The sequence below is a fragment of the Pelodiscus sinensis genome, chromosome 32 (genome assembly GCF_052426305.1).
Source record: "Pelodiscus sinensis isolate ZL-2025 chromosome 32, ASM5242630v1, whole genome shotgun sequence".
In the NCBI taxonomy this organism is placed as follows: domain Eukaryota; kingdom Metazoa; phylum Chordata; order Testudines; family Trionychidae; genus Pelodiscus; species Pelodiscus sinensis.
This window is the reverse complement of record NC_143083.1, coordinates 15,276,961-15,332,834: the sequence shown is the minus strand read 5'-3', so window position 1 is coordinate 15,332,834 and position 55,874 is coordinate 15,276,961. Positions and strand designations below refer to the sequence as shown.

The window sequence follows — 55,874 nt, the reverse complement described above, 5'->3', positions numbered from 1 at the left end:
TCGGGACTCTAAGTAGAAAGTGGCTGAGATACTTGAGCAACCGCATGGATTGCATTACTGTGGAATTCAGGCCTAGAAACAGCCAGAGACTTGTCAAGACCAGCTTCCAGGGTAGCCAAGCTGGCGTTTTTCAGGAGCAGTAGGCCTCCTAATAGTAGGGAAAGACCCCTAAGGGGTCAAGGGATTTGCATTAGCCTTTCCCCCACCTGTCATGGAAATGTCTCAAGCGCTAGCAGCATTGTGTACAAGAACCAGGCGTGAAATTCACTATTCGTGGAAGTAGCATGGAAAAGAAGCTCCTTTGGGTGAGGGGCTACCAGGGTTGTGGCTCCAGTTGTTAAAAAGGGTGGTTTCGCCAGACTCCAGGCAGAGTGGCCCCTGCATCCTGGCCATCAGATTCCAGATGATAAAACCCGTCTCCAGTCATTGCTCCCAGTAAGCCTGTTGCAACACCTCTCCCTGCGTGAGAGGAAAGAGTGCTCCTGCACAGCCAATGCCACACTGGAAACCGGTAAAGTACAAAGGCACCTGAGGGGCCTGTTGTGACTTGAACGTTTCATTCCCCATTTTGCTCTTCCCATTAGAAGTGGCCGCTGTCCTGGGAAGACCGTCTCCGGCAAGGCGATCCCTCGAGCCGGGCTCTGCAGTGCCTTGCGGGGGCAGTATTCTGCTTTCTAGAGCAGGCTGGCTGCCTAGCAGGGGAGGAATCGGGGCTTGTCCTGCACTCCCCTCCCTCAGCCTGGGTCTCATGAATTGCTAATTATCCACTGTCTGGTGCAGTAATTGTCCTCCCAGATCTGCCACGCCGGGCACAGCAAATATCGATTGACAGGACAGGCGGGAGCATACAGCTGGGTCTGTCTCCATGAGAACGGCTGCGGCTGTCAGAATGCACGGAGCGGGGGCTCCTGCCAGCTCCCATCCCCACGCAGCCTGTCCCTGCACATGCAGCTACCTGGCTTGGCTCTTTGCCATGGAAACGCCTTGCTCTGGACCAGTCCATGCACAAGTCCACAATGCAGGGGGCTGGGAGAGGATTCCTTCCAGGGCCACTGGCTGATGTTTATGTAGCTTGTAGCCGTTACCTGGCACCAGCTCGACTGGTGGTGTCTCCAAACCTCTGCAGGGTGCAAATGCCACAAGGACCAAGCATGAGCTCGAACAGACGGGCGTTCTCGTTTGGACACCAACCTCTGCGTATACAGTGGAAGTTTCTACTCCAGGGTCACTTCTAAGCCCTAGAACTTGCTTTCCTATTCACATCCTCTTACTTGGATCCTTGCTCTGTAACCGGGCTGCAAGCTCCCCATGACTCCCGCAGCTCTTAGTGTGTTGTCAAAACAGAGCCCCGAGACTTCTGCCCCTACCTGGTGAGACTCCAGAACCACCCCGCTCACAGCGATGGGCACACGGCTGTGTGGGGTGCAGGAGAATTGTCACAATAGGTTTGTGCTATGCTTTGATCTGACCAGCTCTGACCTGGCTGTGGGCCTCTCTTCCTGCCCAGGTGTGAGACTCCACTTCCCAAAGCCCCCATCTACCTCTTGCCTTGGGTAAGGAAAGTCGGCTCATTTCAACCACTCAACAGGGCTGTGAATAGTGTCTCACTCCTCCCTGCAGCAAATCACCAAAGCACTTGCAGTGTGGCTAATGCCAGGGCAGACTCAACCATGCTTGCAAAGGGAAAACACCTCAATGCCTTGCTTGTTGAAACGCTACAGCTGGAGAAGTGCTATATATATATATCACTGTCTTAACACCCCGGGCGGGGGTGGCGGGAGGCTCCCGAGTGGCTGGTACCGTGGCCTCTGCCAGCGTGACTTCCTCCCACCAGCACTCGTTGCAGCCTGTGATATGGGCAACAGAATAAACCTGGCGGCATCAACTTTCCGAGGCACTGAGCTCTGCCTTTAGACAAGGCGAAGCGTATTGCTGTCCGGTGGGCCGGCTCCTTGGCCCAGGAATGGGGGCTTCTCAGCAGGCCTGTGCAGAACCCGTCATCGCACAGGAGAAGAAACATAAGCGGAGGAGACCTGGACGAGCCGTCACCTTTTCATTCTGCCATCGTGCCCCAGCGTAACCCAGGGCTACTCACCACCCGACCGGCCGCTTCCTGCGTGTTACAATCGCACCTTTACATGCAGCAGCGACGTGCCTGGAGATTCGCCCAGCCCAAGGCCCGAAGGGGCCCCAGAGAACTCGTCTCCCTTCCTGTGTCACCCAGGCCGCAGCACGTCCCTGAAATAATTCCTGTGGGGGGCACCCAGGCTGCAGCTGTGGCAGGTTGAGGACGGGCTGATGGAGGGGTCGTTGCTTTGGACAGTTGGTTCAAATGGGGCTGAAGGCCGGAGCGTTCCGTGTCCCCCAGGCCGGAGGGTACTAACAAAGTTGTGTACGATCCCCCGGGCGTGGGTCGGACGCTTGGGTGCAGGAGCGTTGGGCTCCTCCACACACCCGTTCTCACCCCCCCTACAATGATTAATGGTTTCCCAAATCAAGGCTGTGCTACCTCCCTCCCCTTCCCTTAAGCGGTACGCGTGGCCTGCACTGGCACGTGGGGAGCTGCCAGGGGTGGGGTGACTTCCTAGGTCGCTGGGGTGGGAATTGAGCAGTTCTGTGGTGGATGGCTGAGGAAGCCTGAGATATTGAACCCGGCCCTGGCTGCTGCCGGCTCCACCTGGCGGAAGGGCTCCATGAGCTTGTGGTGGGACCAGGGGTTGGGTGCCAGTTGCTGGGTTCTGATTCCAGTGCTGGGAGGGGAGTGGGGTCTAATGGTTAAAGCAAGGGACGGGTATCTCACGTTCTGCCCCCAGCTCTAGGAGTGGGGTCTAGTGGTCAGAGCAGGTGACGTGGCTGTCTGGGTCTCCGGTGGCTTTGAGGCTACAGCAGAGCACTGGGTAGCAGGACTCCTGCCTTTGACTGCTTGCTCTGCCTGTCCCCTCCCTGTGACTCGGTTTCCCCATCTGTGAAACGGGGCTTAGAGGGAACCTGTCCTCATGGGGGGAGGGGACAGGCACATTGAGGCTCTGTGATTCTGTGCATGGCTCTGCCCTGGGCCCTGTGGGGGCGTGTGACCCTGACCCCCGGGCAGTACGCTGAGCCTGCTCCCAGCAGAGACGGGGGGAGCCAGGGCCCAGGCAGAGTGCTGAGGGGGTGGGGGAAGGAATTAAAGCAGGGGCTGGCTGTTGCCATGGAAACTGCGAGGTCAGGGAGAGCCTGAAGCAGAGTGAGAAACCATTAATCATTGTAACGAGGGGGGAGGACTGGGGTGTGGGGGAGGAGGGAAGCAGCAGCCCAACCCTCAGATTCCCCTCCAATGATGGGGGGGGGTTATGCCACAATCCCTTTGTAGCTGGAAGTGCCCAGCCCTCTGCGCTGCTCCCCACAGTGCCCCCCCACAGTGCCCCCCCCCCGTGTGTAGCGGTGCCCAAGCGGCTGTGGACTTGCACCATCCCCTTGTCGTGCGGGATTCCCCCTCCTGGGGCTGGAGCAGCGAGTCGGGTTTCTGTGCCCCCGGCCACTTGTCTGGCCTGTATTTCAGCACCTGCCTGGGAGCAGAGGGCCTGGATTTGAGACCAGCTCTGCTCAGCGCCGCAAAGTCAAACCCTATTTTCCACTGTGTGTTAGGCACTGAGTCCAATTGAAGGTCAGTGTCTAAATCACTTAGGGCTGGCCAGGGCCCCAGGGATCCCACGAGGCCCACTTGCCCTTCTGCGGTGATCTCAGTGCCTCCGTCTCAGCCAGCTAGCGTGAGGCAACCCCCCCAGCCCTGCCCCGGACAGCTTCCTGTTCTAAACCCCTCTTAAAACTCCTGCCTGGCGTGTCCTGCAGCGTTGGGCCCAGGAGGAGCAGTGGGGAAATGGAGGCAAGTGGAGCAGAATTCGAATGCGTTTCTGAGCAATTCCTCTGCTGGGCCCAGCCTCTGGGATGGGGACTGAAAACGGCTGGGGGAGGTTGGGGAGGAGCCTGCAGGCTTAGGAGAAGTAGCAGCTGCAGAGTAAATGCACGAACTCTCATCTCAGCTAGGAGTTCGAGGTGCTGCTATAGTACAAATAAATACAGGCCCCAGGCACCTTATGTTTCCTTATGGGCTGTGTGTCTACCAGGCAGCTGCTGCTGTGTTGTGACTGCAGGATGGGTGTCATCCTTACGCTTCAGAGTTAACACCCAGGGAGGTGAATGCAGACACCTCCAGCCACGCTCAGATACTCAAAGCTTTGCAGACTCCTGACTTACACTGATTGAAATAAAGGCAGGAGCCTAAATGCCCCCCTGGGGGGGGGGGCCCTCTGGCCAATGCAGCATCAGTGCACCTGGGGTGTGTTGCAGCCAAAAGGGCCAGAAACGTGTTTACAAAACAACTGTGGAAGCGCTTAACTCTGCAGTAACCCTGGGCTGGTGGAGCCGAATGAGGGGGCCGGTCCGACCTGATCTCCTGTGTTAACTGGGCCTCTGGCCCAGCCTTTCAGCCTCAAATCCTCTACCAGCCCTTAGTGCTATGAACAGTAGACGTGGGAATTGCGCCTCGGCTCGCTGCTGCAATGCAGCCACCTCTGGGGTGAAACGCAGCTGCTGTTTAACAGCGCTACTGCGGGGGTAAGGCAGGAAAGGGGGAATACCCGGGCCTGTGGCACCACGGGGGGGGGGGGGGGGTGCTGCTGCCTGTGGAATGGGCGGGTCAAACTGTCAGTGTTTGATGGACAGCGAGTGAAAACCAATCACGTCTACTCGTCTGGCACCGCCCGTAGACGCACAAACCCTTTCGCCACCCTAATGGATGGAGCATCGCGGGGGGGGGGGGGGCGCTTCCTGGGGGGCCATTGCACGAGGGGCCGGGGAATCGGAGCGGTGCAGCCACCTGGCCGGCGCTCAATCAGCCCGGGGGGGGGGGGGTGCGCTCTGACGTGCCCCCCCCACTCCCCGGCTACACCGTCCTCCAGGTGCCAGCCCACAGCCCCTTGCTGGCGTCATGGCAACGGGCAAGAAATGCCGCGTCTGGGCAGGGACCCCGGTGCCTGGGGTGGCCCCGGCCTGTCCCCCCCCCCCCCCCACGGCGCACCAGGCCGGGGGCGCCCGCACGTGCCCGTCGCTGCGCGCAGGGGCCAGTGGGTGTCTGGCCGGGGCAGGGACCCTGCCCAGCGCCGCTGCGGGAGGGGGGTAGAGAAGGGGCCAAGCCCCGCTCTGCCTGCGGGCTCCCCCCGCCTCTGCCCCTTTTCTCCTCCAGGCTCGGCGGCGGGCACCGGGGTGGGTGCATCGAGCCCCCGGCCCTGCCCTTTGCCCCCCCCCCGTAGGGGCAGCCCCCCCGCAGCAGCTTACAGCCATGGGGCACCGGGCAGCCACCCCCGGCCCGCCCACCGCTGCCCGGCAGCAGCCAGGCCGCCCCGGGCCCGTTCCCCGCCAGCTGGACTCCCCCTCCCCTGCTCCCTGAGCAGCCTGGTGCGGGGCGAGGAGCAGGAACTGGGGGGGGCAGGACCCCGGGGCTCTGCTGCTGCCTTTGGTGGCCCTGCTCCGTGCCTCAGTTTCCCCATCTGTAAAGTAGAGCCGCTGGCTTGTCCGCTGAGGGGGGGCAGGCGGGGCCCCGGGCTCCAGTCGGGCAGCGCCAGGGAACCTCCAGGGCTTTGCGCGGCGGCCCGGAAACGCCCCCCCCCCCCCAGCCGGGCTGCGCGGGGAGGGGCCCCTGTCGAGTCGCTGGGAAAGGGGGGGCGGGGGAGGGCCACGTAGCCCGCGCTGGGCCCTGACACGGGGGGGGGGGGGGGGGGGATTGGTGGACCGAGGCGCTGGGCTCAGCGCGTAGCCCCTCCCCGTGCCCCCGCCGTGGGACTGAGCCCCGCTGCCCCCCCCCCCCCGGCAAGAGGGGGGGGTCTCTGACGGCGCCGCCCGGGGCAGAGCAGCCAGGCCGGGCCAGGCAGGTGTGAGCTGCCCCCCCCCCCCCGGCCCAGATGTTGCTAGTCAATATTCGCCTTGATCCGCTTGCTCTGTAAGTGCTGGGGGGGGGGGGGGGGGGGTGTCCTCTCCCCCGTCCCTGCCCCCCTCCAGTGCGCTGCCCCATTGCCCCCTGCCAGGCCCCTGCCAAGCTGCACCCAGCCAGCCCTTCAGCAGCTTAGCAGCGGGCTAGGGGCCAGGCCTACCAGTGAGACCCCAGCGAGGGGCCAGGCCGGCAGAAAGGGGGCCCCGAGGCTGCCGGGCCGTTACGCATTCAGGGGCCTGGGCCAGGCCTGCCGCCTCCGCCCGCGCTCGGAAGGGAGCAGCACCCTGTCCACGGGGCGCATGTGTGTACCCCCGATCAGCAAAGGCCCACAGCCAGCAGCCTGTGTTCTTCGGGTGGTGCACATTTGCATATGCCTCCGTGCAGAGAACAAAATGTAGTCTGCACCGGCTGGCCCAGGTTAGAGGGACCACTGGAAGGGAGAAGTCAGGGCCTGCTGGCTGTGGGAGGGCACCGAGCTGGCTGTTACGATACGCTGTTCTGCAGTCAGCTTTTGGGCAAGTCACATCACGCTTCTGTGCCTCGGTTTCTCCAGATGGCTCCGGTGTGGCCGATCACTCACACGTGCCTCTGCTGACCGGCAGGAGCAGGCCCCATGGCCGCACGGGCACCGCGGGGGCTGGGGCAGGAGTTAAATTAGGCCCCAAAAGGCTAAACGAGCCGTGGATAATGAAATGCAGTGGGCGGGGGGGGCGTGTGCTGGGGGGGCTGGCGGGTGGCCCCGCCTGTGTGCTACTGGAGACCCTCTGCCCTTGCTGGGGAGGGGTGACTAGTTCTTGGGGGAAGCAAGTCAGCAGCTGGGAAAGTGGAGCATGTGGCAGCAGCTGCCTGGGGCCCCCGCCCCCGCCTTGCACCGAAGGGGCAATTATCCACAGGCCAAGAACCGGCTGGGAGGGGAAGGAGCTGGTGCCAGAAAGGGGGCTGGGGAGAGGGGAGGCTGCAGGCTCATGGGGGGGTGAGGGGCCCTACACGAGGATGCGGAAGGGGAGTCAAGGGACCGGCCGGTGGGAACCAGGAGCCTGCAGGAGCTGGGAGAAGTGCAGGCCTGGCAGCCCAGGGCTGAGGCCCCCCAGCCCCCAAACAGCAGCCAGCCAGAAAGGTGCTCCTGCCGGACACAGCCAGACTGGGGCAGTGGGCACTGCCGGGGCGGCCCGGGAATCCTGGCTCTGGGGTCTAAAGCAAGAGGGAGCAGCAAGTCTCCGGGAGGGGAGCCTGCCTAGTGGTTAAAGCAGGGCCTGGGGGCCCGGGACTCCTGGGTTCTCTTCCAGCTCGTGCCCTCTGGGCTGATGGACCTGCAAGTGGGACGTGGCCTCTGCACCATGGGCGCCGGCGGAACAGCGCCCAGACCCGGGCCCAGTGCGACCGGGAGCATCTTGGCCTTTTCCCTGCTGGGCCCCCAGGCTCTGCCCCCCCCCTCCCCCCCAGCTGAAGCACAGACTTGCTCAGGTTCAGTCATTTATTTCTTCTCACATCCGGCCGCTCAGCCAGTGCCCGGCCGATGCACGGACAGTCCAGGGACGGGCCCGGTGCCCGGGCGAGCCCCCGACCCGGCCAGCCCTGCTTCCAGCTGGCGCGGCGCTAGGAGCTGCACCCGGCAGCTTCACACCATGACCCCGTAAGTCCCGCCCCAGCTCCGGCAGCCCCGGCGCTCCATGCCAGGGGACGCCCCCTTCCTGCCCACTGCCGGGGCCCAGGCAGCTTCCTACCTCCCCGCTCCCCCGCCAGCCAGAGCCAGGGACCAGGTCAAGGGGCGAGGCTGCAGGAGCAGAGGGACCCGAGCCAAGGGGCAGGCAAAGGAGCCCCCGGGCTGGAAAGCTTCATCCCCTCCTTGAGCTTGGGTTCCAGCACCCACCGCACGTGGCACCGTCAGGAACCTGGGTTTGTGCACTTCCCCTCCCCCCACACCCTCCGCCCCGCCGCCCTGCTATGCCCCCCTCGCTGTAGAGGGTGTGTCCCCATGTCAACCTCCCAACCTCCACCCCCCTCCAAGACCTCCCATGCCCCCCCCGTCCACTGCCCCCAGGCCTGGGGATCACACACCGTGGCTGGCTAGCGCCCAAGGACTCCGGTTCCGTGCCCCCGTCCCATCAGCATCTCCCGCCTGGACCACGCAGGGCCCCACTGCAGAGCCCACGAAGGGCCAGACGGCGTCGCTAGGCTGGGGTCAGACCCACGGCGACCGGCCTGTCCTGGGGGAGCCAGCGGCCATTGGTCGTGGGGCAAATGACGACGACAAAAGCAGCCCCAGGGCGCCCTCGGTTCCCCCGCGACCGGCACAGGCAATAAGCAGCCCGGGCGGGTGGGTGCCCCCCAAGAGAAAATCAGCCAAACCCCTTTGCCCCACAGCACCAGCTGCTGATTTAACGGTGTCCCTCTGCCAGAGCCTGGACCCCCCCCCCCCCCGACACCCTGCCCCACGCTTGGCCCAGGTGGGGGCGGTCGAGCGCCAGCAGGACGGAGCTGCCTGGACAAGCAGCAAAGCCTGGGGGGTTTATCCAAGTGCCCCCTGAAACTTTGTCCGGGAGGCCCCCCGCCCGCCCGCAGGGAGCCCTGGGGTGGGCCCCCCCAGGCATGGCCGAGGGGCTGAGCACAGGGGGTGCAGGCCGGCAGTGACACCTGGACCGGGAGCCCCTGCAAAACCCCTGGGCAGCCAGCGACAAACCCCGGCTCGTCCGCTCGCTCCTTCCCCGCAGCCGCCGGGGAGCTGGCACCAGGCCCGAGAGCCTCGGGCGCCCAGGCGAATGAAACGGGGAGGCCGGAGCCGGCCCTGACGCAGGACACGGTCCAGGTCCCCGCCCGCCAGGCAAACAGACCCACAGCCAAGGCCGGACTCCGTCGCCTCATTGGTCCGCTGGCAGCTCCAGCCCTGCGTGGCCTTGCCGAGGTCATGCGGTCGCCCCGCCCCCGCCAGCCGAATAAACGAGAGCCTGCCCGGCCCCACAGCACCTGGGTATCATGTACATAACCGCGGCAGCGGCGTCCCGGGGCGGGCGGCTTGTCCGTGGTCCCTGCAGCAGCGAGTCCCACCGCTCCCCTCGCAGCGTCTCTGCGGGCTGCTCCGTCCTGAGGCCCCTGGAGTGAACTCCCCGGAAGGGCCCCAGGATGGAAGCTCGCAGCATCCCGGCCCAGGGCAGCAGCATGCGGAGGCGCGGGTTCGCCAGCCAGCCGGCCAGGAACCCCCCAGCTGCCCTGGGCTGAGGCAGGCGGGTGGAAGCCGGGCCGGGGGTCACTCCTTAAATCGCCGGTTGGCTTGGATTTTCTTGTAGTAGTTTTCCGCCTCGCTGTCCGTGTGTCCGTCCTTCTCGCCGGCTGCCAGGCTGGGGGGCTTCCTCCGCAGGGTGGACTCCCGGCTGGCGGGGCCGAGCACGCTCTCCGGGACGCCCTCGCCCCGCTCGCCCGCCACGTTGATGGTGGCCACGCTGCCGTAGCGCGGCTCGTCCTGCTCCATGTCGCTGACGGAGGAGCCCGGGGAGACGCCGGCGCTCTTGGTGGGCCGGAAGGCCCGGAAATCCTTGCCCAGCTCGCTCAGCTCGTAGGCATCCGGCCCGTCCGAGCCCTTCTGGGCCGCCTTCCACTCCCAGGGCCCGTTGCCGGAGGAGAGGTGCACCACGGGGTGGTGCGGCGCGTGGGCGTCGATGGTGACGATGCTGGAGCTGTCCCGCTCCGAGGGCGAGCGGTACTGGGAGGAGTCGGAGCTGGTGGAGGACGACGAGGTCTCCGAGTGCTTGGGGGTGACCGACACCAGGCCCTGCTGCTTGGACAGGGCAATGACTTGCATGAGGCGAGGCGGGTTGGCCACCCGCTGGGCCGCCCCCTTCTCCGCCATCATCATCCACTTGGCCCGCACGGCCGAGCTGCTGTTGGGGGAGAGGCTGGCGCTGCCCTGGCTCTCCTCGGGGATGTGGACCAGCTGGGAGGCGCCCGGCCGGGGCTGGATGAGAACCCGGGGCCCCATGGCGGCCCGCTCGGCCGTGCGGGCCTGCACCGTCGGGTAGAGCGAGGCGGGGACGTGCTCCTCGTCCTCAGCCCCCCCGGGCTCGCAGCCGGGCCTCGCGTGGCCGCTGGCCTCCTCCGCCAGCATCATGCTCCGGCCCTCCAGGGATTTCTGCTTCCACTCGGTGATGAGCTGCTTGGAGCGGGAGGCGTCCACGGGCACGTGGATGGTCATGTGGCGCCGGGCGGGGTCGTCCATGGAGGGGGTGTTGACCCGGGGCAGGGTGTTGCTGAAGGTCACCATGTTCTCCTTGCCCATGGGGCTGCGGGGGGCCAGCAGGTCCACGTCCACGCTGGCCCGCTTCAGGCTGCCCAGCGAGTTCTTCTCCCGCGGGACCGGGCGGTTCGCGCCGTCCAGCCGGGGCTGGGGGTTCAGCTCGTCGGTGCTGACCGACTTGTTCTGGTGGTAAACCGAGTCGTGGCCCCGCTGCGTCAGGGCCCGCAGGGCGTCCTTGGCGGGCGGGTGGGCCGGGGCCCTCTCGCTCGGCGCTTGGAAGTTGCCCACCGCGTGGTACGCCTGGCAGGGCGAGAAGGGCCCAGCGGTCAGAGAGCCCTGGGCGCGCGCACACGGTAGCATCCTCCCTTGGCACCCTCCAGGATGCCAGCTCTCCCCCTGGGCCCGGGGTGGCTGGAGCTCTAAGCAGTAGGATGCCAGGTGGGCAGGGGGCCAAGGGCTCACACTAGCCCCTGGCCAGAGGAAATTCCCACCAGGGTCCAGCCTAGTGAAGGTCCAGCTGGGACGGAAGCTGAAGCCCTGCCCCTTCCCACAAAGCCACACCCCTTCCCCGAGACCACGCCCCTTCACAGCCTTTCCTCCTCCCCCAGCCAAGCCCCGTCCAACCCAGCTGTGGGCCGGGCTACCGTGGCGTGGCAGGGTGGGCGGTTTTGGGAAGGCAGGACCTCCCCTTGCCTGCTCTGCCCCCGCCCGTGGTCCAGCCGGGAGCTCACCAGGTAGGCCGCGATGCCGGAGCCGATGAGGAAGCCCACGTAGACGTCGATGGGGTGGCTGCGGTACTGGGTGATCTGGGTCAAGCCGCAGACGCCGGCGGCGATGGCGAAGGCGAAGACCAGGATGGGCTTCAGCAGCTTGGTGCTGTCCGAGATGATGGAGTTGAAATACATCTGGGGAGAGGGGGGAGCAGCGGCTGGTCAGAGCCACGGCAGAGCGTGGGGTGGGCTGGGGAGCCAAGGATCTTGGGTAGGGAGGTGATCCCCTCCCTGCCCGGCCCGGGGAGCCCTCGTCCAGTCCCAGGAGGGCTGGGCTTCCGTTAGCCGGGCGTGTGTCTGCGCATGGGTGAGCAAAGCTCTCTGTGTGTGTGCGCACGTGGGTGTGCGACGAGGGGCCGTTTGTGCCGGGAGGGCAGTGTGGGTGTGTTTGCACTTGCACGAGGCAGGGCGCTGGGTGCATGTATCTGTGCCTGTGTGGTGGGGGACGGGCTTGGTGGGGGCACCACAAGGTGTTTGCGCGTGTGCAGGGTACTACGGGTGTGTTGGGGAGTGCACAGTGAAGTGGCTTGCACGAGGAAGGCGCTGCACAGTTGCATGCACGAGGGAGTGGTTGCTGTGAGCATGTGGGCCTGCCGGTGTCCATGGGCGCACGTGCTCGCACCAGCCGGCACTTGCCCGTCAGGGAGATGAGGAGGGAGGCGGGTGAACTCACCGACACGTAGACAGCAGCGAAAGCTGAGAGCGTTGCATGCTGGGATGGGAAAGTCTTCCTGCCAAGGGAAAGGAAGGTGAGCTGGAGCGGCCCAGCCCTGTGCTGGCAGGGGCCTGGCCACGCCTGAGCGTGGGACACGCAGCGCGGCCTCGACAGGGCGATGGTGCGAGGAGCCGGCCCGGGCCCCACACACTGGACGTACCTCGCGGAGAGAATGGCGCCGTGGTCCTGGCCCGAGCAGATGTCCTGGGTGATGTAGGGGTTGGCGTCACAGGAGGTCCCCAGCAGCGTGTAGTTGGGCTTGCAGACGGTCAGGAAAAAGGGGGCGTGGTAGCCGGTGGCCAGCTGGATCACGTCCGTCACCAGGGCCGTGGCGCAGAGTCCGAACACGTGGACCCCTGGGGGAACCAGGAGCAGGTCGTGGGTTAGAGCCACGGGAAGCCACAAATGGGCCTCTGCCCCCTCCCGCATGATTATTTTTTCTACTCCCTGCTTTGGGCCAAGGCCAGGCGTGGCAGCGCCCCGGAGCAATCCACATTTTCCTTTTCCGCAGCCCCTGTCCTCCCGCAGCGCCGCAGGCCACAACCCCCGTGAAATGCAGCCAGCTCTGGGGTGCGGCCACAGGGCAGGCGTGCGGTGTGGGAACCGGAGAGTCCCGAAGAGAGGCTGCCCCGGGGGCTGTGGAGCCCACGCTGATGCCCGTGCTGCCGAAGGCCACGCTCCAACAGGCACGGGCTTCCCGGGCCCCCCCTCCGCTGCCGCCCCATCTTCCCCCAGCCCCAGCTGCTTCAGCAGGAGGCTCCCCCCAGGAGCAGAACTGAGAGGCCCCAGCCGGGGCTGCAGCAAAACCTACCCACAAACCTGACAGTCCTGCGCAGGAAGGAGTTGAAGTTGCAGCCGCCGGCGTTGATGCTCCCCTCCGCCCCGCTGCGCCCCTTCAGCTTGGACTGCAGGCAGTAGACGATACCTTCGCCCACCATGATCTGGGGAGCAGAGCAGAGCTCAGGGGGGACCCCCAGCCGGGGCAGCACGGGGGCGTGTGGGCGTCAGAGAACGAGGCGCAGAAACACAGGGGGTTTGGCACAGGGCAGGGCCTGCCCTCTGCCAGCAGGGGGCGCTGTAGGGAGTGGGGCAGGAACACGGGTGATGGGGGAGCTCCCAGCTACTCCAGCCCTGCCAGCAGGGGGCGCTGTAAGGAGTGGGGCAGGAACACGGGTGATGGGGGAGCTCCCAGCTACTCCAGCCCTGCCATCAGGGGTCACTGTAGGGAGTGGGGCAGGAACACGGGTGATGGGGGAGCTCCCAGCTACTCCAGCCCTGCCAGGAGGGGGCGCTGTAGGGAGTGGGGCAGGAACACGGGTGATGGGGGAGCTCCCAGCTACTCCAGCCCTGCCAGGAGGGGGCGCTGTAGGGAGTGGGGCAGGAACACGGGTGATGGGGAAGCTCCCAGCTACTCCAGCCCTGCCAGGAGGGGGCGCTGTAGGGAGTGGGGCAGGAACACGGGTGATGGGGGAGCTCCCAGCTACTCCAGCCCTGCCAGCAGGGGGCACTGTAGGGAGTGGGGCAGGAACACGGGTGATGGGGGAGCTCCCAGCTACTCCAGCCCTGCCAGCAGGGGGCGCTGTAGGGAGTGGGGCAGGAGGGCTGGCACGAGGGGAGCTCCCAGGGAGCCCATTCCCGACCCCCTCCCACATTATCACTGCTCCACCGTATGAGGGGGCTGGTGCCTGGGGGCCCCGAAACCTGGCCCAGCTTTGCCTGGTTTAGGTAAGAGCCCCGGTGCAGGGGCTGCTCCAGGCAGGGGCAGAGGGGACTTAGAAGGGGTAAAAGTTAGCCCAGGCCTGAGGCTGGACAGGCTCCTGCAGTTGTAGAGAGTGGAGGCGAAATCTGCCCAGCGCCCTACTCCGGGGGTCCCTCGCCCCCTATCTCAGCCCTCCCGGCCCCAGCGAAGCGCCGCACCCCGGCCCTGGCTACGTACGGAGGCGGCGGGGGCGGCGAAGGCCAGGCTGAGCAGCATCAGGAGAGGGATCAGCTCCTCGTTGGTCTCCACGTACGGCATGGACAGGGCCCGGTCGTGGCACTGGAACCCCACCTTGGCAGGCTTGAAGAGGTCGGTCAGCTCCAGGAAATAGAGCGTCACGATGGAGGAAGCCACGATGGGGAGCTGGGGGAGGGGAAGGGAGGAAGCAGCCGGGGGGAGGCAGGAGCATGGTTCAGTGGCTCAGGTTCATGCCTCTGCCTCGCTAGAGCTATAGACCTGCCTCCAAAGGGCCTGAAAATCGCATCATAATCACTTCTTAAGGCAAGTCACCACTCCCGTTCCGGGGCTGGAAACAGATCTCAGGAGCCACGGCTCCCAGTCACCCTGCTCTAACTACTACACCGCACTCCCCTGCTCCTATCACTGGAAACAGACCCCAGGCGACCTGGCTCACAATCACCCTGCTCTAACCACTACACCGCACTCCCCTGCTCCTATCACTGGAAACAGACCCCAGGCGACCTGGCTCACAATCACCCTGCTCTAACCACTACACCGCACTCCCCTGCTCCTATCACTGGAAACAGACCCCAGGCGACCTGGCTCACAATCATCCTGCTCTAACCACTACACCGCACTCCCCTGCTCCTATCACTGGAAACAGACCCCAGGCGACCTGGCTCACAATCACCCTGCTCTAACTACTACACCGCACTCCCCTGCTCCTATCACTGGAAACAGACCCCAGGCGTCCCGGCTCCCCGCTCTAACCACTGTACAGCACCTGTCACACCTGGGCTCCAGTCTCCAATGTAAATGAGGAACAGACCCTCTGCCTGGTTCTTTCCTCCCCCTAGGCCTAGTGTCTCTTCTCGTTCCTCCTGGCCCAGAGGGGCATGACGGCCAGCCCCGAATTACCCACCCTCGCCCCCTGCCCACACTCCTGTGTGTGGCCCACTTTGCAGGGAGCGTCTCCAAGGGCAAGATTTTCATAGAGACTGAGACAGAGGAGACGGGCCAGGCAGCCGCATGCCCCAGTTCTCAGACACGCGGCCCCCCTGCAGCGTGAGACAGGTGGAAACAGCTTCCAGAGTACGGCCCTGCCAGGGCTCCCCCCGACCAGTGAAGGACAGGCACATGAGCTCTCTTTGCACCCGAATCCAAGAAAGGAGCTTGCTGGGCGCGTGGCCAGTGCACACTGCACTACGGGAAGCTTGCTGGGCATGTGGCCAGTGCACACTGCACTACAGGGAGCTTGCTGGGCGCGTGGCCAGTGCACACTGCACTACGGGGAGCTTGCTGGGCATGTGGCCAGTGCGCACTGCACTACGGGGAGCTTGCTAGGCGCGTGGCCAGTGCACACTGCACTACGGGGAGCTTGCTGGGCGCGTGGCCAGAGCACACTGCACTACGGGGAGCTTGCTGGGCACGTGGCCAGTGCACACTGCACTACGGGGAGCTTGCTGGGCACGTGGCCAGTGCACACTGCACTACGGGGAGCTTGCTGGGCGCGTGGCCAGTGCGCACTGCACTACGGGGAGCTTGCTGGGCGCATGGCCAGTGCGCACTGCACTACGGGGAGCTTACTGGGCGCGTGGCCAGTGCACACTGCACTACGGGGAGCTTGCTGGGCGCGTGGCCAGTGCGCACTGCACTACGGGGAGCTTGCTGGGCGCGTGGCCAGTGCACACTGCACTACGGGGAGCTTGCTGGGCGCGTTGCCAGTGCGCACTGCACTACGGGGAGCTTGCTGGGCACGTGGCCAGTGCGCACTGCACTACGGGGAGCTTGCTGGGCGCGTGGCCAGTGCGCACTGCACTACGGGGAGCTTGCTGGGCGCGTGGCCAGTGCGCACTGCACTACGGGGAGCTTGCTGGGCGCGTGGCCAGTGAGCACTGCACTACGGGGAGCTTGCTGGGCCTGTGGCCAGTGCGCACTGCACTACGGGGAGCTTGCTGGGCCTGTGGCCAGTGCGCACTGCACTACGGGGAGCTTACTGGGCGCGTGGCCAGTGCACACTGCACTACGGGGAGCTTGCTGGGCCTGTGGCCAGTGCACACTGCACTACGAGGAGCTTGCTGGGCCTGTGGCCAGTGCGCACTGCACTACGGGGAGCTTGCTGGGCGTGTGGCCAGTCCACACTGCACTACGGGGAGCTTGCTGGGCCTGTGCCAGTCCACACTGCACTACGAGGAGCTTGCTGGGCGTGTGGCCAGTGCACACTGCACTACGAGGAGCTTGCTGGGCGTGTGGCCAGTCCACACTGCACTACGGGGAGCTTGCTGGGCGTGTGGCCAGTCCACACTGCACTACGAGGAGCTTGCTGGGCGTGTGGCCAGTCCACACTGCACTACGGGGAGCTTGCTGGGCCTGTGGCCAGTGCACACTGCACTACGGGGAGCTTACTGGGCGCATGGCCAGTGCACACTGCACTACGGGGAGCTTGCTGGGCGTCCCGGGAAGCAGTGTATAAGATACGCCCAGGATCAAGCCGCCTCATCTGCTGCCTCCAAGCAGAGGGGGGACAAAGACAAATAAAGCCACTTTCGGCTCCTCCCTCCAGGCCCCCTGCACAGCAAAGGAGCAACTGGGAATCAGCTCCAGCAAGTGACTCAGCCCCAGAAAGGCGACTGGAATCCTCTCCCACTCATTCCCCCTCCTCCGCCCCTGCAGGACTCAGCCTCTCTCGTCCTGCCCCTCGGCGCCCACCCTGCCCCACTGGAAACGTCCCCACCCACCTCCACAAAGTAGAAGCACGGAAGGAGCGTCATGCTGTCCTTGGGGGCCTTGGACTTCTCCTTCGGGGAGATCATGGTGTCCGCTCAGGGGGCAGGCGACAGGAGCTCGCCTGGGTCAGTCTAGGGCCGGAGACACATGGCAGTGTTAGTTCAGTGGCACAGCGGGTGAGGGAGGGGGGCTGTCTATGGGGCGAAATCATAGGGGCTCCAGGACCATGCTGGCCCTGGAGCGCTGGCTGAGGGGGAGGGGGCAGCTCCCAGCAGCTGCAGTGCCCTCCGCCCCCCCGGCGCCCGCCTTGCCCCCAGCCGGCGGCCATCCCCCTGGCTGCCTGGCTAAGAGCTGGCAATCGACGCCCCGCCCGGGCTGGCCTGGGGGAAACACTCGGAGGCCTGCGGGCTGGGCACTCGGTGCACCCGCCTGGGGGCAGGACAGGGGTGGGGCGGGGAGTCGTGGGGCCAGCGCCGAGCCGAGGGCAGGACCCCAGGGCCGGGCGGTGCGGCTGCGGTGGGATTGAAACTGCTCCTGGAAAAGGAGGCGGGGGGGAGGGTATAAAGCAGGGCGCACACGGGCAGGGAGGGGCTCTGCGGGTCCCCACAGCTAAGCCCCCCCCCCCCCCGCTAGACAGAAGGGCAGACCAAGGGGTGTCCTGCACCATCATCCCGCCAGGGAGGGGCTGGGGAGCCCCCAGGCAGGTGGGAGAAGCTGAGAGGCAGCGGATGGCAAGTGGGCGGGCGGGGGAGGGGGGGGGGCGGGTCCGCCCTTCGCTGCCCAGCCTGCCAGAGCCCCGCCTGTATTACCGCCCACGGGCTAGCCGGGAAGCGCGCCCCCTGGTGGCGCTGCAGCCGCGGCGAGGGACTGCGATAGGGCGCCTGTCGCGACAGGAGCCAGGCTCGGTGGGGCGGAGGGGGCGGGGGGAGGATTAATCCCGATGGGGGCCCCGCCTTGCCAGGAAACTTTCCCCCGTCCTGGTGCTGGGCAGAGGCGCACCCCCGCTCGGCGCATCTCGGCTGGGGGGGGGGGGGGCTGGGGAGGTGGGGGGCTCTGGGAGGGGGCTGGTCGGGGGGCGCATCTCGGCTCGGATAGGCTGGGGCGTGAACCCCGGCTCGGGGGGGGCTCGGCAGGGGGGCGCACCCCGGCTCGGGGGGGGCTCGGCAGGGGGGCGCACCCCCCGGGGGGGGGCTCGGGGGGGGGGCTCGGCAGGGGGGCGCACCCCGGCTCGGGGGGGGCTGGGGGGGGGCGCACCCCGGCTCGGGGGGGGCTGGGCAGGGGGGCGCACCCCGGCTCGGGGGAGGGGCTGGGTGGGGGGCGCACCCCGGCTCGGGGGGGGCTGGACAGGGGGGCGCACCCCGGCTCGGGGGAGGGGCTGGGTGGGGGACGCACCCCGGCTCGGGGGAGGGGCTGGGTGGGGGGCGCACCCCGGCTCGGGGGGGGGCTGGGTGGGGGGCGCACCCCGGCTCGGGGGAGGGGCTGGACAGGGGGGCGCACCCCGGCTCGGGGAGGGGCTGGACAGGGGGGCGCACCCCGGCTCGGGGGAGGGGCTGGGTGGGGGACGCACCCCGGCTCGGGGGAGGGGCTGGACAGGGGGGCGCTCCCCGGCTCGGGGAGGGGCTGGACAGGGGGGCGCACCCCGGCTCGGGGAGGGGCTGGACAGGGGGGCGCACCCCGGCTCGGGGAGGGGCTGGACAGGGGGGCGCACCCCGGCTCGGGGAGGGGCTGGGTGGGGGGCGCACCCCGGCTCGGGGAGGGGCTGGACAGGGGGGCGCACCCCGGCTCGGGGGGGGCTGGGCAGGGGGGCGCACCCCGGCTCGGGGAGGGGCTGGACAGGGGGGCGCACCCCGGCTCGGGGGAGGGGCTGGGTGGGGGGCGCACCCCAGCTCGGGGGGGCACCGGGCCAGCCCCAGCCGATGGCCGGGGAGGGGGCTTGGCCGTGGGACCCGCTGGCTGCAGCGCGGCCGGAGCCAGGGCCTGGGCGGGGGGAATCTGCGACGCCCCCCCCGGGCTGCAGCAGAAGCGGGACCGGCCCTTTGTCCGGCGCTGGGCGGGGAAGAGCCGGGCCCGGGGGCCACTCACCTCGCCGCGCCGCGCCCTGCCGGGGGCCCGGCGGGAGGCTCCGCTGCTGCCGCCGCTGCCGCTCGCACAAAGCCGGGGGGGGGGGGGGTCCGGGCTGAATTGGGGCGGGGGGAGCGAGCCTGCGCGCAAGGCTCCGCTGCGCTCCCGTCTCCATGGCGAGCCCGGGGCCGGCGAACAAAGGAAGGGGCGGGGGGGGCTGATACCTGCCCCCCAACGGGAGGGAGGCGCGGGGGCGGCTCAGCGCCCCCTCCCCGCACCTGCAGCTGGAGATGGGGACTGGGGCGCAGCCCTCTCCTGGCGGGGGGGGGGGGTGGTTGCTGCCCCCCCCACCTCCCTTCCTGCACCCACAGGGCTTGGAAACCCCAGGCCCAGACAGAGGGACACACCCCCCCAGCTGGGAAGCAGCATGGGGAGCTCAGCCCCCCCCCCCCCCCAGCTGACAGGACCAATGGACCTTTGTCCCTCCCTGGAGCGTGGGCACCGCACTCCTGTCACAGCAGCACCCCGGGGTGCTCCTCGGCTGGGACCAGCCCTGGCCACTGCCGTGTCTTCGCTCCTTACACCCTCGGAGAAACCGGCCGGATGCAGGGGGTGCCGGGGCAGGACGCCAGCCTGGCCTGGCTGCATGCAGTTCTCAGATGCAGACCACGGTGCCACCGCGGCGAGTTCCCAGGGACCTGCTCTGCTCCTAGACACTCACCCCCCAAGGGATCCCTGCGTTGCGAGGCCACCGGCCAGGCACGCTGGTCCCCGCTTTCCATGGAAACGAGGGCTGGGCAGCAATAGCTCTGTACACCCCCCCACACACATCGCCAGATCCCCACCCCCGCATCAAATCCCCCGCCCAGGAGCCGGCAGCCTGGTGAGCTGGCCCATGCTCAGCCGGTGCCTTGCTCGCTCACCCAGCGGCTCGACCTGCCGCGTGCCAGCGCGCTGCTGCCCTCCCACCAGGCCCGGCGGTGCCATGCTTCCCAGGTGCCGTTCGCTCCCAACTCCAAAGCCCCTGCCTGGTGCCAGGAGGCTGAGGCCAAGCCAAGCTGCCCACGGCGCAGCACATCAGGGGCACAAGCAGGACACCCGGTGGGCGTGGCACAATGGGGAGCTGGGGGGGGTCAAAGCTTGCCCTCCCATCTCTCCCCCTCCACCCACAGCTGCCCTGGGGACCCTCCCTGCCGATCACAGCACCCAGCAGGGGAGATGCCAGCTCTGGATCTGGGCCCCTCCTTGCTCCATGCGGGCGTCTGGCCCCGGTACCTGCCTGAGCATCCCAGAGGTGAGCGCTGAATGTGGAGACCCCTTGGCAGGAAGCGCAGTGGCCCTGAGGGAGGGGTGGGAACTTCGGCTGCGTGACTGGCATCGCAAAATCCTCTGGCCCGGTTACCTAGCAACACAGCGGCTGCCTGAGCCTGCTCGAATCCTGGCTCCCACGCTGGGCGGGCAAAGCTGCAGCTTTCCTAGGGCTTGTTCCCTGGCAGATGCTGTGGGGCAGCCAGGCCCGGAGGCTGATGCTGCTCCAGTCCAGCCCCTCTTCCTTACCACGGCTCCAGGGGACCAGCCTGAGGGCTGGCCTTTGAGGACGGGGCAGGGGCTGGATCCAGATGATCTCAGAGCTCAGGGGTGCAGGGGTGGGAGGCCTGGCCCTGACTTTTCTCTGGTAAATCGTAGGCCCCATATTGTGACTTCCCCTTGCCAGGACTCAGCTGCAGAAGCCCAGGTTCTAGGGACTGCTGGGGTGCCTGCCCATGGGGATGTGTGTGCCGGAGCCGAACCCTGCTCCGAGCTCAGCCTTCCAGCCCACAGGGGCTGGCCTGTCACTCACAGAACGGGAAGCGACTGTCTCGGGAGGAGTCCTGCAGGAAGGGATGGAGGGGTCAGAGTGGACCACAAGCTCATTACGAGTCAACAGTGGGACGCGTCACAAAAACAACCAACATGATTCTGGGCTGCACGAACAGCAGAGCTGTGAGCCAGACACGAGGCGTCATTCTTCTGCGATGCTCTGCGCTGGTTAGGCCTCAGCTGGAGTCTTGTGTCCAGGTCTGGGCACCACATTTCAAGATGTGGAGAAATTGGAGAGGGTCCAGAGAAGAGCAACGAGAATGATGCAAGATCTAGAGCACATGAGCTGCGGCAAGGCTGGAGGAACTGGGCTTGTTTAGTTTAGAAAAGAGAAGACTGAGGGGGGACACGAGAGCAGTTTTCAAGTGTCTAAAAGGGTGTCACAAGGAGGACGGGGAAATTGTTCCCCTTGGCCTCTGAGGACAGGACGAGAAGCAAGGGGCTTAAACTGCAGCCAGGGGGGTTGAGGTTGGACATTAGGAAAAACTTCCCACCGGTCGGGTGGCGAAACACAGGAATAAATTGCCCAGGGAGGTTGTGGAATCTCTATCTCTGGAGCTATTTAAGCGCAGGTTGGACAGACGCCTCTTGGGGAAGATCTAGACGGTGCTGGGTCCTGCCGTGAGGGCAGGGGAGGGGGCTTGATGACTCCCGAGGTCCCTTCCAGTTCTAGGGTTCTGTGCTGGCCCCCTAAGATCCCCACAAAGGTACCCGCCCCTGCACTCCGTGGGCAGTTTCTTTGCCTCCCCTGCCCATAATCCTGCAACTTCCTGCACATGGTTGCATCATGCCCAAAGCCCGCACATCCGTATACCCTGCACAGCCACGCCCACATGGCTCGCACGCAGCCGGAGTGCGTCTGGGCACACACAGGCACAAGATAATCCCGGGTGTAACTCCATGGGGCCACTAGAGCTCTTCCCAGGATGCTGGTATTTTGCATCACCCTTTCCTTGTCCTGTACGCCCCCCCCCCCCGCCCTTCTCGCACATGCTCAGCCCTGTGAGTGGAAGGGGAGTACACGTGCCGGATGGGGCAAAGCCAGCGAGAAGCCAAAGCAGCAGGTCCATGGGGCCGGAAGCTAGAGGCTCGTCTCTGGTTTCGTTCAGCATCAGCTGAGGACTGACCCCCGGTGCAATGGTGAGAGGAAGAATGATCCCAAACCCTGCGCCGGGCACCCCTGCGCCAACAGGAGATGATTTGCTTGCCTGTGGCGCTCAGGAGCAGAACCTAGAGGGGGAAGGACATGGAGCCGGTATCGGGGCCAAGGCAGGGTGGGTGGAGGGGCAGGGAGAACTAGAGACGCATCCTAAGGCTCCAGACACCCCTAGGCAAAGACTGAGGGCTTGCCTACAGGTACAGCACCTGCTACCTAGAATCCTAGAACCCTGGGGTGGGCTGAGCCCTCAGAAGCCATCACGTCCGGCCCCTGCCCAAAGCAGGACCAGCCCCACCTCGATCACCCCAGCCGGGGCTGTGTCAAGCCGGGACTGACACACTTCAAGGGACGGAGACTCCCCAGGGAACCCGCCCAGGGCAATGGTTTTTCCTGATCCCCAACCGAGACCTCCCCCACTGCAACTTCAAGTGAGCTCCCTTCTCGCCCGCTCTGAGTATGGTGCGATTTGGAAACGCCGGTTGTTCCGGTAGCTGGCCAAGAGCGGGATGTGCCGCGCTCGGTGACCGGCTACGGGCTGGTGGGGGCAGGTTACCGTGGCGTGGAGGCTGAGCTGGCTCTGTTTGGCTTCCGTGTGCTTTCAAACTAGAACTGGGTTTGTTACACGGCCTGGGGGCTGGGGGAGAGGAGGCCCGACCCCTCCAGCACTGGTGAGTCCCAGTTGCGGCTCAGAGCCATTGTGCAAGGGGCTGTACAGACACACAACTATGCCAATGAGAGCTAGTCTTGTAGGGAAGGGCGTAGCCCCCGTGGCTCGCGGGACACAGGTTGCCCACCCCTTGCGTTAGGTCTCCCGTTTGTGGAATTAAGCTGCCAAGTAAATTCCTGTTTGCAGCCCCCAGGCAAGTCACTGCTCTGCCCCATGCCTCAGTTTCCCCACCTGGAACACGGGGCTAATGATATTAGCCTCCTTGTAAAGTGCATTGAGATCTACAGCTGAGAGGAGCCGGGATTAATTATCGTTAAGCGCTTTCCCTTGATCCAGACTTGGCCTCACAGCCTCCACCCACAGCGTAAGCCTCCCTCCTTCCCCCCCCTCCCCTCTCCGCCAGGCAAGGCAGCCATCACCTCCACCCCTGGGAGGAACAAACCGACACTCCCCCCTCAGCTTTGTTGATGGGGGGGCGGGTTTGTCCTTTACATAAACTGCTCTGACTCAGAGCCGAGGGGAATTCCCAGGACCAGGCAGCGGGGTGGGGATGGGGATGGGGATGTGGAGGGGCATTTGCGGGGGGAGCCCCAGGCTAGGACAGTGAACAGTCAGGCCCAGCTCCTCCACGCTAATCCGAGCCCAGCCCCGGTCTCTTGTCAGCCCAGCAGGGTGGGTGAAGGAGGCGCTAAGCCAGCTTTGAGCTCCCTGGTTCTGGGGCCTGCCTGGCTACTGCCAGCATGGGTGGGGGGAGCCATTTGTGGGTCGGGGGCTGCACACGTATGAGAAGCAAAAAACAAACCCAACCCCTCACGGATGTGGCTGAGAAGGAGAAAAACCCTCCCCGTGTTCCCCCCCCCACACCAGAGCGGGGGGGGGGGCTAGTCGAGTTTGGCCCCTCAATGGGGGGACTGGAGCATCAGCACAGGCTCCCCAATGCTGAGGGGGGCTCCATGAGCCTCGGGGGCCAGATCCAGCACGCCAGGGGCTGCCATTGGGCCCCTGGGCCTGAGGTTCCCCACCCCATCAGGGGGAGCCCAGAGCTTACATTCCTGGCCTATTCTGGCAGCGTGGGGATTGGCCCCCTTTCTCCTGGGAACTCCCCCTATGCTGGGGGGGAGCGACAAAGAGAATCATGGAGGTGCAGGGGGCTAGGCCCCCAGAAGGTCTGTGCTGGGGAGGGGCAATCCCCAGGAAGCCAGATCCCATGGCTCCACAGATACTGTGCCCCACCAGGCTCTGGCCCCGAACCTTTCTACTCTTTTATAGGGACGTCAGTGCACAGAGCAGGCGGGAGCCAGGACTCCCACCGCAATCCACTTGAGTGGATTTTCTCCCGAGCTGCACACCCACCAATGAGCAAAGGCCAGGCCGCCCCCGCCCCAGCCTCCTCCGAACCCCTCTCCCACAGATCCACACCAGAGCAGGGCAGAGGCTTTTGCCAGTGTCCCGGAGCTCTGTACACCCCCTCCCTTTCCCACGGGACCAGTAGGCACACACGGCGGGGGGGGGGGGGGGGAGCAGCAAATGTGGCAACACGCAGGGACCTGTTGGAGAACACTTTAATCCGCCTGGACACTCGTTAATGGATCCCCAAGTCACCCTGGTCTTGCAAGCCAATTCCACAAGCCAAATCCACAGGGGAGGGTTGGAACTTAACTTTGTTTACAAATTTGACTCTTATCAGATTGGAATGATCAGGGACAAGGCCAGCACAGACCTTCCACACCCTAATGACTTCACCAAACCACCCACCATGCAATGGAGGTGCTAATTGTTCTCATCGCCTCTTGTAGCTTAACTGTCTTTTTTCTTCCTCCTCTCCCCCCTTCCCTTATTTATTCCTGGATCTGGACTTTCAATATTCCAGTCATCCGAAGAAGTGGGCTGTGCCCACGAAAGCTCATGCTCCCAGCTCCATGTTTTGTTCGTCTATAACGTGCTACCAGACCATTGGTTGTTTGTTACATTTTTCCAGTTACAGACTAACTCGGCTCCCTGACAAACCCGTGTCAAAAACTTGCATGGAATTTCCCTCCCGAAATCTACAAAGGGTGATGGGCTGGTGTGAGCAGCAGGCTCAGGTTTGTCTCCCATGAAGACCAGCCTCAGTCCTTGACCTAAATTCACAATTCAGGAGCCGCGGAACTAAACTCGCTATTAAATCTCGGATTTCTTATTTACTCAGATGTCTAAGCCTCTGGCTAGAGGGGGGGTTGGCTAATTAGCGCTGAGGGCAGGGCCACACCTGATACTCTATTTGTTGTTCTAACTTCTAACCTAGCCACCGAGGTGTCGGGCAGCATAGAAAACTTTGCCAAACTTTTCATAGGAAGCAGCACAGAGGGAAGATAGGGTTCTGGCATGCTCCTAGGTTCTCCTCCTGTCCCCTGCTGTGAGGCTGGGCGAGGTACTTCATTCCCCACTCCCTGCCTCAGTTTACCCCTCTGTAAAAAAGGCAATAAGAATAACACTCACCCTCTTCTGCAAAGCACTTTGAAATCCTCACGAGAGGCGCTGTGGATGTGTGATATCGTAACGGCAGCACCTTCCATCCCCGTGCCAAGCAGGTTGCACCAGTTTGCTTTAGCTGTGGCCATGCGGAGGCAGAAGCCAGCCCAGCTTCAGTATCTGTCTCACAAGTACTTCACAAACCATTGCTTGCGTGAATTGGGTTTGACTCCCTTTTCTTGTCACTGAAATAGGTGCAGGCCGGTGGTTTCTCTCCCTCCAGGCTCATCTGGGCCAAATCTGAAATCCGGGGCTGTTTGGCCCTTTAAGCGACAGGACTTTACGGGGCAGCCCCAGCGATTTCAGAACTCTGAGGCTCCAGCCACCCTCCCGTCAGAATAGAGGAGCCAGATTTCTCCCCGACTGCTGAGTGACTGTGCCTGTCTGAAGCATTGTTCAAACCCACTTTTGGGGACCCAGGCGTGGCATGGAAACTGAGGCACCAGCCCCACCTTGTGGTACAGGTGAGAACCGCAGGAGAATAAGACCCAACCAGGTTCAACCCCCTCCAGCCCCATTTCTTTGCCAGGTTTCAGAGGTGGCCATGTGAGTCTGTTGCAGCAAAAACACGGAGTCCAGTGGCACTTGGAAGACTAGCCAGCTTCTTAGGGCTTTGGGGCCTGAGCGTTCGTAGCTAGAAATCTCTGCCGCAGAAAAATAGAAACCAAACGGCTATGGCGCGGGGAGCTCCTCATCAGCGCCAGGGAAGTCACAGGGGATGCGGCTCATCTCCAGTGAGACGGGGAGTCACTTAACCAATTTTTTAGCTGGATGGCCAGCAGCCCGGCTCAGTCCTGGCTCATGCCGGGTCTGGGACAGAGCCCTGCTGCGGCTCTGTGTTTAAAGGGTATTAAGGAGCCAGGCGGGTAGGCAGCCCGGCTCTGTTGCAGCTCTCGCCGGGTCTAGGAGAGCAGCCCCCCTGGACAGGGGCTGCCGTCACCCCGCACTGCTGCCGGCCCCGCCTGGGGGCTATAGACTAGTTGAGTAACTGATAAGAATTCATGAGGTCAATCGACTAATCAATTAACTGATATTTAACTCCCTAGAACAGGGGCCTCCCTGCCTTGCCCGTCTCTCACGCTCTCCCACTGCTACTTTCTCCCTTTCACCCTGCCCCAGCCTTGCTTTCTGGCCAGCTCCTTTCCAGGTGATTGTCAGAGTCCCTTGGCCACTGCTCTTATCCTACTAGCCACAGGCACCTTCGGCTCCCACGTCCGCGGTTCCCAGAGCTGGGCAATCAGCCAGCCCGGAATTCAGCAGGGGCAAAAAACCTGCCACTCTGGAGACCCAGGTCCTGGCTCCCTCCAGCACAGGTGCCCCATCGTCTGTTATCCTATCCTGGCGGAAGCTTTGCGGAGCAGGAAGTTCACACAAAGGTCCCCGCAGTTCGGCAGAGACAGAGGCGGGCAGGGAAGGGGATTTCTGGATTGTTTGCTCTTCAGAGCCGATCGGATGGGCTGGGGAATGAACTCTGCCTGCCCCGGCAGTTGGAAGGACAAACACAAGCTGCAGAAATCCCCTTCCAGGCAGGCCAGGTTCAGCAGTAGGGTTGGGCTGCTTTGTCCCAGGGCTGCCTGTGTTGAGAAATCATGAAATTTCCCTCAGGCCCTGGCACTGCAACAACCAAGCCCCCAGCAGCTGTTGCAAATTTACTCCCAGCTTTCTCTTTCCTGGAAATCAACGTTCCCCCTTCTCCCCCCACCCCCGGAGCGCAGTACAAAAGGCAGATCTCTGCTCTCCCCAAGCAGGGACACCTCTACAGGACAAGACACAGCTCCTGTGGTAGACTCATCTGTGGGCGTCTCAGCAGCTGGCATGGGTCACCTGTCACCTGTCCTCGCCCTGGTGGCTTTGCTGGGCATCTCGGCCTGTGGTGAGTGCGCCTCTTCTCTCACACCCTCCCTCTCTTCTGTTCTCTTCCTTGACTCCTCCGAGCCTAGCAGAGATGCGGGTGGGTCCTTGCGAGGTGGATGCCGCAGGGCAGCCTGGCTGCGAACTGACACAATAAGCAAAGCTGCTGGGTGTCCAGATGTTTCCTTGCCACATTAAAGGGTGACAATTGAACTTTATCGCATCAGCTGACGGCCCTGGGGGATCTAGTACATTTCACTGCTCTCTAGCCTAGCCCCTGCCGGCTGGGGATCTCTGAGCACTCTCCCAGCACGCCCACATGACAGGGAAACTGAGGCCTGGGGCTGCAGAAAGCTTGGATCTAGCTCACACTGTGAATCAATGTCACAGACGCCTGATGCCCCAAACTTACCGGCAACGCAGCTTCTTCAGTCTCTGGCTCCCAAAGCCATGGGCTAAGGCGGCGTCTCAGGACACATCTCCCAGTGGCAGGGCTCCTTTTCCAGGCCGGAAGGGATCTCTGGACTTAGCACAGACCAGAGACCCTCCGCCAGGTGGGGAGGGGAGGCAGCTTGAGACAATGCGGGTGAACGGAGGGAGAAATGTTTCTGCTGCGGCAAAACCGGCAGAGGGCTGGTGTGTGGACAGGCGGGTTAAATGCGCTGTCCATTTGCAGAGAGATGGGGGCTGGCACCGATAACAGAAACATCCGGGTCTGGAACCCACTAGCTTTCCCCACTGTGGGTGTGTTTTCTGAAATGCAACTTGACTCCCTAGAAGCCAAAGAGCATCCTGGGGCATGTGTGGGCGGATGCTGGTCCTAACCCCTCGCGCGTTTTATCGGTGGATCTCAAAATGCTTTCCAACGGAAAGAGGCAGGATCACCATTTTACAAATGGGGAAACTGAGGCATGGAGCGGGGACGTGACTTGCCCAAGGTCACCCAGCAGATTGGTGGCAGAATTCAGGTCTCCTGAGTCCCAGCAGGCACTACAGCCTCTCCTTTGATGCAGACACCCTGGTCACTGTTGCTGGGTGAGATCTACCCCAATGAGGCTAAGATGGGTTGGAGGGAGCTGGGGGCATTACCCAGCTTTTCCTAGGGGTCACGTATCCGAATCAGCTGTAGATCTGTCCCAGGGCGGATTCCTGACTATGGGCTAAGGCCTCCTGCTGTTCTCCCGGGCACGTCGGCGATCCATTGCCGCAGAACCTTCGGAGAAGTCTTCACCCCGCACACCTGGAAACGTCTCGCATTTCGTACCCGGGGCTTCCTTTCTCGTTTCTTCTTCACGTTCCTGAAGGGGGCACAGGGGTTTGTCCCCTCCGATGCTCCAGGAAACAAACACACGCTCGTCCAACCAGAGCTCCACGTCGGCTGCCGGACAGCTGCACCGGGGGGCCAAGAGAAATGATTTGTGACTGCCCCTCATTATTTGCATAAGCGGGGTGAATGGCTCCACTCCTTGGTTTGAAAATGCCAGGTGGAGGGGGGCAGAGACAGATGCTGCCCCACGGTTCCCCCTTGCACCCCTCCCTTGCAATCATGCCCTTGTAAGGGGGGGTGGAGGGGTTGCTGTCTTGGCTGATTCTGGGGGCGGCAGGACCATAACAGCAGTGCTGATGGAGGGCTGCGATGCCCCATAGCCCGGCCCTCCAGGGCCCCAGTGCCAGCTGCATGTGTTGGCTCCTGTAGGAAGCTCCTTGCTGGACAGCTAAAGTTCTGCTCCGTGGCTGCTGGCCTGGGGACGTGTGGCCGCACAAGGCCTGCTGCCCTGCCCCCTGGGTGGGGGTGACGGGGGGGGGGGGCAAGGCATGGGAAGGGGGCAGAAGGCTGGAGGAAGCCTGGGCTGGATTCTCAATGGCCCAAGAATTGCTCCTCTGGAGGAAGCGAGGGACAGAGGCGTGACCCCCCCCCACTGAGTGCTCCGATGGCAGCCAGGCCGGGCCTAGCGGCTGGGAACGCCAGAGCCGCGCTGCCAATATCAAACCGGCTCTGGACTCCGCTTCCCTTCTGCTCAGAGCTACACAAGCAGGGAAAGGTCGGCGCAGTGCTTGGGGGGCGAGCGAGGACTTGGGCGACCCTGTCTCGCCACCGCCTTCCCTTGCGACCTTGGTCAAGTCCCTGCATCTCACCCCGCATCAGTGGGTCAGCCAGTCTGGGGGAGACGGTCGCTGGGACATGGGAGACCAGGGTGGGGTCCTGAATCCGGCCGAGGTGGGTCTCTCCCAGCCCGGCGGAGTGCCCTGGGCAGCTGGCCGCTCTGCGGTGAGCCAGGCTAGGGCAGTTTCTCCTCCCCGGCAGCGGAGGCACGTAGAGACGCAGGCACACGGGGCCGAGGGACCCTCGCTGAGCCGCCCCGCTCTGGATGTGTCCCCAGACTCTGTGGGCACCAAGGGGGCCCTCCCACGGCCAGGACGGCAGGGCAGGCTCAGAGGCTCATGTCCCTTTTCTCCTCTCCCCAGCGGGTCGCCCCCGGGGCCGCATTCTCCGGGGCTACGAGGCTGCCCCGCACCGGAAGCCCTACATGGCGTCGCTGCAGGTGGACGGGAAGCACGTGTGCGGCGGGTTCCTCATCGCCGACCAGTGGGTGCTGAGCGCGGCTCACTGCCTGGAGGACAAGTGAGTCCTGGCCGGGGCCCCGTGGGGCAGAGCAGGGGCTGGGGCCCAGCTAGGTCCGACACAGCCCTGGAGCATTTCCGGGCTCTGGACTGAGCGTGGCCACGGCTGCTTCCTGCCCTGGGGCGGGTTGAGTGTCCCCATGAGGCGGGGGCGGGGGGGTGGGAGGAGGCTGCTGGGAAGCCAGCTTGGGCCTGGGGTCCGAGAGGGTGGGAGGACACAGGCCAGTCGGAAAAGCCTCGGGCCGCGCTGCCATTTCCCCAGGCAGGGGCAGGAGGAAGGGGAGGGGGTTGCTCCCCCCCCCCACCGGGCAGAGCCCGTGGGTGGGATCTGGCTCTGGCTCGCCAGACTCCAGTCTGAGGCTCGGGTCCCCTGCCTCACTGCAGCAGGGAGCCAAAGCTGGCGCTCCAGCTCCACAGGGGGTACTAAGGGCTCCCAAAGCTGGGAGCCTCGGGGGCCGGATCCAGGCAAGCCAGGCGCTGAATCTGGCTCCTGGGCCAAAGGCCCCCCCCCCTCCGCCCCCGGCTCTAAAGGAAAAGCTGAGGGTGGATTGCCCGTCACCCCAGGGGCAGGGCTGGGCACTCGGGCAGGGCAGCCCAGGTGGGGACCGGGGCAAGGCAGAGGCTGGGGGCCCGCGGGGGATCGCGGCACCTCGGGGGCATGAGCGGACAGGCGGGGGGCGAGCAGAGCGCCTCATTCGGCCCTCTCCGTCCCCGCCGCAGGCCCAACAAGCCGTTCCAGGTCCTCTTGGGGGCCCACTCCCTCTCGGAGCCGGAGCCGCACAAGCGCCTCTACGGGGTGCGGGCCGAGATCAGCCACCCCGGCAGCAGCAAGGAGACCAACGACGACGACCTCCTGCTCCTCCAGGTGAGCACGAGCCACACCGGCCCCAGCCCCCTGCAGGCGCGGTGGCCCCGGCCAGGGCATAGCTCCATCCGGAGCCCAAGGGGGAAACGCCTGCGGGCCTGGGGCTAGGTCCAGCTCCCAACGGCACCGAGCTCCTGTTGACTTCCAGGGCTGAGCCCCAGGGACCCCCCTGCTCTGCCCACAGGCATCGCGGGCTGGGGACACCCCTGTGCACCACTGCAAGGGAGGGGGTGACGCCCCAGCTGCAATAGGCCCCTTGTATTAACCAGCGGTGGGAACGCCAGGCACTGAGCAGGCCTCAGGGCTGGTCTCCTGGGACGCCGACAGGCGGAACCGAACCCGGGAGCTTTGTGCACGAGCCTCTCGCGCAGGAGCCGAATGCCTGGGGCGGGGGGCTGAGGCTGCAGAGCACACTCGCAATTCTCTCCCTCCATGGGCTCGGGCCACGGGCTGGGACGGCGCCACGCCCAGCCCCCACCTATCACCTGTTTGAGGGCCTGGGGGCAGAGGACGGGCAGGAGGAGGTGGAGCGAGGGCGGGGCTTTGGGGGAGGGGCAGCATGTGGGTGGGGCCTTGGGCGGAGCACCCCCCTGGAAAGATGCCGGTTGGTGCTGCCTGTGTCCAATCAGCGTGGTGTTTCGAGAGTCGCCTTCCACGGCGCAGCTCTGTCCCCCTCTAGTGGCCACATTCAGTCCTGCACTGAACCCACTCCTGGTCCTTTGAGCCCAAGCTGTAATGTAGACAGACTCCCGAGGTCTCCGGTTCTATCCTGCCGAGAGCCCAGCCAGGGGTCACGTGCCACGTACCGACTGTGCCCCTCACCCCCACTGACCCTGGCTCCTTTGCTCCCCAAATCAGCTGGAGGAGACAGCACAGCTCAACGAGCACGTGAAGGTCCTGGCCTTTCAGAGGCAGGACACGGATGTTCCCACCGGCACCGAGTGCGAGGTGGCTGGCTGGGGCGAAATGAACCACAACGGGAAGCTGCCTGACAAACTGCAGCAGGTGGAGCGGCCGGTGATCAGCCGGGAGACCTGCAACGGCAGGATCTACCACGACAACACCATCACGGAGAAGATGATGTGCACCGACTCCCGGAGGAAGGACACCTGCCCGGTACCGACCTGGGGGGGTTCCCTTGCCAGGGGGGTTGGAGCTCTGGGCAGGTGCTTGGGGGTGTGGGTGGGTCTGGGACTATCCTGACAGCCTGCCCGCCCCCTGGAAATACAGACCCACGGGCTGCCAGACTGGGCGAGGCTGATGAATCACCTGCCACCCAGCTAGAGGGAGCCCTGCCTGGGGGGGGCTCAGGGCAGGAGGATGGGGCGGGGTTCAATAGGACAGTACTGTAAGAAGCTGAAGTGTGTGGAGCTTAGGGCAGGGGGTTAGGGGCGTGGGGGGGGCTCAGGGCAGGCGGATGGGGGCATGGCAGATGGCAGGAGTTAGGACAGGAGGCAGGCGGTGTGTTGAGGGGAGTACAAGTGGTAGGGGGAGTTTGGGGCTGGGGCTCTCCCAGGCGGGGTGCACTCTGTCCCGCTGCACTGCACCTGGTCCCAGCCAAATGGGAGCTGTGGGGGCAGCACCCACAGGTGCAGGAAATAGAGGTGCTGGGGGTGCTGCTGGCCCTGCCCGTCCAGGATCCATATGCCAGCCCCATGCCCTTCGGTCACTTCTGAGCCCCACTTCGCGGGGGGAGCATGAGGTTCCGATTCTTACAGCCAATCGCAGCCGGGCAAAGGTTCGCCGCCGGGGGAAGCCCTGTCCCACTGATGTAAACGGGGCCCAGAATCCTCCCCAGTATCCTGACTTGTGCCCTTCAAACTGAATCCACGACTCAGGGCCCCAGCCGGAAGCCTGGCTCCCTCCCCTGCTCCCGGGCTTCTCAGCAAAACCGACTTGTGCTCACTGCACAGGCAGGCTCCCCTGCTCTGAATTCGCTTCACCCCCTGGGCTAACCTGCTGCACCCCTGGGTGAAGGGGGCTCCAGAACAGGCCCATCCCCCCGGGCGGCGAATGAATCGTTCATCTGCTGTAAACTCACACTGGATTCAGCGTCAGCCTGCCCCGGCAGTCTGGCTCTGCCCCATCTCGTCAATGACACCCCCTGCCAGAGCGCTCCCACCCCCCGCCCGCGCCCCGAACGAGACAGCACAAGCTCCGTGCGGTCCGGACCTCCTCCCGCACCGCGTGAGCGCTTTGCAGAGCTGAATTGGAGATAATTATCCGCTGCCTAGTAAGGCTTGTCGCTTATCTGCAGGAAGCTCCCCAGCCCTTAGTCAGATACTGTGCAAATTACAGCCCCCCCCCCCCCCGCTATCTGGGGGGGAAGAGTTGGTTATTTTTAACCCCATGTAACTTATTTTCTCTTCAAAAGGACTTGAGCGATTTGGCGGGGGCAGTAATTACAGTGGTTAGATCCCAGCGCTTGGGACCACAGAGCCTAGTGGTTAGGGAATGGAGCTGGCACCCCAGAGGCCTAGCTGGGAAGGGGGGACTGGCCGGGTCCATCTAGCCTGGCAGATAAGTGTGACCAGGGAACACGAGGGCTCCTTCATAGGCCACTGTGGTACAGCCTGAGCCCCCTTCAGACTCATCCTGAGCGGAGAGCCAGGGATTGCTCCGGACCGTCGATTACTCTGTCGGGATTTTCCCGACATCCCTCTAAATGTCCCGTCTCCTTGGGGGCTCTGCTCCCGCGCCTGTTTCCCCTCCTCGGTGCCACAGGCCGTGTCGGGCACGAGAGGGCCTGGATCTCAGGCAGAGCCGGGGGGGGGGGGGGTGCAGCTGCGGCCCAAAGAAAGGGGAGACGCAGCACCAGCTTCCCCTCTGCCCTCCATCCATGTTAGGCAGGGGCCGTGGGGATGAGGCAGCGGAGCCTCGTCTTCCCTGGGTCGGCCCTTTGGCAACAACGCCCAACCCAGGACAAACCTTGCCCTCAGCTGCCTGCTGTCAGCCTCAGGGATTTCTGTGGGGTCCCCAGGAGAGGCACCAGGCCACCGGGGCCATGTGGCAAACTGACCCCCCCCCCCACCCCGAGGCTGACCCTGTGGCTTGTTTCTGCAGGGAGATTCCGGCGGGCCGCTGGTTTGCAATGGGATCGCCGAGGGGGTGGTCTCTGCCGGCTCCCGAGTCTGCGGGAACTACAAGAAGCCGGGAATCTACACCCGCATCGCGCCTTACATCGACTGGATCGACAGCGTCATGGCTGCAGCTAACTGAGGGCAGGCGGTCAGCCCAGGCGTGGAAGGGACTGGCCACACGGCCCTCGTGGCAGGGGCACACGGCAGACGCGATGTGATTTCCCTAGGGCAGGGCCGATAACGCCCAGACTTCAATGTAACCGGACACTGGGGGCTTCCAGGGCAGACCTGGCCCCTCCTGCTTCCAGCTCACCTCGCTATTAACCTCACTGCAGTCCCCCCGCAAGCAGCACCCCGGAGAGGGGACGAGACCCCCCTGCCAGCTGGCTGCCCGGCTCCTTCCACTCACGCAAGTGCTGCTCCTGGAAACCTCCCTGCCCAGCAATCCCATCTGGTCTGCCGGGGGAGCGGCGGGCTGGTGGGAGCAGAGGTTGGTTACCCCACAGGCTGGGGCTCCAGGCTGGATTTCAGGTGGCATCTTGTGAACTTGTGTCCTCCCCGTGCGAGCCACCTCCGGTGCAAACCTGAGCGCGTGTATTGCAATAAAGGAGCAGGTTGTAACCGTCTGTCACCAGTGCTGTTGGGCTGGCACAGAGGTGATGCGCTGGGGGTGGAACTGGGGCTCTCATGGGGGAGGGTTGGGTAGAACAGGATCTTTTCTCACACCTCGTCAGACCAGGCCCTGCCTCAGTTTCCCTACATGGTCTCATAGTGCGGTGGCACTTTGGGCTCCTGCTTTGGCTGTGAGACTCTCATGCCGCTCAGGGGTTTAACCCTCTGGCCACAATTCCCCCCCCCCCCGGCCGCTGGAGGGCAGGGTAAACAAAAGGCCAATGAAACAAGGCAGCGTCCCGCTGGCTCTTCCCTTGGCAGACCAGGGCCACCCGCCTGCTGCCTTTGCTTCCTCCCCCCAGCCCAGAGCAAGCGCAAGTGTCGATTCCCTGCCCCGGGCCTCCATGTCCTGGGGTAGAGACCCCTCCCTGGGCTCCCTGCTGCCCCCAGCACCCCTGCCTGCCCCACCCCATCGGCTGGGAGGCAGCTCACTAGGCCCAGGGGGGAGAGGACCCAGCGGCCCTTACAGAGCCGGCACACACCAGGAAGGGAGATACGGCCATTTACAGCCCGGGGTCGAAGCCCAGGACTTCCCCCAGCCTGCTCTGCAGGGATGAGAGGGGAGCTCAGCCCTTGCTGCTTCCAGAGGGTGGCTGAGCAGCGGCTGCTGGCTGGAGGGGGGGCCTGGGGCAGGCTGGAGACTCATCAAAGTGGTCACATGGGGCACAGCTTCCAGGAGCCCACCACGGCTGTACAGCTGAGTGCTGAGCTCTGGCGCTGCCACAAGGCTTTGGGGGGGGGTGCTGAGCTGCAACCCCTGGGAGCTGCTGAGATCAGGTTGCCAACGCCCCCAGACCTGACTCCATTGCTGCATCTGGCGGCCGGTCCGTCCCGTCCGGGCCCCAGCTGAACCGAGGGGACGCGCTGGCCGGCAGGATGTACCAAGTGCTCTGCTCACCCCGGACATTTCTCTTCTAATTGCCGGTGTTTAGAGCGGGGGGTGGGGGGGGGCACTGACCAGCAGAAAAAAAAATCAGTCGGGGGCCACACAAAAATGAGAAGCAAAAACAACCCCTCAAGGACATGCCCCCCCCCCCCCCGAGGAGAAAGACTCTTCCCACGTTCCCCTCCCACGTCAGAGCCTAGGTGCTGTTGAGTGCTCCAGCCCTGCGGGAGAGTGTGTGTGTGTATGGGGAGGGGGGCGTTTGGAGCACCAGTGCCAGCTCCCCAGTGCTGGAGGGGCCCCGGCCTCAGGGGCCGAATCCAGGCAAGCTGGCGGCTGCATCCGGCCCTCAGGCCTGAGGTTCCCCACCCCTGGTTTAGAGGGTGGTTGATTGTGAAGCAGAGAGGGAGGGGTTATATCTCCCTAGCATTTGACCTCATGGGCGCCTAGTAGCCAGGAGTTCCGCAGGCCCCTGGTGGCAGTTTTGGCACAGGCCCGGCATGGGGGCGGGGTGGGAATCCCATTTGAACCAGGCTGGTTTGTGGGATCCGGCAGAAAAAAATCCCCAAAGGGGAAACTTTCAAACTGATGGCAAAGTTCCCCCGCGGCACCCGGCCTCAGGCTCTCCCAGGCTCACTGGGCAACAGTGCCCGGCTGTGGGTTCTCCAGGAATCCTGGCAGCTCACAAGGGCCCGGACACCGTCTGTTGTGTGTTCTGCTCCTTAGGCAACAAACCCAGCACAAAGAAACCACCGGCCCAGCAACCATGTTACTACCACCGCACAGCACGCACGGCCCCGTTACATGCGGGCGCACATGGGCACACGCACGCTGAGCCTCTGGCTGGATTCTACTACCTGGAACCCAGTGGGCACCACGCCAGGGCTCACTAATTATTGAAAGGGAAACTGCCCCATTCTGGTGCACGGCACAGTCCCACGGAGATGCTGTTTCCTGCCCACACCTGCAGGAAAGGGATCGAGCGCCAGCAGCTGCCTGGGGGCTTTGTTTGCATGTAAAGAAGCGAGCTGAGGCCCTACAAACTCATTCCTGGATTGGTCCTGCCTGGGGCAGGGGCAGGACTTGACTCCTGAGGTCTCTTCCAGCTCTACGATTCTGACGCCCCCGGGGGCTCTGTTCCCCTAAGTCTCTGGAGCTGGGCCGGGGGCTCCGCTGCGAGGCATGGCCTCCGCCTTCCCTTTGGCGGCCCTGCTGAGCGCGGCCCTGTGGTTTCCGTTCTGCAGAGACAGCGCTATTGTGCTGATCCAAGCAACAATTGCTGCTCCCTTCCATGGCATAAAAGCCACACGCCGCACGTTGAGCTCAGCCACGCGCCGAGGACACAGGAGATGGAGGGACCCTGCATTGCCCTGCTGGGGCTGCTGCTGGCATGTTCCACTCAGGCAGGTAAGCAAACTGCACACCTGTGCCCGCTCTGCCTCTCCGGCTGGGTCTGTGTCAGATCAACCTCGCCCTCCCTGCCTGCTCACCTGCATTGCACCGGCTCTGGCCACAGTCAGCAGCCTCCAGATCGCCTGCTCCGGCTGAGAAGGGGGGATGTGGGGGACTGCGCGCGCCATCGCCTCTTCTGGCTCGGAGATCGCAGGGGCCGAGAGGACGGGTAGGCTCCAGGCGGCCCTTTGGGCACCATCTTCTGCTCACGCCAGGTGTCCCTGCGCTGACTCACCAGCCGGCGGGCGCCCGGCTATTTCCACCCCACGCGTCTCCCTGGGCAGCCGCGCTCATAATTTTACCCACAGTTCAAATTTAGCCCTGGCTTGCACCACTTTGCTGGCTTGAACGTGGCCTTCTCCCTGCTTGGCTGAGCCAGGTATGTTCCAGTCCAGGTCCCGCAGGTACGTTCAGGTCTGGACAGTGCGACTCCCAACGTCGGGTTGCTCCCCCCCACCCGGTGCCAGCAGCTAAACTCTGTTCTCTCACACCCCCCCCCCCCCCCCGGCACCAGCAGCTAAACTCTGTTCTCTCCCCACTCCCCCCCCCCCCCCCCCCGGCACCAGCAGCTAAACTCTGTTCTCTCCCCCCGCCAGGCGAGCAGGATGTTACGATCGTCGGGGGACACAAAGTGCAGAACCACTCCCGACCCTACATGGCCTTCCTGGAAAACGAATATAGGGAATTTGTATGTGACGGGTTCCTGATCCAGCCTCTGTGGGTGATGACCGCAGCCCATTGCCACATCATCAGGTGGGCGCCTTGATCCTGCAGCTGCAGGCTTCCGGGAGACAACCTTGGGCGCTGCAGACATGAACCGCACCGAGAACTGGCCCTCATGTGTCTCTCTTCCTCCATCCTCTGCACCTTCTCGCTGGCTTCTCTCTCCTCATGGCCGCACTGCTGGGGACAGTGAGGCACGAGACGTACAAGCGCTCGCGCCTCTGGCCCATGAGCTGGGCGGAGAACCCCGGTCTCCTTTTTCACAGCCCAGCGGCTTTCGCCAGGGACCTGCGCTGCCTGCCGAGAGCACGGGGCACGCAGGCTCCGAGTGGGCATGGACGGTGCTCTGCTCACAGGAACCTTGTGTCTTGCAGGAACGTGCGCGTCCTGGTTATGCTGGGCGTCCAGCTGAGGAGTGACACCCCCAACTACGTGAGGGAAGTCATACGCTTTTACCCGCACCCTAAGTTCAACGCAGAGACCATGGAGAATGACCTCATGCTGCTCCGAGTAAGTACTCGGGCTTGAGAATACATGATATTCTGATCAATAAAGTAGGCAAATCCAACTTAGATGGGGCTACTATAAGGTGGGTGCATAACTGGCTGGATAACCGTACTCAGAGAGTGGTTATTAATGGTTCACAATCCTGCTGGAAAGGCAGAACAAGTGGGGTTCCGCAGGGGTCTGTTTTGGGACTGGCTCTGTTCAATATCTTCATCAGCGATTTAGATATTGGCATAGAGAGTACGCTTATTAAGCTTGCAGATGATACCAAGCTGGGAGGGGTTGCGGCTGCTCTGGAGGATAGGGTCATAATTCAAAATGATCTGGACAAATTGGAGAAATGGTCTGAGATAAACAGGATGAAGTTTAATAAAGACAAATGCAAAGTGCTCCACTTAGGCAGGAACAATCAGTTTCACACACACAGAATGGGAAGCGACTGTCTAGGAAGGAGTATGGCAGAAAGGGATCTAGGGGTCATAGTGGACCACAAGTTAAATATGAGTCAGCAGTGTGATGCTGTTGCAAAAAAAGCAAACATGATTCTGGGATGTATTAACAGGTGTATTATGAGCAAGACACGAGAAGTCATTCTTCCGCTCTACTCTGCGCTAGTTAGGCCTCAGTTGGAGTCTTGTGTCCAGTTCTGGGCACCGCATTTCAAGAAAGATGTGGAGAAATTGGAGAGGGTCCAGAGAAGAGCAACAAGAATGATGAAAGGTCTAGAGAACATGAGCTATGAGGGAAGGCTGAAAGAACTGGGTTTGTTTAGTTTAGAAAAGAGAAGATTGAGGGGGGACATGAGAGCAGTTTTCAGGTATCTAAAGGAGGAGGGAGAAAACTTGTTCATCTTGGCCTCTGAGGATAGGACAAGCAGCAATGGGCTTAAACTGCAGCAAGGGAGGTTTAGGTTGGACATTAGGAAAAACTTCCTAACGGTCAGGGTGGTGAAACACTGGAATAAATTGCCCAGGGAGGTTGTGGAATCCCCATCTCTGGAGACATGTAAGAGTGGGTTAAATAAATGTCTATCAGGGATGGTCTAGCCCAGTGGTCTCCAACCTTTTTACACCCAAGATCACTTTTTAAGTCTCAGAACAGGCGAAGATCTACTGCTCCGCCCCCCCTTCCTTGAAGCCCCGCCTACATTACATGAGGAAATCTAATGTAAATGCACTGTGCACAGTTCAGAGAGGGCTCAAGAGCTACTCTTAGAGCCCCTTAGATCTACCGGTAGATTGCGATCTACTGGTTGGTGACCACGGGTCTAGACAGTATTTGGTCCTGCCATGGGGGCAGGGGACTGGACTCGGTGACCTCTCGAGGTCCCTTCCAGTCCTAGTGTTCTATGACTCTATGAATGAATGCTGCTCCGAGTATGTACTCGGGCTTTATTTGACGGCAGGACCAGGCTAATGTCCCAGGGCTGGCAAGGACGAAGGAGCATGTAGCAAAACCAGGGAACCAAGAGCCTGGGGGAAGTCGCCCCTGGAATTGCCGAATGGGACAATTTGCCTCCTAACACCTCCACCGCTCTGCACCTCCTGCAGGCCTCTGCCCCCGCGCCAAGGGCTACGGCATCGGAACGTAGCTCTTTGTGCTGGTGTAAGTGACCCTGGGCGCCGCAGGCCCACAGCTCCTAGGTCCTCCGACTGCCCTCCTGAGCCTGTGGGACGTGACCAGCACTCTCGTTCCTAGGCTCCGCCACGCGCCGCTCACTTGAACATCCCCTCTCGGCCGCGTGGGCAGCGACTCCGCTTTGTAACCTGCACCCGGCAGGCGGCCTGAGACCCAAGGGATCTGTTTTCACGCCAAGAATCACACGGAGACACTAACAAAATACAGATTCACTGACGAGTCAGGCTACAGGAGCTTTCAGGGCCACGGAGGGACCAAAGCGTGGGAGAGTCTCTCTTATATTGCAGGGGCAGGAACCCTTTTTGGGTGGGGGGGACGCACACAAGTGAGAAGCGGAAATTAACCCCTCACCGTGTCTCCCCGCATCCCCCTCCCACACCAGAGCCTCGGGGGGCCTAGCCTAGTAGATTCTGTGCGCTCCAACCCCCGGGGAGGCAGCGGGGCACTGGGGCATCAGCGCAGGCTCCCCGATGTTGGGGGAAGCCCTGAGCCTCGGGGGCCGGATCCAGGCAAGCCGAGGGCTGCATCCGGCCCCCGGACCTGAGGTTCTTCCCCCCCGTTCTACATCGGTGTCTTGGTATCTCAGCTGAGAGCTGTGTCAGGCAGAGTAAGATCTGATGGAACAGGCTAACCCGACCAAGGGGGTGAGAGGAAATCGAGGATGGAATGAAATCCATATTAGGCCCCTGGCCCGATTCGCAAGAGCACTGAAGTCTCTGGGCGCTGAGACCTTTTGAACACCAGTTCTTTCCCGTAGGGGCCTAAGAGCATGGAGCTGGGCTCCCGGGGCTTTCAGATGGTGGATACAAGTGTCTCGCTTTTCCTCTAGAGGGCTCGCAGGCCCGGCTGATTTAAAGCAGAGGGGGGTGAAATGCGCATTTCTAGCTACGCTGACAATCAAAGCCTGTGCAAGATCAGAATCGGCGGTTGGTCTGTCCCCCAAACCCAAAATGCGGCGCCCTCGTGGGCCCTCTAGCAGCCAGGCCAGGCCACTTCCCGGAGCCTTCCAGCCCCCGGAGTGTCGACTGACAAACCCAACGTGCCCCGTGCTTAGGGGAGAGCCTGCATGTCCTGACCACATTCTCCTCCCACTGTCCGCAGCTGAGCAGCCCTGTGCCCGAGGACGCGACAACGAAGCCGGTGAGACTCCCGGAGCGGGACAGGGAGATCCCCCTCACGGCGTCCTGCAGCACAGCGGGCTGGGGCCGCACCGGCCAAAACAGAGAGTCCAGCAACAGTCTGCAGGAAGTGAACGTCACCCTGGTGTCGAGGGACAAGTGCAACGTTGGCCGCAAATGGAGGATCACCGAGAACATGGTCTGCGCTGGGAACATGCACCACAATGCCTGCGAGGTACCGTCCTGCCTCTTGCTCAGCGAGGGGAGGCCAGATGTGTAGCATTCCGGGCAGCAGTCTTCCCTACGGGGCCTCCTGATTGGCCCCGGGAATGTCTTCCCTACGGGGCCTCCTGATTGGCCCCTTACGGTAGTGCAACCAGCAGTCCATTCCCTGAGTGCTTTAGGCCAGACTGGGATAATAGGAAGGTGCCAGCTGATCTGCCTGTGGAACTCACTGCCACAGGATAGCCTCAAGATTCACAAAAGGACAGGATGTAGCTGTGGACAATAGGAATATCCCGAGTTATAAGGATAGGGATGGGATGGTGGAGGGCTAGGGCTAGGGTTAGGGTTAGGGTGGTGGAATATAAATTCTCATGTTCCAGGGCAGGATCCAACCTCTAACTGTAAGGTCAGGAAGAAAAGCTCCTGGAGGACCCCTTATCTCAGAGCGATCTGCTCCTGGGGTTCTCACAGCTCCTTCTCAAGCATAGAAGCAGCGGGCGCGAGTGGAGGGCAGGTACCCGCGCTCTGCTCTGAGCCAGGATGACAAGTCCCATGTTCACCCTGAAGATCCAGATTCGGCGAGCCTGAGCCTGAAATGCTCCCTTCCGCGCCCAGGTGCAAGTGATGCTGTGAGCTGCAAGGCAACAGACCAGCAGGCCCATAGGGCTCATGGGGTGCTCCAGAGAAGGGGGGGCACAGAGGTTCGGGTGCTGATGGGTAAGTCACACAGGGTAGCATCAGAGAGACGGGAGCGCAGCATGTGTGGTAATGGGGCGGTTGGGCAGCCTCTGAGACCTGAGTCAGATCTGGCGCCCGTGGTTCCCGTGCTGTTCCCGCGGGCTAGCTCGTGTGTGTCCCGTCCGCAGGGCGACTCGGGCGGGCCGCTGGTGTGCGATGACGTGGCTGAAGGCGTGGTCTCCTTTGGCAGCAAGAGATGCGGCGGCAGCAAGCTCCCGACGGTCTATACCCAGATCTCCCGATACTTGCTGTGGATCAAAAACATCACCCAATCGACCTGCTAGGGGATCGGAGGGGCTGCTCATCCCCCCTCCTTCCTGGCCAGCACCCCCGCCAGGAACGGCTCCTTCACCCTTCGTGGGCTGCTAAGAACCCCACCCACACCTGACACAAGCTGAGCATGTGCTTGCTTTAACTTTAACCACTTAACTGCTGAACAGGGCAACTGGGGCTCACCCTCCTGAGGCTTGGGGAGGGGGGTGTCGGATAGGGCACAGGGTAAAGGTGCTGGGGACCCAGGCCTGTCCCAAAGGCAGAGAAAGGATTAAACGGGGAAGAGAGGGGTTTTCACGGCTCGATAATCCAGTCCTGGAAAGTAATCCCTTTGTTCTGTTTAGTTCAGTGGTGTCAGAGATCAGAGCGAGCTAGCGGCTGCGCCTCTGGGGATAAGAGTCTACTATAGCTAACGGGATTCCTCCTGTAGCTCAAGCAGCAGACGTTCAGCCTTTAGCACGAGAGCCGATGCTCCATCTGTAACCCAGAGGCACCAAGGCCACTGAGCTGGGCGAGTGAAGTCTGCTGACTTTGTGCTCATGCAGGCACGTGGCTTTAGTCCCTGCGGTCGACAGCGCTATGCAGATCCTGTAGCCACATCAGAGAAGGTGTTTGTATCCCTGCCCCACTTCCCAATCTCAGCCTGCCCAGCGATGCGACCGGATCGCACGTTGCAACAGCTAGGAAAGGCTCCTGGTACTTCCTTTGGCCTACGCAGGCTCAGGATCTTGTTGCCTTTGCCCATAGCTTGCTCCCCGCACACGTGCTTTCTCTAGAGTGTAAGTTTGTTGGGGTGGGGACCAAACCTCTGTTTGAGCAGCACCCGGCCACCCTGCTGCCTTTTGGGAGCTGCCAGGTTCTGCCATAAATACACACCATCCCTACCAATCTTCTGCTGCTGTTTTGATACTGTGAGGCTGTTTTTGGCTTTGTGAAAAATGCTAATCCTAATAAACCTGTTTCATAGCTGAATGTTTGCATTCTCCTTTCCACACCTTCCATCTGCAGGCTGGGAACACCTCCCTTCCAGCGGAGGAGCGCGCTAACGGAACCCTAGACTTATTATTTGGGATCAGAGCCTCTAGTCTGTGTCATAGGCCCTACAGTGTATGCAAATGCTGGGGATTCTCCTTTAGCTGAGCTGAGGGGCCTGTGCTGATGTATGCCACTTCTGTGGCATGATGTTCTGCAGGGAGTGAGCTTGTGAGGCTGAGACAGGAACCCAGAGGAAAGAGAGTTCTTCCATTTTCTTATGAGCTTCCATGCACAGAGAGAAACTGGGAGAGAGGAAAAAACACCTTTATAGTCCCTCCTTGTTCCTGAGAGAGGTCATCCTCCAGCAGCCGTCCTGCGTCTTTTACATGTACCCACGGGTGTGCCCACACCACAGGGTCTACGGCGCTGTCGGCTCTAGCCAAGCTGGGGGGAAGGGTCTGGCAGTCCCCACGCCGCAGCGCAGCAGAGCTGAAAGCCGCTCTGGGGGGGGAAGCGGAGCAGTTGGCGAGGGCCTCAGCCTCCTCATTCGTGTAGCTACAAGGAAGCGGACGCCAACGCTTTCACACTCGGGGTGGGGAGCGCTGCCAGGAAGAAGGGAAAATGTTTGGGGGTCAGGGAGCTCTGAAGCCACGTTGTCTTAGGCCGTGATCTTCGCGCAGGCCCACGAATATCACGTTCCCAGGGGTCCTCCCCTCCCATTTCACCCAGTTACAGATGCTGAGGGCCCTGGTACAAACATCCTCTCTTCACCCTGCCGCGGAGCCAAGAGAGTCTGACTGGAAGTCCTCCAGGAATGCGCGGCAAAGGCTGGCGGTCTTGTTTCTGCCCTAGGGCAGTAGAGGCCATTTAAAGATGGCAGGAAGGAGGGACAGGGAGCTAATGCCGCTGTCTGGGCTAATTCCACTCAGGCTTTTACCGCTAAGGAGCATCATCTTTCTACCCCCGTCACGTTACTGAATTTTGAGAGGAGCAGTTGGGTCACTGCTGCACCCATGGGGGGGTGTTCACCCCAAAAGTGGTACAAAGGGGGCCTTGTGAGGTGTCAAACGCTTACTTTCTACTGGTGCTGTACATGCTCTTCACATATCTGTGTAATGTCTGGGGGTGAAGTTATGAATGTGTACTCTGTGTGGAGACTGGAAGGTTCTCTATATGTGGTTGAGGAATGGGCCAGGAATGTTTGCCTACTGACATGCTAATGAGCAAGTCTCCAAGGAACAGTGGATCTCTGGAGGCCAAAGACACACCTGGCCATGTGACGGGGGCCAGCTTGGAAGAAACCTGGAAGGAGGGAGAAAGATGCGAGGTGGCCGACTCCAGGTGGGTCTTCAGATCAGCTTCGGACTCCAGATGCGGCCTCGCAGGGAATCATGAGCCGGGAAGAACTGTGGACCCGCCCTGCCATAGGATGTGCACAGGACTTTTAAGCCAGTAGCTAGAACATCTCTGCTAGAGCCTGAACTGAGAACTGGGAGATTCGATACATGTAACGTCTGATACTTTAACAACCTCACTCTCAGGCTTTTCTTTCTTGTAGCAATAAACCTTTAGATTGTAGATTCTAAAGGATTGGCTCAGTGTGGTTTCTGGGTAAGATCCAGAGAGTAAACTGGCCTGGGATCTGTGGCTGGTTTCTTGGAACCAGACAGAACTTGTTCGGGGTCGGTGAGATTGGGTGCTAAGACCCCCCACCTGTGTATGAGGCCCAGGGCCACCTGGGGCACGGATATTGCTGGGGTGTCAGAGGGGTTTTGCTCGTGAGGCTTCAGGCAGGCAGCTGAAGCGCTCTGTGGGACTGGTTTGCGGCCTATTTGGGAAGGCCTCCAGTCTGGGGGCTAGAGAGAGCCCCTGATTTGAGCGATTCGCCCTGAGCAGACGCCCTCAGCTGTGGCCAGACCCGGCTCGGTCCCTCACACCCCCGAGATCGCTGAGTGCAGGGTGCTCTGGGTGGGGGGTGCTCACCCCTCTGCAGGATAGTGGGGCTCAAAGCAAGCAAGGGCCACTGAGGGAGTGATCAGACAACGTCTTCTCTGCTGGCGGGCACACAAAGGGCCTTCACGCCTGCCCCAGTCCACGTCACCTCAGAGGCTCTAATTCATCTCCCGGCCTAATGGGAGACAGCAGTGCCAGGCCGAAAGCGCCACAGCTGGGAGAGCTGCTTTTGCTGCCAGCAGCTACTTTACCAGGAATGGCCCCGCTGGAGGGCAAATCTGCTTCAGAAATGCTGCCGGGCCTCACTCTACCTAGGCACCAAGACTGATCACCACCACCTCGTTATCTGATGCCGTGCTGCCAAGCGCGGTACAGAAGCAGCAGGCTCCCTCACCACAGACCTCCTGTTCCTGGAAGGACCAGGCACTAAGCAAGTTTGATCTGCTGTGCTCTATGCCTCTGGCTGCTAGCAATACCGGTCAGGGTTAGCCACCAGGCACAGCTCACATTTAAGGGCAAAATCCATCTCTGCTTTGGATGGGCATGGACTGAGCCACGCAGCCCTGCTCTCCACGGGGCTCAGAGCGGCCTAGGAGCAGTTTGAGGATGGTAGGGAAAGGCTGCCTACGTAGCAGGGCTTTTTCTGGGGGCCAATCAGAAGTGAGTAAAGTGCATTCCCCAGGAAAGGTCACTGTCAGCTTGGAGCGTTAACGTTCATGCCAGAAAGACCCAGAGGCCTCAGCCCAGATCAGCACCCCGCAGCGCAAGGCCAGAAACAAACCCTGCCATATGGAGCCTGCCCTTTCGGGGGGCCAAAGACGTGTAACTAGCCTCGTGTCGCAGGCAGGGAATTGAAGCGCAGTGCGATTAAGTGACGCGGCCACAGTCTACGCAAATCCAGACACAGAACCCAGAGACCCAACCCCGACGCTTCCTCACAAGCCCGACTTGAATGGTGACTCCCCCGGCCCCCGCAGAGCAAACAGACATCCCGGTCACCGGGCGAACGATCGGCTATCGCTTCTCCTGCGACACGGTCTGCAGCAGCATGAACAAAACACTTTGCGGCTCAGCACCTTGCAAGGCAGCTCAGCGATAAGATCGAGAGACTGGTGTTGTTTTCAGGTGGGTTTTTTAACTCAGCAGAATCTGCAAACGGCTGATGGGGAAATAACCAGTATAAAGAGCCTCATAGCTGAACTGCAAGCAGGAAGGAAGCCAGGGATAATCTCAGTATATCAGCACGCCCACCTCAGGTCTATTCACCACCACTTTGGGGAAGGTATTTCCTGCATAGGAAGACAACTTTTGATTAACTCGGAGATGCGAACCCACAGCTAATTTTCCCCCCTCCATTTTAAACTGTGCACTACATCTTTCACCCACCGGGGCGACTGCTTAGCAGAGAAACAGCAATTGGTCATTCATAGAATCACAGGACTAGAAGGGACCTCGAGAGGTCAGCGAGTCCAGTCCCCTGCCCCCATGGCAGGACCAAATACTGTCTAGACCATCCCTGATAGACATTTATCTAACCTGCTCTTAAATATCTCCAGAGATGGGGATTCCACAACCTCCCTGGGCAATTTATTCCAGTGTTTAACCACCCTGACAGGTGGGAAGTTTTTCCTAATGTCCAACCTAAACCTCCCTTGCTGCAGTTTAAGCCCATTGCTTCTTGCTCTATCCTCAGAGGCCAAGATGAACAAGTTTTCTCCTTCCTGATCATTGATCATTGCTAGCGCAGGCATGCACACAGAGCCATTGCCCCAGGCACTGTACCACATAGCGACAATCTGTGTCCAGAAGAGCTTACAATCCAACAGAGAGGGCTTGGTGGGGAAACAGAGGCACAGAAAGGTGCCCAATGTAAGGGAACAGCCCCAGATAGCCCCCATGTCACCTGGCCAAGCATCCTACACACTCAACTACTTTGTCTGGCTAGTAACATGCAGCCACTGGGTGCCCCTCAGGCCTTTCCCGGATAGCTCAAAGAGCCCGGCATTAGCTGCTATTTCCTTCTTTGAAAGCTCTTACGTGCAGCAAGCTAGTAACGTAACAAGAGAGGGAAAAATCCTTCTGAAGATTTAGAGATTTTACTAAAACTTTGTGCAAAACAAAGAGAATTATTATTTACAAGACAGCGCTACTGGCAGGACAGCCCTCTGCTGGTCTCAGCCCAGGGCAGTAACGTCCTTCTGGTCCCTCAAACGGGGAAACGCTCCCATTCGAATACTGAGACTGTACACGGATAAAAAAGCCTTCACCAGAGGACCAAGGTGATGTGTAAAGTGTGTGTATATGGGGGGAGAGAGGGGGAATCGGTATGATCCCTCACCTTTTAGAGACGGGAAACTGAGGAGGCCCAACCCGTTCCATGATTCATAGGCAGACAGTGGGAGAAGTAGGAACAGAACCTAGATTTCCCATAAATGTGCTTTGACCACTAGACCATGCTGCCTCTCAGAGTGTGGCAGAGAAACCCACATGGGGAGATTCCCCTCTTACTCTTTTCTTCAAAAATCCTCTTTTCCTTTCAGTTTAGCGCACAAAGGAGGATGAGCCTCTAAACACTCCTTTGCTTCTCGGCAGCGGGAAGAGCGATGTGTTTTCTCTCAGACATCCAGCCAGCTGACTCCGGTCCGAATTCCCAGGTTTCTAAATTGGAAAGGCTGCTCTAAGCTGTTCCCCCACCAAGGGCAGGTTTGTTCCCTTGTCCCCTGGCAGGAGGCGCTTTCAGGAGTAGCTGAGCGGCATTCTCCTCCAAAGCCCCCCGCAGAGGCAGGTTTTGATCCAGCGCTGCTCCCACTGTTTCACCGCTGTGGTTTTGTTAGGTGATTTCAGCATGGTTACGCAGCCGCATCTGAGAGACACAAACACAGAGCACGTGAAGTGCACGCTGGCACGGCCGGGGCCTTTATGGATCAGGGCAGGACTGAGAAGTCACAGGAGGGCATGAGCTTTTTGCCCTTTCCAGGTGATGCTTGGGAGAAGCAAAGCGCAATGGAAAAGGCATAAGAAATGCTCCCAAGTGAAAGGGGGTGTCAGGGGGACACAAGCTGTCTCCAATGTAACGATTTCCAGTTATCATAGAATCACAGAATCCCAGGGCTGGCAGAGACCTCAGAAGCCAGCGAGTCCAGGCCTCTGCCCCAAGCAGGATCAGCTCCAACTCAATCAGCCCTGCCAGGGCTCTCTCAAGCCGAGACTTAAACACCTCTAGGGATGGAGACACCACCCCCTTCCTAGGGAACCCAGCCCAGCGCTTCCCCACCCGCCTAGGGAAATAGTCTTTCCTAATATCCAACCTAAGCCTTCCCCACTGCGACTTGAGCCCATTGCTCCTCGTTCTGCATCTGTCACCACTGAGAACAGCCTCTCTCCAGCCTCTTTGGAACCTCCCTTCAGGAAGCTGAAGGCTGCTCTCAAATCCCCCCCCCCCTTTCTCTTCTGCAGACTAAACAAGCCCAAATCCCTCAGCCTCTCCTAGTAGGTCAAATGCTCCAGCCCCCTAATCATTTTGGTCGCCCTCCTCTAGACCCTCTCCAATGCGTCCACATCCTTTCTGTAGTGGGGGGCCCAGAATTGGATGCAACACTCCAGATGCGGTCTCACTAGTGCTGAATAAAGGGGAATAATCACTTCTCTAGATCTGCTGGCAATGCTCTTCCTAATGCAACCTAATATGCCATTAGCCTTCTTGGCCACAAGGGCACACTGTTGATTCATATCCAGCTTCTCATCTACTGTAATCTCCAGGTCCTTTTCTGCTGAACTGCACTTAGCCAGTAGGTCCCCAGCCTGTACCAATGCTTGGGATTCTTCCGTCCCGAGGGCAGGACTCTGCACTTGTCCTTGTTGAACCTCATCAGGTTTCTTTTGGCCCAATCCTCTAAACTGTCTAGGGGTTTCCCAAATGATGTTCCGCGGAATCCCAGGGTTCCGCAAAGTGAAAATAAGGGTTCCGCGAGAAAATTCCATTACAATCACATTTTATTATTTAAGCATTTATGAATATTATTGAAAACGGTTTTCATTTGTGTTTGCCACCATAAGTGTCCCTGTGTAATGCCAGCTTGGCCAGAGAGTGGGGACGATGATGTCACTACTCTGCGCTGATGTCCCCATATTAGATTTTTATTAGGGGTTCTGCAAAATTCTTTCGAGTCTGAAAGGGTTCCGTGGCCAAATAAAATTGGGAAACACTGGCCTAGGTCACTCTGGACCCTATACCTGCCCTCCAACGTATCTACCTCTCCCCCTAGCTTAGTGTCATCCACAAACTTGCTGAGGGTTCAATCCATCCCCTCGTCCATGTCATTAATGAAGATACTGCATAAAACCGGCTCTCGTACTGATCCTTGCGGCACCCCACTGGAAACCAACCACCAACGGACACAACAGCCTTGTGAAAGCAGCCTGCCACGGGGACTCCCGAGAAAAACCAACATTCAAGACCAATTTAATCATCTGATCAGTTGGCTGCTCATTCACGGCACCTTCATTGCACAATCCAGGCTCCTTATGAGGGGAGAGCAGAGAAGAGAGCGAAAGGAGCCGGTTGGAAGGACTTCCAATGCAGGGCCGCTCTGAACAGGGATGCTGAAGCGGTCAGTGTGGGTGCTGAATTCATTCCCTTTCGCTCGCTCCAAGAATTGAATCGGTAACATCCAAGCATGCAATCACTGGCCCGAGATCGTTCCTAGTCATCAAAACTCACCACTAGGAGTCTGCAGGCAAAGTTCTGTCCTCAGTTATGTCTGTGCATCAACACAGCCCTCCTACTCTGTGCCCAAAGCCGTATTATCTGCAGATGTCATGGAGCGCAACTGGAAAGTAGCTAGCAATTCTGGGACAATGTGTAAAGCAGGGCAGAGCCCAGCTCTCTTCCACAGCTGCACTGGCTTTGCAGGGAACAGCAAACAGTAACACACACGCACACAAACATACACATGCAACTACAACCTGGAATGCCCTTGGGGAGCATTGTACTGAGTGAGAACGGTGCCGGCTTACACCTTTGTCAGACTAGTCCAGCACTTCAGGGATCTGAAGCAGCCCAGGGAAAAGGTTAATGGAACAGCATAATCACCATTGTCTCAGCTTCCTTCCAACCGCAAGGGGGCGCAACGACACTCTCTCAAGTACAGAGAAAACATGGGTAGTTTTTCCCATGCTAACGACAAAGGGACTGCTAAGAGAACAGACCTACTAGGGCATGGACGGGCACAGCTTTTAAGCAGGCAAGCCCCGAATAAAACCAGCCGTGAATGAAAGGGATCAGACGTGCTGAACTTACCGAGTACATGACTTGCACTCCTCTGTTGGATACGCCCCTAAGTGCAGCCGTCTCAAGTGATCAATTTTTGGCTGCCCAGGTGCCCTGCATAGGAAGGAAAATGTGAGAAACTGCACAGCCCAAAAATTGCAAAAACCCTATTTCTAGGACTGCGGGCTTGTCACACAGAACACCTGTACCTGTATCTCTCAGTGGGACATTGTTACAACCCTTCTCCACATGCAAAGGCTACACTCGAGGGCTTAAAGTGCCACTTTTAACCCCAAGGCACTGTACCCATTTCAGAGATGGAAAAACAGAGCGCAAGCAACTCTTCTGCAGTCACAGAGTGAATTTGTGACACAGCCAGGAGAGCCCAGTCCTCGCTCTGCTCTAACCACACTACCTGCGTGGTTCAGCCTTCCATACCTGACAAAGACATCGAATTGTGACGAGACAGTGTGGCCGACGAGTCCAGGGGCCTTCCCGAACTGCAGCCTGATGAGCTGCTTGCTCTGCAGCTTGCTGATAATGCCGTCGTTGATGGGCAGCCAGTCTATATTGGGAATGAGCAACTGGCTGGGGAGAAGACAACACTCGTCAATCAGGGTATCGTCCGGCTCGCTCGGGTGAGTTTCGTCTCGACCTGCGTGGGAGACGAAGCAGAGAGCTCTCTGGAACGGGCCCCTTGCTGGAAGCACAAGAAATGCAGCCGTCTGCAGGGTTCCCCCCTCCCTGACGCAGGCTGGCAGCTCAAGAAACAATCAATCCGGTAGCCCAGTGGTCTCCAACCTCCTTAGGCCCTGCCCTGCTCACTCCGTCCCGCCCCTCCCTTACCCTCAAGCACCGGGCTGGGGCAGGGGATGGGGGTTCAGACGGGGTGCAGCCCTGGGCGAGGGCCAAGGGGTTTGCAGTGCGAGAAGGGGCTGCGGGCTGAACCAGGGTGCAAGCTCTGTGAGGGAGTGTGGGTACAGCTGCCAGTGCAATGGGGCTAAGACAGGCTCATTGCCTGTTCCAGCCCCACATGACTCCCAGAAGGGGCCATGTCCCTACAGCCCCAGGGTGGGGAGTACGTGGCTCTACTCACTGCCCCCTCCACAGCCACTGCCCCGGAAGCTCCCAATGGCCACAGTGCCTCGTTCCTGGCCAATGGGAGCTGCGGGGGCAGTGCCTGCAGGCAGGAGCGTCCACCTGCCTTAGCGACAGCCCCACTGCACCACCAGGAATCACAAGCAACGGGGCGAGTTTCCAGGACTGACCAGTCGATCGCGACTGACCAACTGGTGATCACGGCTGTGGCCGCCTTCCCCTTCTAATGGCTACAGACCTACCCAGAGCCTCGCTGTCCCTGGGGGGTTTTTCTGCAACCCGCAAGCAATGTCCCCTGCACCCAAAGAGGACGAGTGGCCGGAATTCTGGGAAGTTTTAAACCCTTACAGCACAGCCAGAGCTTAGTCAGCAGCCGGAAGAGCAGGGACATGCTATCCTGGGTATCGGAGGTTGCCGTGTAAACAGGGAGGCAGCTTGGCTTCAAGAGGCCCCAGATCCGGATCACCACCATGAGCTCTCGGAGCATCCCCAGCGATGCCCCGTCTCGCAGGAAGCTGTGTCCCGGCCGCACAGGGGATCCCTGCAGGGAAAAGACACTTGTATGATCTGGGCTCACAGGCATCGCCCCGGAACCGTTTCCTTTACGTCGCTCCGTGCGCTCCAGTGCCGTGGGCTCACTCCAGCAAGAGAACAAGTTACCCTGAAAAGGACACAGGGGCTTCAGAGCAATCCGTCTCTAGGGAAGCAGCAAAGGCCACCGCATGGAAGAAGGGCTTCCATGATCCCCTCACCCCCAACAAGGCTGCCTCAGTCTCCAAGCCAGAGCCAGGGGACAGGTTCTCACCTGGTTCGGGAGGCTGGCGAGCAGATAGAGCACGAAGTCGCCCACCCACTGGATGAGTTGCTGCAGGGACTGCAGTGTGGTCATCTCCAGGACAAACTCCTCTGTCTTCAGGTTGATCATCACTTTGTCAATGTCTGAAATGGAAGCAAGGCAGCTCCTAGCACAGGGAGAAGGGAGGCTCTTGGCGTTCCCACCGCTGCCAACAGACCACGCTTCTCTCTATGAAACCCAACTGCCAGCTACAAATCCATATGGCTTTACTGCTACCCAGCTGTGCAGCCTGCAAAAGGTAGCATGGCCCAATGGGTAAGGCACTGGACTGGGCTGCGGGAGACCTAAGTGCTGGTCCAAGCGCTGCCACGTGTCCCTTTCCCCTCTGTTCCTCCTCCCACCCCTTGTCTAGTCAGACCGTAAGCTCGCCAGAGGTAAGCCTCCGCCCTAGCAAAGTATCTGTACAGTACGTAGAAAGCCTGACTCCAGCTGCAGTGCCCATGTGACATCACAGTATAAACAGATCCTCTGGGATCCTCCATGCCCAACACCTGTAACTGCCCACAGCTGGCCTCTGACGCTCCCTCTGGGGCACCTGGCACTGGACACTGGGCTAGATGGACCTTTGGTCTGACCCAGCCTGGCCACTCTTATACCATCTCCTGGGGTTCCACCAGCACTCCTCAGGGTCCCAAGGGAGTGAACGTGCGCTGAGGCCAGTAGCCGCTGAGGTGTGGGAGTCGCTCCCCCATGGAGAGGCACCCCTAACAACAGACTGCAGATGGCCCCGCTGCCTCCAGGGCTGCCGGCCGCTACCTATGTCGGTAATCTTGGAGCAGATCTCGGTGAGCCGGTCGCCGGGGCTCTTGTCGGGGGTGTTGAGGAAGTGCGGGCGGAGCAGGGATTTCAGGGTGCAGCTGATGGCGATCAGAAAGAGCTTGGCGTGATAGTCGCACACACGCGCCACCGTGCTGGAGGAGAGCTTGCAGAGAGAGGCCTTCATGGCGACGATGCGCGTGGAGAGAACCTGCGGGACCCACCAGACCGGAGTCAGAACGAACCCACTTAACACACAGCCCCTCGGCTCCCCCTCGTACATCCACATCAGGCTCCCCAGCGCTGTTCCAATGTGAACTGCTGGCGTCTTCAACCGGCCACCCTGGGAAACTGAGCATGCCAGGCGAGGGAGGGCGCTGCGGGAGGGGGGCGCTTACCTGGAGCCCTGCTCCCAGGGGCACTAGTGGCTCTGCACCCCCGCCACTCACAGGCACCGCCCCCTACTGCTATGGGAGAGGCTGAGAAAAGCTTCAGGGAAGCATGTTGCTGCACTGCCATTCCCCCAGCTGGGGGAAAAGAGGGGGCAGTGTGCAGAGCTGTTTCCCCCTCCCCCTGCCAGTCTCGGAGCCACAGGCGCTCCTGGATTAGGGGCACCCGGAGTACGGGGGGCAGGTGTACTCTTAAGGCAGAGCAGGCAAGTCCAGAGCGGCACCGATCACATGCTTAAAATGCTAACTCTAAACCAGCCAGTGCTCTGTTGCTGGGGTGAACTCATCAGACCAGGAGTTCAGACTTCACTGCACTTTAACCTCCCTCTGAGAACAAAAATTACTGCATGACCCCGGGGGGGCCAGAGCCAAAGCCCCAGGTGGGGTGGGGGCGGGAATCTGGCCTTGCCACTCAGAGGTGAAGTCCTTGGGCTTTGGCTCCAGCAACTCTATGCCTGCTCTAGCGACCCCTACGCCGTGGCCCTGATCCATGGTTTGAGAACCGCTGCACTGGACACTGGACTGCATGCGAAGTTCATGCATAAGAATTCTCTCCACAGAAATCTCCCTGCCACCCCACAATCGCTCCAAGCCCCCGACAGCACACACGGACCTGCTTACGAGAGACAGCGTAGCCTAGTGGCTAAAGTAACCCCTGGAAGTTAACACCCCCCATCCCTCCACTCCCCTCCTACCCGTCCCCACGTGCCTCTGTGGCTCTCACCTGCTGCAGGGCTGCGTTCTGGCGCATGTACTCCTCGTGCAGCTTCTCCACCAGGTTCTGCACCATGCTGGGCTGCACGTGCAGCAAGATGTCCCACCAGTCGTACCCCGTCACCATACAGTACTCCAGCAGGAAGAGCAGGTGGCGTAGAGACATGTTCATGTCCAGCACATGGCCCATGGAGGGAGAGATCCGGAGCATGCTCAGCTGAAGAAAGAACGGACAGGAACACCCCTCGTGAGGCTCTGTCCCTATTAAGGGGCTAACACCACAGGGGGTCAGACAAAGCCATCACTGCTCTACAAAACCTCCAGCAGACACAAGGGTCAGCCACGGTCCTGCTAGATTGGTCTGTCCCTTGCAAATGTAGCACTGCCATGATCTAGGGAGACAGCCTCCCAGGGTAAGGGCAGGCCATTCTCCCTGGCTCAGGCCTGAGCAACAAGCAGCCAGTTCTGGGGAGAGGCGTGCAAACTGGACTGGGATCTATTACACTGATGCTATGCAACTTAACAGACCGTACATCTGACCTTAGCAATGCCCAGTCACTACTGGGCCGGAGACACAGTTCTGTGAAACAAAGCAACTGCACAGCCGTGTCCTGGAAGAGACTTCCTACTGGCGGGATCAAACGGACTTATAATAACATCCCTGGGACCTTCCTGGAAGCCCCCTGCTTGAGCCATCTAGATCCAGCAGAGCCAAGCCGAGCCCTAGAGAACTGAAGGGAGTTCGTGCTGGCCTTGCAGAGCTACTAGGTTTTTTCCCCATATCTGACACAGCAAGGCAAAGTACCTTGCCATGGTTATCAATCCCAACAAGGGCCAGTGACGTCCAGGAGAGCTGCATGGCTTTGAAGTGAACCAAAGGACCGGCTGCTCGCTGCCTTTTGATCGCCTGCTCGTCCACTGGGCGCTGAGAGGAGGATCCGTAGAACACTGCCATGGTCTGCAAGGATAAGCGATGAACGATGTGCACGCTGCCATCGTGGAAGGCCAAAGCAAGACCTGGGGGCAGGAAATATCAGGGGCTTAGCAAGTGACTTGCAAACATTAAGACAAATTCACTGAGAGGCAGGTACAAGTACACCCGTTCTGTGGTGTGTTAAACCTGGCAAAGAGCAAAGATGGGCCCTGCCCCCAAAGCCTACAGTCTAAGCACACGTCTACCCTGGAACAGAGGTCAGATCTCCAGCTCGGGTGGATGTACACGCCCTAGCTTTGATCTGTCCGGCATGCTAAAAACAGCAGAGGAGCTGCAGCAGTAGCACAGGCTAACCACCTGAATACATACCCAGGGTCCTGTGCTCGGGGCAGCTAGCCCCTCCCACAGGAACCGCCAGGTTCAGCATGCCAGCTCTATCAATGCTAGCGTGCATACAGCTACACGAGACCTGTTGAAAAAGCACCCCCAGCCGCAGCGCCGATGTACCGTAAGACAGACACGACATGCTGCATAAACGGAGCCTGGGCCTGGCTCGCAGAGCTCCCGCTGGGGGAGTTATGGGTGCTCAGCATCTTGGAAAAGCAAACGTGATTCTAATCAGATCCTTGTACTGACCCACCGCCGTGGTACCAGAACATCCTAAGCCATGTGCCCAAGTTTACCCAGCAAGACAGCAGCAGAACCGAGAAGAACCCAGAAGGCTTGACTCTCATCCTCCACTCTAACCGCTACATAGTGTCCCTCCTCAGCGCCTGTCTCACTAGTGCCGCTGCATGGACAGCTGAGAACAGGAGCCCGCAGCTTCCTAGGTTTCTTCAGTGCCCACTAGCAGACACGGAAAAGCTGGGGCACAGCGGCAGATTAATCAGCTGAGCAATTCAATCTCAGGTTTAACTGGTTAACAGATTAGGAGGGATCCCGCTCCCACCCCTCCCCCCTTTGCGGAGGGAGGGGGAGCCGGCAGAAGGAGCCAGCAGCTCAGAGCAGGTCGGGGGGCATGGCAGCTTCTGCTCCCAGTGCCCCCTGCTCACCAATGGGGCAGCTCCCAACCCCTGGGGGGCTGTTCCTGGGTACCTGTTAACTGACACCTGGTTAGGGTGATGGTTACCAGGTAACCAGTTACCCATTCACATCCCCATCAGGCACCCCCGCACATGTGACAACAACGACACTTCCTCCTGTGTGAGTTCTTCCTCATTGCTAGGGGGATGTGACCATTCCCACTGGGAACAGACTTGGTGAAGTTTTAAAGGGCATTTTCATTGTGACAGGACATCTTCTATCAAGGTGCACACAAACACGCTCCAAAGTAGCTGGGGCCCTCTCTGCTCGGCAGCAAAACTTTGATCTGCAGTTAGATGCCCAGAAAAGAAGCCTCCTTACCCAGTCCAGGGAAGAATTTGGTGTCATTAGCCACTTTGAGGTCAGTATTGGTTAGGGAGATTGGCAGTTTTGGCAAAGCCACAGCTGAAACGCGATCCAAATCGTTGGTGGCAGAGAGAATCCTCCATTTCAGTATCATCGGCTGCTTGTCTCCAACTTCAGAGAAAACAAATGACAGAATTTCACATAAAAGAGTCACAGAAAGTGTCACAGA

The 55,874-nt window shown here is 61.2% G+C and overlaps 4 protein-coding genes across 10 annotated transcripts in view; 2 read left to right on the top strand and 2 right to left on the bottom strand.

The window, feature by feature from the left end:
• Positions 1–7,428: 7,428 nt before the first annotated feature.
• PLPPR3 (phospholipid phosphatase related 3) lies at positions 7,429–25,918 on the bottom strand. Of its 2 annotated transcripts, none has more exons than XM_075902626.2 (8): positions 24,573–25,918; positions 16,359–16,478; positions 13,618–13,803; positions 12,493–12,622; positions 11,842–12,037; positions 11,640–11,697; positions 10,928–11,101; positions 7,429–10,496 (listed from the first exon to the last, which is right to left on the bottom strand). In XM_075902626.2, the coding sequence occupies exons 2-8, from the start codon at positions 16,431–16,433 to the stop codon at positions 9,213–9,215; spliced, it is 2,103 nt and encodes a 700-aa protein (XP_075758741.1). In that variant the 5' UTR covers positions 16,434–16,478; positions 24,573–25,918; the 3' UTR covers positions 7,429–9,212. The 2 variants fall into 2 exon arrangements, with proteins under 2 accessions (XP_075758741.1, XP_075758740.1); XM_075902625.2 differs by lacking the exon at positions 24,573–25,918 and adding an exon at positions 18,430–18,581.
• Positions 25,919–26,319: 401 nt separating this feature from the next.
• On the top strand, positions 26,320–33,649 carry LOC112545587 (complement factor D-like). The gene is made up of 5 exons (XM_075902629.2): positions 26,320–26,478; positions 28,923–29,079; positions 29,799–29,943; positions 30,802–31,059; positions 33,007–33,649. Exons 1-5 carry the CDS (start codon positions 26,421–26,423, stop codon positions 33,160–33,162), a joined length of 774 nt encoding a protein of 257 aa, XP_075758744.2. The 5' UTR covers positions 26,320–26,420; the 3' UTR covers positions 33,163–33,649.
• Positions 33,650–35,808: 2,159 nt separating this feature from the next.
• LOC102448963 (mast cell protease 1A) lies at positions 35,809–42,216 on the top strand. Its single transcript, XM_014572999.4, has 5 exons — positions 35,809–35,985; positions 36,627–36,783; positions 37,128–37,263; positions 40,000–40,251; positions 41,108–42,216. Exons 1-5 carry the CDS (start codon positions 35,928–35,930, stop codon positions 41,261–41,263), a joined length of 759 nt encoding a protein of 252 aa, XP_014428485.2. The 5' UTR covers positions 35,809–35,927; the 3' UTR covers positions 41,264–42,216.
• Positions 42,217–46,257: 4,041 nt separating this feature from the next.
• MED16 (mediator complex subunit 16) overlaps positions 46,258–55,874 on the bottom strand; it is a 16,676-nt gene continuing 7,059 nt past the window's right edge. For 4 of the 6 annotated variants that reach the window (XM_075902622.2, XM_075902623.2, XM_075902620.2 and 1 more), the window contains exons 7-15: positions 55,661–55,816; positions 54,128–54,339; positions 53,333–53,539; positions 52,160–52,370; positions 51,353–51,486; positions 50,896–51,088; positions 49,888–50,104; positions 49,480–49,563; positions 46,258–47,043 (exon numbers count right to left, since the gene is read on the bottom strand). In XM_075902622.2, the coding sequence (XP_075758737.1) occupies positions 46,917–47,043; positions 49,480–49,563; positions 49,888–50,104; positions 50,896–51,088; positions 51,353–51,486; positions 52,160–52,370; positions 53,333–53,539; positions 54,128–54,339; positions 55,661–55,816 (1,541 nt within the window). In that variant the 3' untranslated portion in view covers positions 46,258–46,916. Of the gene's footprint in view, positions 47,044–47,682; positions 48,911–49,479; positions 49,564–49,887; positions 50,105–50,895; positions 51,089–51,352; positions 51,487–52,159; positions 52,371–53,332; positions 53,540–54,127; positions 54,340–55,660; positions 55,817–55,874 lie in introns of those variants that run through there. The other 2 variants (XM_006121918.5, XR_001368192.3) reach the window with 2 other exon arrangements.

Excerpts from the sequence above, each read along its gene's own strand:
- LOC102448963 (XM_014572999.4), top strand. The coding sequence starts at position 35,928 with ATGGAGGGACCCTGCATTGCCCTGCTGGGGCTGCTGCTGGCATGTTCC. Across the intron at positions 36,784-37,127 it reads GCCCATTGCCACATCATCAG|GAACGTGCGCGTCCTGGTTA; the intron begins GTGGGCGCCTTG and ends TGTGTCTTGCAG. Across the intron at positions 40,252-41,107 it reads TGCACCACAATGCCTGCGAG|GGCGACTCGGGCGGGCCGCT; the intron begins GTACCGTCCTGC and ends TCCCGTCCGCAG.
- LOC112545587 (XM_075902629.2), top strand. The coding sequence starts at position 26,421 with ATGGGTCACCTGTCACCTGTCCTCGCCCTGGTGGCTTTGCTGGGCATC. Across the intron at positions 26,479-28,922 it reads GCTGGGCATCTCGGCCTGTG|CGGGTCGCCCCCGGGGCCGC; the intron begins GTGAGTGCGCCT and ends TCCTCTCCCCAG. Across the intron at positions 31,060-33,006 it reads GGAGGAAGGACACCTGCCCG|GGAGATTCCGGCGGGCCGCT; the intron begins GTACCGACCTGG and ends TTGTTTCTGCAG.
- PLPPR3 (XM_075902626.2), bottom strand. The coding sequence starts at position 16,433 with ATGATCTCCCCGAAGGAGAAGTCCAAGGCCCCCAAGGACAGCATGACG. Across the intron at positions 12,623-13,617 it reads TCGCCGCCCCCGCCGCCTCC|ATCATGGTGGGCGAAGGTAT; the intron begins GTACGTAGCCAG and ends TCTGCTCCCCAG. Across the intron at positions 11,698-11,841 it reads GGCGCCATTCTCTCCGCGAG|GAAGACTTTCCCATCCCAGC; the intron begins GTACGTCCAGTG and ends TTCCCTTGGCAG.